Below are 72,089 nucleotides of genomic sequence, written 5' to 3' on the forward strand. Positions count from 1 at the left end.
CTGCAGATGCCTTTCAGCACCACTTTCTTGGCCTTCAAAGCCCTCATTTTGGCTTTGGCTTTGGGAGAGGCAGGGGCTTCCTTCATTGCCTTTGGCTTCATGTTTGTGAAAGGTATCCTGAAGTTTAAATGCAGTGACCACAAATTTATTTTTTAAATGCACTCTTAAGTAGCAATCTAGATCTTGTTTGTTTTGAAGAACAGAGGCTCTAATGATTAAGCAAAAGTACATATGCCAGATGCACTTCTGTTCCTAAGGAACCAGAAGAAATTTTCCAACCACTTTTCCTTAAATCTCCAAACAAGGGAATGAGTGCCTGACCTGATATCTTCATTTTCCATTTAAGAGTCTGATGATCCAAGTTTGCTCAGGCAGTTGAGTCAATTTCTGAAGCCACATCTATCCCATTATAAAACCTGGCTCTTAACCAAAACAGAGATGGCTCCACACACTGAGTTTGCGTACTTTACGCATTTGGGTAAGCTAACACCATGTACGTAGAATCTGACAGCAACATTTGTCTGGTGTATACTTAAAAACAAAAACAAGAACAGATAGCACATGACGAAGAAGAAATATGGAACTTTTTACTTTTTCATAACCGTTAGGAAGGATTCCAGGCTGAGGATCAAACTGTTATGAAGAGTTATTTGCTGAATTATCTGTGTGTTCAGCAATGTTTAACATGAGGAGTAGTTATTCAGCGGCAGAGCACAGATAATAAATACAGCACATCCTACATATTGTAATTCAGTAGCTCTCCACCTTACACCAAAGGCCTCCTTTACTGTTATGAAGTGAACCTGATAGAAAATAAAACCTACACACCTTTAAAAAAAAATTTAATGTAGAAATATTAAGAGAAGAAAAATTAAGAGAAGTTATACATAGAGTTTTGTTGTTATTACAACAGAGAGATTAGCTGTGCTGCAGGAGGGCCTTGATGACTTCCAGTTAAAGATGGTGAGCTGAGTGCAGGCTGTCATTTCCATGCTCTCCTAAAGTGCTGCCATTGTAACAGCAAAGAGTTTTTTAAAGGCATAAACCATAGAGATCCCCCCAAAAAGCGGGGGAAACTAGAAAGTATTATGGTAAAAGACTTTGCAGAACCAAGAAGCTGAACACTAACCTACCATTGGGGAAAAGTTAATTGCAGACTTCCGAAATGCTGAAAAAATGGCATCATCTGTTACTTCTTGAAAAACTAAGCACTAGAGATTTGGTTAAAAGCCTGTTTCAGTATAAGTTGTTATGCCCAGATTTTAATATCACCCCAAAAACCAGAAACTGCCAGGGAGACCGAGTCACGCATGCAAAAGCAAAGGGCGGTTTTATTACGGGCTTAGGCTGGCCGGGCCTAAGCTCGGGCTCACAGACTTTACCAACGCAGTGGATCCATTCTGAGAGCCCCAAACAAAGGCGGGGTAGGGCTTTTATGAGTTTGGGAAGGGGGAGTTACAGGAAATTGTGACATAGGTACAGTGATCCAATTATTATTTTGTATAATTGTATTATTGACAGCAGGTTTAACCATTCACATTGCCTAGAGTATTTGTTACTTTTGGCGGGACCCAATCACAACAGTTACAGTGTTAACCAATTACAGAGTGGGCCTAGGACCCTCACGTAGGGCGTGACTAGTCTTAGCCTCCATCTTTAGGCCTGCCCTTAGAAATGTTAAGGGTGTTAGCTGGCCTTTCCTGATTGGGCGTTACAAGGGTGGTCCTTCTTGCCTTGGGCAATGTGTGCCCTTCTATGGTCTCATGGAGTCAGTTTCAGATCTGCATCCTTACAAAGTAAAATCTCCATATCTACTCACTTACTCCTGAGACTGTCTCTCCCTTCCCTGGTGCAAGACTTGAGGTTTATTCTCTGGAAAGAGTAGAACAGAGGGTGGCTGGGTTGGGGGAGACCAAGCATAATTTAAGGTGATGCTTAGGTTTCAAGGAAAGAAGGATTGAGTGAAGACATACTAAATGTTGAGACCCTGACCATCTTCCACACTTGACTCCCAAAGGCTGGCAGCCAGACTTAAACCACCTGACCAGCAGACCATACAATCCAAAATCCACTTCAAAAGGAAAGATCTAGAGACACAAATACTGAAACCAATAGTAGTTTTCCCCAGGGCAACAGCATGTCCAGATCATGCTGAAGTGTACCCCAGAGGTAAAAACCAGGCCCATATGTCCAGCATCATCAATCAGCTCTGAGCTCTCGATGGTTAACTGTAAGTGGACAGTCAAGGAACAGCAAATATTTGAAGAAGGCTTTGCATAGGAAAAGCAGAAGTCAAAGAAAAATTAATCGACAATAAAAATGTTCTTATTTCTATGAAATAAGAACAATGTCTGTCAAAGAGGTCTTTCTGAGAACAACAACAACAATGTGCTTTAAAGTTAAAACATTGGGGTGCCTGTGTGGCTCAGCCAATTAAGTGTCCGACTCTTGATTTCAGCTCCGGTGATGATCTCACAGTTCATGAGATCAAGACCTGAATCAGGCTCTGTGCTGACAGCACGGAGCCTGCCAGGGATTCTCTCTCTCCCTCTGCCCCCCTCCCCAGCCCTGCTTGGGTGCTCTCTCTCTTTCTCTCTCTTAAAAAAAAAAAACAGATAAAAGTATTAGAATACCTAATATATTTGATTTCATGGAATAATATTAACACAAATGGAGGAGATCTGGGAATAATTAGTGATAAATAAATCAATGATTAGCCTCTTTCCCACCCCACAAAAAGCAGTAGTTTACTGAGTAAAAGCCTAGTTTACTGCATAGCATAGCTCAAAACAGAATAAGAATGCAAGCACTGCCCAGTATCTGACCTGACAACTTATGTTGGAAAAACAGAGAGACAGGAAATGTCCGAGAATGTGGTAGGGATTCATTGTGAAAGAGAACTAACTCTTCACTTTGAGTATTAAAACTCAATGGATAGTGCCTACAACAGGAAAATAAAGATGCAGCAAGTAGGTTACACAATGAAATGAGGTGAGTGTTACCAGAAGAATCAGAATTGTGGAAGATAGTTGTCCCTGGAGAGCAGATAATGAAAGAGGGCAGTTTGGGGAACTGGTTTGTTTGTTTGTTTGTTTGTTTGTTTGCATTAAAAACCATAAAGAACAGCTTAACTCTTAAATGATGCCCAACTATAGCTTTCATTAAAAAATACATTCCTGGGGCACCTGGGTGGCTCAGTCAGTTGAACATCTGGCTCTTGGTTTTGGCTGAGGTCATGATCTCACGGTTCATGAGATTGAGTCTTGTGTTAGCCCTGCTGACAGCTCAGAGCCTGGGATTCTTAGGATTTTCTCTCTCTCTCTCCAAAAAATAATAATAATAATAATAAACATTAAAGAAGCAATACATTGCAAAGCAAAAGAATGCACTGTAGGTAAGTTCAGTGTGAAGTAAGGGAGTAGACAAACATTCCCCCCCAGAATAAATGGCTGAAGGGGGCTACTGGGGGCTCAGTCGGTTAAGCGGCCAACTTCAGCTTAGGTCATGATCTCACAGTTCGAGGGTTCAAGCAGTGCTGACAGCTCAGAGCCTGGAGTCTGCTTTGGATTCTGTGTCTCCCTCTCTCTTTGACCATCCCCCGCTCACATTCTGGGTCTCTCTCTCTCTCTCAAAAATAAATAAAGGTTAAAAAAAATTTTTTTATGGCAGAAGGGCTGTTGGCAGAGCATCCAGAACCAGAAGAAAGAGGGCAGATTCCCCACCAGGAGTGTGTCCCCAAAGCGCGATGCGTGTCACAAAGCCTGGGGCACAAGAAGAAGGTTCAAATGATGCCAAAAAAAAAGATGTTATGAAAAACTAGAAATTAACTCAACTTCTGAGGTTTTCAACCCCCGACTTCATAGGTGAAAACCTGTTGTAGTCAACGGGTTTATAAGAAACCATTTGATGCATAAAAACTAAATTGTGTGATTTCTCCGGCCCCTTGTCATTCATTTGGTCAGAGTGATGCAGATTCTCACATTGCTTTACCCTCACCACTGACGTGTGTCATTTCTGAAGGGTTCCTCCCAACAGTGGGTAGCCTGGGGCAGGAATTGTCAGAGCCTCCGGTTCTGCCCCGCGTGCCTTATCTCACTCTGTGACTGAGGTCTTTCCAACTGCTGAAACCACTTCCTAAGTCAAAGAAATGAGACACTTTTCTACTCAGGTAAAAATATAAACACAAGCCCTCTTGAAAGGGTAACCGAATAATATTATGCCCAATTGGAATACCTACTTAAAAGTGTGCAAATAATAAGCTTTTTGTTGAAAAAGTCTTATCAACCTCTTTTTTTCCCTACACATTGTCTTCATAAAACAACATCAAAAAACCTGATTGGAAGGCGTGATAATATTTTCCTTTAGAAAAAAAATCAGCACAGCTCAGTGAGCATAAGTTGCTGGTCTCCAGAAGGCCTTATGGATAATGTCGCGTATTGTCTTAATTGCTGTGGATAGGAAATAAATAGTAAATGCCTCAGGGGGAGACTGCTTCATACTAATGAATTCCAACTCATAGAAGTAAAAATAGGGTATCAGAAAAATCAGAGAACAGTGGTTTTGACCACATAGGCCACAATTTCTATGGTTGTATGCTGCAACTCAAAGGAAATGCTTACTTCTTTTCTTTTTTCCTTCCCAAGACAATGCTTGTTAAAGAACAAATGGGGGGGGAAGGAATATGTATTTTTTTCTCTTTTCATCGATTTCTTTGCTTTTTCATTTGCATTTCATTATTTCCATGGCTTGAAAATGTAGGCTGAAGGAATGGGTGAATCACATCCAAAGTTCAGCTCCCTGGAAAGATCTGTGTGTTTTGATCACAGTTCTTGGTGGCAAATGATAAAAATTGACTCCAGTAAATTTATGCAAAACTTAGGAAATATAGCGAATGGCTCTTGGCATCAGAAAACAGCTGGCAGCCAAAAGAGGCCAGGCAGCTGAGCAGGCCACAAAGTCAGGCTGCTTAGAATTCTGCCATTGGCCTTTGCTACCAGACCTTGTCACTTTCCACCTTTGACTGGCCGTCCTCCCCCCCCCACGCAACCCTATTCTGCCAGTCTAGCCATCTCCAACTGCCCTGAGTCTCTGCTTCAACCCCTCAAGATCCAAAGTTTTGGGTAAGAACATCCACTTGTGCTGGCTTTGCTAATGAGATCTTCCTCTGGCTCCAGGAAGAGAGGCTACAGAATACTTTCTTCCATTTTGGATTCTGTTGTTTTGGATTCTAATTGTTCCTCAATATCAGAAAGGGTATTCCAATGTTGGGCAACCGAAAAATGACATGATCACCATAGCATGGTTCAAAGTTTTCTGACTATGATTCCTGAAAAGAAACACATTTACAGCCCACACCAACACTCACACTCACACACACACACACACACACACACACACACACACACACTCATACTCATGCATATAAATGAAAGTTTCATATGACACTATCATTATTTATCAGACCACCATCTTATGACCTTTGAGTGGTACACACAAAAAAACAGAGGGTGTCATCCATATAAACTAAAATGCAAATGACATTCTTTTTTTATAGTTTATTGTCAAGTCGGTTTCCATATAACACCCAGTGCTCTTCCCCACAAGTGCCCTCCTCCATGTCCACTGCAAATGACATTCTTAAAGTGTGCAGTGCACAACCTGCAAAACTGTACCTAGCTGCCTTGTATACAGTGTACCTTGTTGTCTTTTTTTTTATTTAAATGTTTGTAAATATGCATTGCAAACCACTAAATTGACTTCATAACTCATGCAGTGGACTGAATTGTGCCTTCCCCCCACCACCAAACTTCAGATGTCGAAGTCCTAATCCCCAATGTGACTGTATTCAGACATAGGGTACGTAAGTGGTAAGGTTAAATGAGGTCATCAAAGTGAGGCCCTAATTCAATAGGACTGGCCTTACAAGAAAAAGAAGAGATCTCTCCCCCATCTCTCACCCAGCAGACACACACATAGAAAAGGCCATGTGACCATACAGCCAGAAGATGAGAAGGCACCTTCTGCAAGTCAGGAAGGAAAAACTCTCACCAGTTACCAACCCCTGCCGGCACGCTGATCTCACCCCCAACCTCCAAAACAATGAGAAAATACATTTCTGCTGTTTAAACCGCCCCATCTGTGGTATTCTGCTATTGTTACCCTAGCAGACTAAGACAATCCCACAGTATGAAAAACACTGCATCACACCGTGCTTAGAGCAATGATCAGAAACACGCGGACCCCCTTAGCAGTCCGTTTCTAGCTACAAAGACTCCCTGATAACTCCAGGCTCAGTTATTCCAGAGGAAAACCTTCCTGTTCTGGACCTCCATCTCCCCTTTCTCTCCCTCAGTGTCTTTTCCCCATTTGGATCCCATTTGACAACTTCATTAACTCTCCCTCGGCAAACTGAACAGGTCTTCTTCCTTCTTGCCTTGTTTGTTTATTTTTCTTTCCTTCCTCCTTCTTTTCTATACTCCCTCTCCTTCTTTACGTCCTTTGATAGATTCTTTAAGATCTCAGCACTTCCTTAAGCTACAATACCTGTTGAAAGCACTTTTATGAACTTACACAATGGACTTCAAGTGCATAAGGATCAATAATGGATACCTGGCTTTGAAAAGTTTGTCAAGCTTCTCTTGTCATTAACATTCTCTTATCATTACAAGCAGGATTATAGCTTTTACTAATAAAGAAAAGAAAGGCCAACTTTTTTTTCATCTTGAAATGAAATGCAGTGGCTGCACTCACGGTATCAAATCAAATCTAATATGGTCTTGCTTAGAACATAGCCAAGACTGGTCTCTGTCAAAGGCAATCATAAATTAAGGGAAATTAGCTTAAAAATTGTGTTATCTCCTCTGTACTCTGTTCCTGCTTGTTTTATTTCATCTCCTTTCAGAACTCAGTATTGGCTTGCTTTCCAGAAAGAGAGTATTTTCAATTGCCTCTTTCATTCAGTTTCTCCCTTGATTTCTTCTACTCCTTAAGATGTTAAAAGGGTGGAGAATGATCTTACGTTGACATGTACTATATTTCAGTTACTGTGTATGCCTCATCTCTCCTGATCTTCACACTCATGGAGTAAATACTCTTAACACCACCTTTTTAGGTAAGGACCTGGAGAGCCAAACCATTCAGATTCACACTGGAGTAAGTTATGGATCTGTGTTTGTCCAATTCCAAATTTCACAATCCTTTGTTATACACAGCACTGTCTTCCGACTGCATCGTTATTCAGATTCAACCAGAGTACTATCTTTCAAAAAGTCTGTATTTGGGAATCAGAGCATCATAGATGGGGCTACCACAGCTTACTTGATCTTAGCCAAAAGGCTGAGAAGCAAGTGCCTATTTCTCTTCCAGAGCTCACAAGTCTAAGTTCTGATGGCGGGTACTGCTCACAGCATCCTTGGATGACAGTGTTTGTCCCATAAGAATCTTTCCAGCCAAATGGGCTTCCATTGAAGATTCTGTTGTTTTTGAAGAAAACTCACCACACTGAAAGCTATATGGTTTTCCTATCACTGACCCCCTTAAATTTCTTACATCTCACTTTCAAAAATATCTATAATTTGAATCCATCCAGCCCCATCCTCCCATTGTAAACTATGAAATAAGAGGCTTCTTTTCAGTGTCATTTGGACCACGCTGCTGTAGAAAAAGGACAGGACCAGCAGTCAGAAAACCCTAGGCCTGCACTCTGGTTTTGACTCCTGGCAGCTGATGGTCTTCTAGACCATCTTGGAAGATGGTCTCAGCAGCTCCGAATTAACAGAATTCCACTAAATCCTTCCTAAGGTCTCTTTTTTGCTTTGCAATTCAGTGATATTTTCCCCTTATTTACTTTTCAAGGGTTTTGTAGCTATAAGACTTTTTTAAAAAAATGGTGCTAAAGTGTTTTTAGTTCTGAGTACCAGTATTCATTCTGACTAGCTAATTCTAAATGCAACCGTTTAGAATCAACACTGTTTTTTAGATAATGAAAATTCGTTTCTCCAAAGACTCAGATGTTGGTGCTACAATGTGTCTAGATGGTCAGAGAAAGAAAGAAAAGGCGTGGGAAGGAAGTGGTGAGGGCAAGTTGACGGTAGTGTACTCAAGAAAGTAAACAGTGGTCAGTGAAGTCCGGGGAAATTTCTCTCTCTGGCCCTGCAGTCAGAACTGCACGCTAGAGTGATTCCCCGAGGCACCTCTTCCAGAAATGTCCTCGGTGCCTTCCACTGACACCTGGCTGTGTGCCTTCACTGCCCGCCTCGTTTCCATAAAGTGGCTGAAGGAGGGGCTCTTACTCTTTCTCCTTTTCTCTCCTTTTGAGATGGCATTTCAGCTTTGCAAGCAGTAAAGCTTTGAACAAAATTTGGTGCAAATCCAGGAGCTCATGTCCTTATAAACCTTCAACTTCATAAAAATGCAAACAGATCAGTCATCTGGAGCAACAGGGCATCAATGTGCTTGCAAGTCTTGGCACAGCAGAGCCACTCAGAGTTCAACTGCTTCAGGGACCTTTTTATGTACTTGGCTAATCAAACAAACTATTCCCACGGTACACCCAAGTTCAATACTTTAGGGAAACTTGAAGACATAAACCAGTAAGGAAAACAAAGACAGGGGAAATCCACAGAACTCTGGACAGTGGTACTGACCCAGCAGAGTACTGGACTTTAATGGAAGCCTCTACTCGTCTAGAAATCCTGTAGGTGCCTGGTGGAGACCTGCAGTCCACACAACACCTCCTTCACCGTAGATCAACCTTGCAGATGCGTGGAGATATGGTTGTCAACATAGTGTGCTTTGAAGGATAATCATTCCTCTGTTCTTCCTACAGAACAGTCTTCCCTACAAGGCCTGAAATTTTGCTACCTGTCATTTGTTCTCCTTAGTCAAGCATTGCCCTCTCTCCAGTTTTCATTTAAATTATAAATACTCTTGAAAAACAGATCACACTCACTCCCTGGCACCTGACTATGAATAAGTCTATGACATGGTACCAAAAACCAGGAAAGGCTGGCGGGGACAGAGATCAGATTGAAAGGGGAGGTGGTGTCTCACTAGCAGCAAGCCTTCTGCTCACATTACAGAGTAGCCCGGAACCAGCCCCATCTCTATGCCACACACTTTACTCCCACTGCAAAGGGAAGCCTGAGATCGTGGGTGTGTTTCCTTGAATCTTTAAAGCATCTTCCAAAGATGGCCTAGATTGGAAAACAATCTGGCAAAAGAAACGCCAAATGAGAAAAGCAGCAGAGCATCTCACACGGTACCTGTCGCTTCATGGATGTTCATGTATTTACAGCAAATACATGCTCCTTCCTTCTTAACATTGTGCTTCAGTGTCTCTGCTGTATTAATTCTTTCCCACAGAGTTAGATTTCTCCAAGTGTAGCTTTCATGTTGGAAATGACCAGAAATTTCAAATACAGTTCATAAGCAATCACCTTTGGGAAGGAACTGTTGCCATGGAAATCAGGAAATCGTACCTGTTCAACACAGGCTTGGCTGCCTCCAGTTTCCTAGTTTCACTGGAGGTGGGAGTGGAAGCCAGCAAAACAAGGAGGTCAAAACATTCTCAAATCATAGAGAAGGTCCTGGGATGGAGCTCTATATTATTTATTACTGCAAATACTTCGGTTGCCATTTCATTTAGAAGCGCTCTCACCATACAAGGCTGATTACATAACTCAGTGTGATCCTAGTTCCTTGGCTTACCATAGTAGTTTGTACATTTAAAAGAAACAGATCTTTCTTGTTTCCTTTTATGCATGTGGAATGAAGACGCTATCTTCACTAATCCTATGAAAGTCTTCTCCAACTGATTCATTCGGATTCCCGCTGGGTAAAAAAATGATAATGCTCAGTCTTTCTTGTGCTGTTTTCCACATCCCCATCCCTGAAGCCTGTGCCTCTCGCCTTCACAGTGCACTTACGGCCCACTTTCCAGCTCCCTTCCTCTCTCACCACTCCTTTGCAGTTACTGTCTTAGGTCCTTGCTTGGCTTTTCTGTCTTTTCTTCTTTTCACCATTTTCATGCCACTTCCTGTGTTTCTACTTCTTATTATTGCTTTTTTCCCTTAGTATGGGAATTCTTGATGAATTCACAGAACACCCATTACGTACTTAGCACAGTTCTGTTTCAAGAGAAACAGAAATGAAAGGTACAGCCTTCCTCTAAGAGCCTCACAGTTCAGGGTAACAGATGGGTGGACCAGCCTTTGTCACACAGCACAAAGGACAAAAGCCACAGAGGAGTGACAGAAGGTGGCAGGGACCCTTCCTAGAAAAGCTGACGCTTGAGAGAGGATTCCTAAGAACCCATATGCATGGTGGTTAACCAGGCAGAGGAGGGGCTGGGGCGGGAAGGACATTCCATGCACAGAAAACAGTCTTTGTCAAGGCAGGACGCAAGAGAAAGCACGGGCAGAGCTGGTTGCCATATTGCTGGATGGGAAGGGCAAGACGGGGAGGGCGTTAGGAAACGGTCCTGGAGAAGTGCCAAGGCAAGGTCACTGTGCATTATGTGCAGGATTAAGGAATTTTAATTTTATGTGGAAAGGATGGAGCACCACCATACTTAAGCATAGAGAGACTCGCTGAGAAGGACCATGCTGGGCAGGCCTGCCAGGAGTTCCCACGCTCGAGGAGGGAAGCAGGGGGGAGTCTGATACAGGTTACAAAGGTTGCAGTGCAGGGGTGGGGGACACATTTCAGACATAGAAGATACAGTATTTGTGGAAGGAGGATCAGGCCAAGGAGAAAAGAAAAAAAGTTTCCTTCTGATCCACCCCGACTCACACAAGATGATTCAGGCGGGGGTGAACGGAGCTTGGAAGGGAGTCTGGGCTGGAGGGACCCATTTAGGTCTCTGAGATGGGGGCCGGGGTGGCAGGTAGGTGCAGAGAAGGTAAACCAAAGGCTCTTCTCCCCAGAGCTGGTGACCCTCTGTGACCAGACCCCCACCCACCCTAACAGGAACACCACAGGAGCCACTGCCATTTCTTACTAGCCTGGGGCTGCCAGCAGTACTGGGTTTTGATGCACCCCAGCTCACCTAACACATGTTTGACACCAGAAGCATCATGGCTGCCCCCCACCCCCACCTGCCACCTAACCATGGCCTCTGTGTCAGGGGCCACAAGTGCATGAAAGTGGTGGATGAACAGATGCTTAACGTCCGAAACAAGAACAACAGCTATTTTGTTGAGTAAGTCCCCAGAAAAGTGAAAACAGCTGTCTGTGACTTCCTGCCCCTGGGGGCTAAAGATGTCCCCCACCTCCATGAGACTCCCACACATCTGAGGCACTGGCACATGGATAGGGGCATGGGTCACATGGAGTTCATGAGGCCAAGAGCAACATGGACCACCTGGTGGCCAAGTCCCAGCCATACTGGACACCCTGTGGAGGAGGGCGAGCATGCCAAGGAGGCAGAGGAGGCGGCCAGGAGCCATCTGGTACCTGGTAAAGCATGGAAGCCACATGAAGGCTCACAACCCATTTGCTGACAGCCAAGCCAAGGGTGGACATTTGCTCTCCTTCCCTCTGGACATCATGTACAGATGCCACCATTAAAGCATTCTCATAGTGAAAACAAAACAAAACAATATGCCAAGCACACCAAGTTCTGTCCCACCCGAGGACCTGGTGATTGTTATTTCATCTGCCTGGAAAATTCTCTTTTGGTTTCCCACCGCTTTATGCTTCTGGTCTCTTCAAAGAGGACTTCCCTGACCTTCCTGGCAAGATAGGTGTATCTCTTATTCTCAGTAGAAGCACCCTACCTGTTTCCTTCCTAGCACTCAGGGCAATATGTAGTTTAGTCACTGACTGCCTTCTCGGTTTTCTCTCCCTCACTAAGCTTCATGCTGGCATGATTTTGCTCTGCCCTGTTCACCAGTGTATCCCTGTGCCTAGCACAATGCCTGGCACACTGCAGGCCTCAACTGGTATTTGCCAAAGAAACAAGTGAATAATGAACCCAAAGTCTCCACGAAGAGGACTGCATCAGCAAGGCCCCCAGTGGAAACAATGACAAACTTAAATCAAGAAAATAAAGTCACTGCTTTTCAAGATGTGGGGAGAGGGTAGAGAAACCAGTGCAGTCTGTTGGGTGAGGAGAAGTGGGTGCTCCATTACTGTCTTAGGGCCCAAGGGACACAGAGGCCCAAGTGGTCACCAGAGCCTGGAGAGAGAGAAAGCTAAGAGAAATGGGAGGGGGGCAGAGAGAGGGAGACAGAGGATCCAAAATGGGCTCCTCACTGAGAGTGGAGAGGAGAGGCCAAGGGGGGCTTGAATCCACAAACTGTGAGATCACGACCTGAGCCAAAGTGAGACACCCAACCAACTGAGACACCCAGGTGCCCCTGGACCAATGTGTCCTTTAAAATACACCTGAGCACCACCTTGAGAATCAGGCTGCTGCAATTCTAGCTCTTGAACTCAACTCTGTTTGGACACTTCCAGCTGCTTAACTCCCTTGGGTCTCCTTCGCACTGCCTGCCCAAGATAAGGAGTTGCTCCTAGATGTTCATCTTTTTAGGATTCAATCAATGTCTATCCCAGAGCTGAGTGGCCCAGCACCCCTGAATTTTTAGGACTAAAAAACATGAATTTTTCAGAGAACCTCAGAACTACAGCCTTGTCACGAGTCTGTCTTCTCCCCTTGACCTTAGTTAGTCCTGAACTTGTTTGTCCTGAGCTCTGCACAGCATAGGTCCTTGACAGTGACACACGCGATCCAACTGTTTGCAGCAAATTACTCAGCCTCGGATTCTGCCTGGTCTGGTTCTACCTCCATGACTCATCCACCTCCATCTGTGACACTTCAGTGTTCTCCAGGGTCATCACCGCTGTGGCCAGGATCACACGTCCTTGTAGTTCTGAGCTCACCAGACCTCCTCAGCCTCTCCCCTCTCCTGTCCTCAACACTTTCCTTCTGGTTGCTGATTTTCTACCATATTGTTTTGCTTTTTATTTATATCTTCCTCTTTTTTTCCCTACCAACAGCAGGCAGCAGCTTCATTTTCTTCCCCTTTCTTCCCAAAGCTGCCACTTTCCTCTTTCCCCAACTCTCATGTTCCATTACCAATAACGGCGATGTTGGGACCTTCAACCCAACCCTCCCTTCAGCTGTGACACGGTGGTAAGTTAGCTGTTCACTAGGGCCACCACAGAAGCTACCATTCAAACCAGGATACTTTTGAGTGAGAAAGAGGGTGCTGTCAGTTATCATGCCAAAACACTAGGTGTAAACCAAGACTGTCCCAAATGGGGTTTTATGGTCACCCCATTGTTTGCAGACATATGACCTACCATGCTGATGAGATTTCATATCATTTTCTTTTATGAGATGCATTTGTGTCTTAATCCTACAGATTTGAATCGCGGTTTTTGACTGTATGGCCTTTTGAGTTCCGTGTATTGCATGTCCCAGACTGTCCACAACTAAATGACGAAGTCCTCATCTAAATGACAGCAGCATATGCATCCTTGCTTTCTCTCCCTTCCCCCTCCCCAGGTTTCCTTGCTACTTCCCTTACTACTTTCCATGTACCTGCAGCAACATCCACCAGGACACTCCCAAAGCCACAAGTAAGAGCTTGGGGGTCATGAATACCCAAACAGTAACCAGCTTGCTTCTGCTGTGAGGTTTGCACCCCTCTTCCTCAGCAGATAGATCCTTTCTGGCAAGTGCCACACACTTTCACCAGTCTTTGCATGCTGTTTCAGTGGTAGGGGATAGACTCCCAACTCAGGCTAGTTTATCCCCCAAGGGGAATTCATTGATTCAAGGACCTAAGTGAATTTTTGACAGTAGGAAGGTCAGAGATGCAGCGGGGCCTGAGGGGGACACCAGAGTCTCCCCTTGATGGCTAGCATTACCATACGGCAGGCAATGTGGCTTCTGAGCTTCCAGGTGTTGTTCCTTAGTAGGGATGAGTGTGTGGACGTGTGAGTGTGTGTGTGTGGATGTGCACACATGTGTGTACAACCACGGGTATATTTCCATCAATTCCATATGAACTTGGAGCATGACAGCTGGGAGCCCTTGAGGCCACACATGGCTGGGAGGACACAGCAGGTGCAGGCATATTCCCTCTTAAGGGTATTGATGAGATCTCTGCTTGGATGCAAGGGAGAGATCTCCTACTTGCTTGGTTATTTAAGGGCCCTGTGAGAAATAGGTTTATTGGTGGTGTATGTACACTGGTGATTTCAGCCACATTCTCAGATTCTTAGAACTTATTTTGTTTAGCTAATGGGCTTGGTGAGTGTCTGGCACACCTTGATGCTTTCGACCCAGAGGTAACTAACCTCACGGAGGTGGGTCTCCAGTCCAAAGATCCAGGCAGGACGCAGCTTGGCTCTGACTTTACATGACTAGGCACCACCAGCCAGAGCTGGGGTGAGAAGCACAGGGGCAGTTTCCAGGAGGTCGGATTTGCCAGGCTGAGAGGGCCCGAGGCGTCTAGACGCTGAGTGCTCTGGACACCCCCTGCCCAGGAACAAGCCACCTCAGCGGGGGACCCCTTCCAGCAGCCCCATTTCTCACCCCCCACGGCCTAGGGGGCGCTTTCTCCAGCCCAGCATGAAGTTCGCTGTCAGTAGAACTCATGCTAGCTTCCTTTGGTGGTGGTGCTTTTTTTTCTTTGTTATTGTCGGCTGCTGCGAGGTTGTTATTTTAGGAAGGTCCTTACAAGCTGTCATTACATGACTGCCCCAGCCTGGCATCAAACAAGCCAGAAGTTGTCCCTGACCATCACCTCCACCCAGATTCTTCCAGCACAACAAACAACTTCTCACTTCCACGCCCGCCCTCACTGGCTTCTCCAGTTTCTGCCTCCTTGGGCGTGACTGTGACCCTTGCCTGCTGGGTTAGTCAGCTGAGTGTCACCTCATAGGGATTTGTTCATCTTTGATGAAGTCCCAAGTTTTCTTCACCTTTGACACCTTTCCTTCTGGCACCTTGCTCTTTTTTTTTTTTTTTTTTTTTTTTTTTTTTTTTGGTAGGTAAAATTTGATGGTCCCTTTTTTCAACTTGCATGTACCTTTCTTTGAATTTCCCTTAGGGTCTTTTTTGAGGGTCTTGTGGCCTGTGTTGTGATACACACACATACCACACACACTCCCCATCACACATCACCACAACAACCACCACTACCTCTCCATTTCTTCAGATTTTTTTTCTGTCCTTCCTCCTTCTTTCTCTCTGTGGATCTATACCAAGCAAGGCTAGGGGTGCCTGGGTGACTCAGTCAGTTAAGCGTCTGACTTCGGCTCACGTCATGATCTCACAGTTTGTGGGTTCAAGCCCTGCATCGGGCTCTGTGCTGACAGGTAGCTCAGAGCCAGGAGCCTATCTTCAGATTCTGTGTCTCGGTCTTTCTCTGACCCTCCCCTTCTCACTCTGTCTCTCTCTCTCTCAAAAATAAATAAAAAGTATAAAAAAAAAAACCAAACAAGGCCATTCTTGTCCCGGTGAGGATGACACTGGCTGTCCTGTGACTTCTCCACATTATCCCTAGCAACCCTTCACATTTCTTCAGCATCCACTTGTATATCCCTGTTTCTGTTGGAAACCTCTCTTGCAGGCTTTGCCCTGTCACCAAGTGGTCTCTGCCTGCCCTGTGGGCAGGTGCTACCAGGCTCTGGGTTTCATTTCCCATCTCACTCTGGACCCACCTCTGCTGCGGCCTGCACACGGGTAGTTTATATAAATGTAACTTCCCTCCACCCAAAGATTACCCCAGCTTTTTTTTTTTTAATTCAGATCACGGTTATTGGCACTATGCTTGAGACACTATTCTCAACCGCATGGTTGAATTCAAAGAGTTTCCTCTTTTTTTGTTGCATTTTAAAAATATCAAAATGATTCTTTGTCATTGTAAAAATAATACATGGTTGTGAGAGAAATTTAGCAATTAAAATATTAGCTCTTTGTTGTATGGTATGTCCTTTCTTTTGTTTAAAAGGTACAGTTTTAAAAATATATACTTGTAATTATATCACACGTGCAGCGTGGATCCTTCTATATTCACTCAGTATGAAAACTGATTCATCAAATATTCATTAAGCATTTTTATGTGTGCGGGACTGTATCAAGCTCTAGGGATACAAGGCTCCCCACCCTCACCAGCCGACTGTCTTGTGTCAGAGGTAGTGGGACAGTTATGACATTGTGCGGAAAGCAAGTGCTATGGCCCCCAGACTGGTCTCGGAGAAGGTGGTCGGGGAAGCCTTTCTTAGTGAAGTGAGGCCAAGCCAGGATCTGAAGAATAAGTAGGAGTTGCCTGGGCAACAGGAAAGACCCTCCTAGATACAGAGAATAACATGCATGCAAGACAGAAGGGAAGCGGACAGAAGTTGTGAAAGTTGATTCTAGAGATAACAGACCATGTAAACTAGGTTATTGAGATTGAATTTTATCCTAAGATCAATGAAGACTTCCTTTCGAGAATAATCAGCTTTTCTGATCAGACATATCTAGCTATAGTAATGGAGCATAGATCAACTCCTTTGTATAATTACTGACTCTTGATAATACATATTTTCACTAATAATACAAGACATTTGCAAATGTCCCATAATTGACCTAATCATTTCCCTGCTGTTACTGATATTTTATAATTATGTTGCAGTAAACATATTTCTCGTTGGCTCTCCCCTACACAACCTAAAACTCGTTTCGGATCCCAACTGAATAACCTCTTCTATGTAATTAGCCCTGTCTTCTCTTCATTCTGATTTCAGTTCATATTTTATGCATCCAATTAAAGCCTTGCTCTGGTCTACAAATTTAGCAGGGCTTACTAGGAATAGCAGCTAGAGGGGCGCCTGGGTGCTATTAAGCGTTAAGTCGGTTAAGCATCAGTCGGTTAAGCATCCAACTTTGGCTCAGGTCATGATCTCATGGTCTGTGAGTTTGAGCCCTGCATTGGGCTCTGTGCTGACAGCTCAGAGCCTGGAGCCTGCTTCAGATTCTGTGTCTCCCTCTTTCTCTGCCCCTCCCCTGCTCATGCTCTGTCTCTCAAAAATAAACCTTTAAAATAAATTTTAAAATAATAAATAAATAAATAAATAAATAAAAGGAAGAGCAGCTAGATAGGCTGTCCTACCTGGGTCATGGACATCGATGGCTACCTACCCACGTCCATTACCAAACTTCCAATGGAGCCCTCGTATCGCAAGAGAGACAGTGCATTTCACATCATAAAGAAAGCCCCCTGGACCAGATTGTATGTGTTTCTGAAAGGAGTTGGGAGTCCTAGTGGGGAGAAAGCATAGTGATAAGTTGCCAGTGTACACTCTGACCAAAAATGCACTGAAAATGCACACCAACCATTTTCACACACTTCCTCTTTTTTTCTTGTTTGTTTTTTTGGACCTTTTTTTAGTTACCCCAGCTTCGTTCTTAATTACCATCAGTGAGTGTAGAAGGGGAAGGAAGTAAATGCCACCCTTCTTGAGCAGTTGGGCTATTGTAGGTCAGATGTGATGGATCCAGAAATGAAGCTTTGAACTAAAAGTTTTATGAAGCTTCACACCAGTATCATAAATTACTGAACCTCATTTCTCCGGTTTGGGTGTCAAAGAGCCAAAACATGCATTGGCTATAACTATTTAGGTAGGGTGGTATCCCTCTTTCCCATGTTATTTCCTACTCACTGCAAACTTGTTTTGCTATTTGGCTCTTTTTATTGGCCATTAGCTTCCTCTCAAATTAAATTTTATTCATTAAAGAAACAGTCTGTTTTTACAGTTCATAATTTTTTGCTAACTAGGCCATGTGCAACCAAGAAATTAAAAACCACACCAAAGTTTATAAGCCTTCTGAAAACCTTAAGCTAATAAACTGTCTCATCCTTGGTAGATTTTTTAGTGTATTTTTAAAATCTTTCTAAGGCTGGTCTGAGTGCAGTGGTGTTTAGAATCCTTCTAAGTCCTATTAAGATTCCACATGTTCCTTTGTGCAGATGGGGGTTGCCAGATAGAAGAGTCTTTCACTGACTTATTCATTCACTCATTTATTCAAGAAATGTTTATTAAAGCACCTACTATGAGTGAGCTTTGTGCTATACCCTCTTATCTACCACAATCTAGCTAAAGCAAAACAGGATTCAAGTCCCAGCCCTAGTCTCAAAATATGATCAAGAGATGGGGTGCCTGGGTGGCTCAGTCGGTTAAATGTCTGGCTTCAGCTCAGGTCATGGTCTTATGGTTCATGGGTTTGAGCCCTGCATTGGATTCTGTGCTGACAGCCAGAGCCTAGAGCCTGCTTCAGATTCTGTGTCTCCCCCTCTCTCTGCCTTCCCTCCCCACCAGCACTCTATCTCTCTTGCTCTCAAAAATAAATAAACATAAAAAACGTAAGAAAGAAAAATGTAAACCATTAATGATTTTAATTGCATAAATGTATCTTTGAAAGAGGAGAAAACTGTATTTTTTTCTGTTGCAGTAAAGAATAATAAATTACAGTTTCTGTTTTCCAGCTATAACTCATGCAAATCGCCCAATGACAGATTGATCTTTGACTGACCTTCTTTGCATATTTATGTGCAATATATTCTATGTTATGGTCAGTTTATACATCTTTCTTCACTCATGGTTCGTTGAAGAACAACATTTATTAATTTAACTATGAAAAGTTTCTTCCACATGAGATAACAGATATACACATAGTTACCTAAATATATAGTTTAACAGAGATTCATATAAATGGCATTTCAAAATAAATTTCAGAAATTAGAATATTGTCCATGGTTTTTTTTCCCTTGGGGATTGTTCTAGGTGGCTTTCAAAAGTCTTCATGTTAAAAAATTCCTTTGTCTTACAAATATCTTTTCCAGAATATTCACCATAGATCATTTTCTATATTTGCTAAAAATTTTCAAAGTTTTTCTTCTTCTGCAAAAATCAAAGCATGAGCATTGACATGATTTGATCTGTTCCTTTAGAACAAGTGTCTAGTTCTTCAGGGAAACAATGGGGTATTCAAATGTTGACCTTCGGGTCTCTTCTGGCAATGGAAGACCAGCATCTTTTGTCATTTCTCTACATTCTTCTTCAAAATTAAATTCCATTTTCTTTTTTTAAAGTTTATGTATTTATTTTTGAGAGAGAGAGGGAGAGTATGCGTGCATGTGAGCACAAGATGGGGAGGGACAGAGACAGAGAGGGAGAGAGACAGAATCCCAAGCAAGCTCTGCACTGTCAGCGCAGAGCCTGATGCAGGGCTCAGATTCGTGGAGCCATGAGATCATGACCTGAGCTGAAATCAAGAGTCTGACGCTTAACCAACTGAGCCACCCAGGCGCCCCTAATTCTATTTGCTATATGAACAAGACTTGTTCACATTTTGTTGCTGCAGAGTTAAAGGCCTTCTTCATGAAATCTAAACTAATCCTCCCAGCATCAAAGTTTGGATTAATTTTTCAAAACTAGTCTTTGGGGTATGCACAACTTCAAACCGAGCACTTCATTTAGCTGGGAAGGGCTTTGGGTTTGTTATCTACCGTCCGCAGCACTTTTTTAATTGATCGGGTGGGATTATTAAGAATGAATAAAATTTCCCATAATTCCAAAAAATATCACAGATGAACAAAACATGCCCAAGGTATAAACTGTAAAGGTGCAGAAAATGGTTTGCAGGAGACCCAAATAAGAACCCTGATCAATCTCTAATGTCTTTGCTGGACACCGGAGCCACATTGGATACGTGCACCCATATCCAATCGTTCCAAGGTTTCTTTGATGTGTTCAGTAGCAATCTTACCTGAAATACAAAATATGCTCAAAACTGATTACTTAAATTTAAAGCCATTGACAGGGGCGCGTGGGTGGCTCAGTCAGTTAAGCATCTGACTTCGGCTCACGTCATGATCTCACAGTCCGTGGGTTCCAGCCTCGTGTTGGGCTCTGTGCTGACAGCTCGGAGCCTGGAGCCTGCTTCAGATTCTGCGTCTCCCTCTCTCTCTGCCCCTCCCCTGCTCACTCTCTGTCTCTGTTTCTCAAAATAAAGACATAAAAAAATAAATACATAAAAAACATAAAGTCATTGACCATCTTCAATAAGGACACATTGGATCACTTCAGATATTACATAAGTGAGACCTATCAGAGTGCCAGTTTATTCTGCTTTTTTTAATATCTACCACTTTTTTCAATTTGATGTAATTTCCCAGAAGGTAAGTGAATTAATTTTGAATATTTCAAAAATGTGCATGAAATAAAACTCTCTTCTAAAAGAATAGTATGCTTATTTTTTTACAACATGTTCCTTCAAAACCAGATTGCAAGTTGAGTCTGGAAATACCCACCAGTGGCAACAAATTTCTTTTTGGTTCAGGATGACATATCTTCTTCTTAACCACAAGAAAAAAAGTTTGGTTGGGCTAAAAACACAATTTGGTCCAAATGATGATATAAAAAATTTCTCGCAAGTTTCTCTTTCTTGATCTATTGTCACTTGATAGATCTGATTAATAATTTTTAGGAGCTTGCATCCCATTGCCAGGGTTTTCTGTTTGGCAAGACAGAAACATGATTGAGCTATCTCACATTCAAGGGCTTCAAGATCAAGTTTTTTCAAGTTTTAAAGCCAACTATAAAGTCAAATGTTCCATTTTTCTAATCTCAGCTGCAAGCAGTCTTCGACAAAAACAAAACAAACACATTTTAAAAATTTAGTAAACCATTTATGTTCTCTGTACTTCAGGTACATGGAAGATACTTAAGAAACATGAAGCTGTCAAATGTCAACTGCCTGTTTGATACTTTTCTCCATTCTGTTGAACAGCAGCAAATGGGTCATTTTTATTGTAAAGAGGCTCATTTTTCCTCTTAACCAGGTTATTCTTTGACTGGTTTTCCCCTGCCAAAAAAAATTTTTTTTGTTCTGATTTTTTTAATTCTTTTTTAAGTTTATTTATTTAGAGAGAGAGAAAAAGAGAGAGAGCATGGGTGCACACGCACAAGTGCATGCACACACAGTGGGGGAGGGGCAGAGAGAGAAAGAAGAGAGAATCCCAAACACAGAGCCCAACTCAAGGCTCCATCTTGCCAACTGTGAGATCATGACTTGAGCAGAAACCAACTATTGAATGCTTAACCCACTGAACCACCCAGAAGCCCCAATCTATTTTTTAGTTTTAAAACCAACAATTACTAATGTAACACTATGTGTCCATTATGCCTCTAAAAGAAAAAATAATAAAACCAACAATTAGGAACTAAAAATGATTTTAATTTTAACGATGTTATTCAATTTTAAAATATTTCATGTAAGAGCCAAAGTTTACACTTACCAGACAAAGCTATTTCAGCTCACAGTGTGTACTTGACTTCATTGTTTAAAATTTTTTAAACACAAATGAGAATTCCAAATGGCCGTCGCTTCTCAGCCTTTTGGTTAAGATCAAGTGTAGTAAGAATTCCAAATGATCACATTGAATGACAGAATTGAAGTGTCTCATATTCTGTTTTTGGGGTTTTTTCCTCTAACACTGCTGAGCGATCAATCACCGTTCACTTTGAATCTCCTACTTAAACACAGAGCTCTGTGAGATCACAGGGCTAGAGAAGACCCCAGCCACATCTGGGTGAACTTCATTATGCGGTCTTCAAACCTTACCCTTGAAACAAATCCATGTGGCTGAGTTCTCTATGGGGATAACCTTATAACTAGTTCCCCAAATCAGCTACCACACAACGTTGAGTACAGGATAATGGTCCCACTCTTAGAAGATATGTAGAGTAGTAAAACTCATGAAAACAAAATAGAAGGGTGGGCACCCGCAGCCGGGGGCAGGGAATGGGAAGTTTGTTTAGTGTTCATGTTTAATGGGGACAGAGTTTCAGTTTCACAAGATGAAAAATATTCTGTGGATGGATGGTGGTAAGGGGTGCACAATGTCAATGTTTAATGCCCGTACCCTTGCAAGTGGTTAAAATGATAAATTTTGTACTTTATACAGTGTAGTTTAGCACATTTTAAGAAATAAGTGACTACTTATTTCTTAATGTTTGTTTACTTTGAGAAAGAGAGAGTGAGAGCATGAGCAGGGGAGGGGCAGAGAGAGGGAGACAGAATCTGAAGCAGGCTCCAGACTTTAAGCTGTCAGCACAGATCCCAAAGCAGGGCTTAAAATCACAAACTGCGAGATCATGACCTGAGCTGAAGTCGGACTCTGAAGGGACTGAGCCATCCAGGAGCCCCTAAAAATAACTAATTGTTTAAAAAAAAGAGTAGGTAATTAAAATGTGCTAACTTTAAGCTTGTATGTGTTGTTAAGAGTCCACAGCAGTTGTTTAGAATTTAAACCAAGGAATGAGTTCTTCAGGAAGGAGCATTTTATCACTGACCAGGGCATAATAATAACCGAAAGCACATAGACTTTTAGTTGATTTCATGATTGTGAGTTATCTATAGATGATGCACCCAATTGTCCTCTGTGCTCTGGAGAACCCCCGCCCCCCACACCCCCGACCTGTCCCAGCCTTGGTGCACCACTGCTCCATCCTTTCATGGATGATAACCTTGGTCACATAGTCGAGAAGAAGAGGTGATTAAGTATTGGGTTTTCCCAAAATCAGCATGTTCCGGCTGAAGCCGATCATCACCTCAGACCCCACACTTGCCCTAGAGGACCATCCATCTCACCTTCCTCTCTCGGTGAAGTGCAACGCCTTTCCAGTCACCCAGACTTAACCATTTATGTGTGCCTGCTCATTCCTCCAGCAATCTGCAACTCCTGCCAATGTTCCCTTTGAAGTATGTCTTATGATTATATCCTCCATCATTTTGGAATCCAGCCTCACATCACTCCATTCTGTATTTATTTAACAGCTTCCCAGCTAGACACCCTGGATCCAATTCCTCTTTCTTGTAAAATGGATTTATTGTTCTGCCTCGGCTGATCTTACTGACTGCTGCTTTTATCTCAAAAGTTTCAATAGCAACTTCTTTCCTGCCACACCAAGGGGAAATGGCCCTGCCTGCCTTCGGTGCCCTTCAAAGGACCACCTCACCCATTTACCAGTATTTCTCACAATCCTTCGACTTCTGTTGGGTCCGGATGACCCCCTTGGTGCTCCACAAACTTGCCTTGCTCATTCCTGCCTCAGGGCATTTGTTTACTCTGCTTGCCTTGCCTGTGGCTAGCTTCCCTGTCCCCAGCCACATCCTACTCACCTTGCAAAGGTCTCTCCCACTGCTAGAACCTCAAGCAAGCATCATCTCTCATCTAAAAAAAAAAAAAAAAAAAGGTGACCTGCATGGCCTACCTCCATAGACTCTCACACTCTCTGGCTTCCGACTGGAGTTGACGCCTTCTAACTCCTTTGCGATGTCGCCCTGAGGTTACCATGCCTTTGGACCGAAGGTCACTGTTCTTTTCAACTTTATATTTGTCATGTACTCATGCAATGCTCTGTGCCACACAATTATGTTCTCAGACACACAGAGGAAATTTTTTTTATGAGCTAAGACCACAGTCTCTACGTTCTACTTGTACTGGAGAAGGGAATGTACCCCAGTAACAAATATTATAATAATTCAAGTGATTTTATTTCTAGAGGTAGGCATACTGTAGGAGTCACAGAATCCGGATTATCACTGTAATAAGGTATCATAGGCGATTTCTTTCTTCTTTTTCCTCCAGTGACTTGGGGAAGCTAAGTTGAGGTTAATGACAAAGGCATGAACTTTGATGGACTGGGGTTCGGATCTCAGGTCTGCTACGTTCCAGCAGTGTGTCCTTACATTAGTCACTCAACCTCTCAGAGCCTCAATTCCCTAATTTACTAACATATATAGACATGATTGCCCGAATGTCATTCACAATACCAGTAGTCAGTAAACGTCAGCCTACATTTCTTCTGAGGCTATTCCCTTACTTGACAATATGAAACCTCACACAACAATGGTTCAGTAACTTTTGGGCCACTTTGGTATAAACAGACTTTGTAAATCCTGAGCACAGCCTTCCCCTGCCCAGGGCCTAGGCTCTGGTTTACAGGAAACAAATATGATCCACTCTGGCCTCTGCTTTCTGAGTCTCACCCACCCAAGTACATGACAAAAAACAAAAACAAAAAAAACCTAGCACTCCCCAACATACCTGCCAACCCGAAGGTTAAAGTGAACTTGGAAGAGCTTTGCTTATCAGACATTTGGCATGACATTGCTGAATTCACAATTGATTCTGTAATTCCACTGATTCTAAACAAATAATAATGCTGCGATATTGGGACTTATAACAAGAAATATATATATATTTGGTCTTTGTCCTCATTTCTCATCCTAAAACCCTTGGAATTTATAAAAGTGATAAAGGTGTCTTGATATTCATAACAAACCCTCTTCAAGCACACCTGAGTTTATGTTAATGAGGTCACTTTTGGAAAGCACCTAGGGATGGAGACCAGATTCCCGGAGGATCTACCAAGTGATTAGAGGGTTGTAAGTTTCAGTCCCACTTCTCTAACCTCCAAGAGGGGAGAGGGGCTGAAGGCTGAATCAGTCTCCAAAGGCCAAAGATTTCATCAACTGAACTTATGTAATAAAACCTCTATAAAAACCTAAATGGCTAGGGTACGGGGCGCTTCCAGCTTGGTGTACCAGAATCACTTTTAAAGTTTTATTTTATTTTATTTTATTTATTTTGTTGAGGAGGAAGTGCAGAGAGTGAGAATCCCAAGCAGACTTCGTGCGATCAGTGCAGAGCCCGACCTAGGGCCCCAACTCATGAACCATGAGATCATGACCTGAGTCAGATGCTTAACAGACTGAGCCATCCAGACACCAGTTGTACCAGAACACGTTTAGGAGGATAAAAAAATTTTTTGTTCAGACCTTCACCCTATGTATCTCTTCCTCTGGCTGTTGATTCATATCCTTTAATATCCTTTATAGTACACTGGTAATCCAATAAATCAAATATTTCTGTGAGTTTTTTGAGCCATTCTATTAATCAAACTCAAGGAGAGGGTCATGGGGATCTCTGATTTATAGCCAGTAAGTCAGCAGACTGCATGACAACTTGGATTTATAACTGGCATCTGAAGTGTGTCTGTATGTGGGGGATGGGCAGTTTTATGGGACTGAACCCTTACCCTGGGGGGTCTAGCGCTGTCTCCAGGAAGGATGTGTCAGAACTGAGTTGACTTATAGGGCACCTAGAGGGTATCTGAGAATTGTTGGTGTTGTGGGGAAACCACCCTCTACATCGGAATTGGTGACTAATTTGGTTAAATGCCAAAATTATGGTATGGTTTACATGGAAGGAGTTGGATTCCCACAGAGTTAGATCATTGGAATATGACTATACCCAAAACTACATCCCCAGATCCTGAGTGCACAGCTGGCACTTGGCAACTTTCTTCGTTATCGACATTCGTGAACGAGCAGCTCATGGCTTTAATTCCTATACCAAACACCCTCAATTCTTCTCTTTACCATCACCCTGAATCTGTCTCCGTGTGTAGAATCTTTTCTCCTCTGCCTCCTGTACCCCAGAACCTATTCTCCTCCACATAGATCACATCTCATGACATCAACTGGGGACAGGATTCATCCTCTTGGTTTCAGGAGAAAGGAAACTTGATCGTTCTAGACAGATAGTTCCTATCTATTCCCCACACCCCAAAGCTAACAGGAGTGTACACTGCTGTCTTGTTCCTGCTCTAGAATTCCCCAGGCCCTTGATGGCCAGAAGTACGTGGCAGACAGCAGTCTTGATGGGGAAGTTAAGGGCTTTGGTTCCCATCTCTGCTCTGTGAACAATTAACTTCAGACCTTAGATCCATTAGTTTTTTGCCATTCCATTTCCTTTCGTATAAACTAAATTCTAAAGATTTCAATGGCTAGAGACAACATTGACAGGTAGTTCCACCCCTCGTTCCCAGAGGAGGAAAGAAAAGTAGGAGACTCAGATTCGTGGCAGAAGTGGTCGGGAAAGGCTTTGTCTAAGACAGATGCAAGACTTACGTGAAGTATGATTGTTCTTAATAAAGCACTTCCTTCCATAATCTCTGGGAAATATTCTGTCAAAAACACACAAGATATAAACTATGTATAAACCATGCTACCAGGTACAGATTTTATTGTTGTTGTTTTACAAAGAGGGGTGTTATATAATCACACGTTTGTATCTGCATAGACTATCTTTGCTCGTAGCAATTGCTTCTGGAGTGCAGAACCTGGGAACTGGGAGGGGCGGCGGTGTCAGGGGCGAGAGGCAAGGCTGAAATGGTGAATGAAGAAGGCACCTGCCAAATCTTTCTGTTTGCTCTTGCCTGCTGGCCAGATGTAAAAAAAAAAAAAAAAAAAGGAACTCTGGGTTTCAGTGAGAAAATCTGAATTAATTACCACGTTCATTCTCTTTCCTTCCTATGTAACTTAATTAAAATAGAAACAATTGGGCCTTTTTGGCTCCCTGGCCTTGGCACCAACTCACGTGTAAGTCCACACAGGGAAGCTGTAAGAGGTACAGAGAGTCCTCTAGGTCCTGAGTCCCCACCCAGCCTTCTGTCTTATTGGGACCCAAACTTGGGCAAGATCTGAATTTCCCATCAGAAGAAAGACCTGGGCAAAAAGGGGGCAGTTGTACCTGTGGGGATAATGCCAATGTGTTTTCACACAAGCCCAGAAGCTGGCAGACCCTGTTGGCCCATCTGTTATCCAGTAACATGTCCATCACCCCCACTGCCTGGGGGCTCACAGCCACCCAGTCCGCACAGGCGCTTTTGGGAAAAGCGATACTGAACAGGAAGTCAATTTCACTCCTAGCTCCAAGCAGGCTGTTGAAATTTACAAATGAGCCTCTACTTGTTTCAAGTACCAACGAAATAAGCAAGTCCTTTGAAGTCCTACCTGCTAGCATGTGTAGCAAATGTAGGCCTGAAGTGTATTAAGCTTCATCGAGAGAAAATTCATCATGAGTTATAGCCAATGTTCGTACGGGAATTCTGTAACTCCTCTGATCCTTAGTGTTACTTGTGCCATGACACAATTACCAGGCAGACTCAGGGCACCTTCCTGTAGACACAGAACTGTAATAAGAGGATGTTGTGCTCTCTGACTGATGCCTCACAGATTTGTACTTCCAGTCGGCTTCCTCTGTCCACTCACCAGATGAGCAGGACTTCATGAAATCAACTACTGCACTTGGGGAAGCTAGATAGGCAGGTCTTAACTCTCTGTCATTTTGATGCAAAAGGTATCTCTGAATTGGTTAAATACCCAGAACTTAAACCAGCCCTGAAAATAGATGAAGCGCGTGCTGAGTTCTCACTTGTGATTGCTCTGAGCAGTCCTGTCCAGCTCTGATTTGAAGGGAGACAGGACAAATTACCCACATCTAGGTTAAACGTGGGTCACGTGGGAGGACATTGTAGTCTGTGGGGAGGGATGAGCCAAGCTCCAGCTGCCTGCTCCCAGGCTGAGGGCTCTTGAGCAGTGGAGTCCGGAGCATTGATTGCCAACCACACTGAGCTCTCTTCTCTCCCTCTGCTCCACCCTGCACACCCATTCGAGGGAGCCCAGCACAAATCTTGGGGAGGGCACATGCAGATGAGTACAAAAGTGCATTGTGCACAGCTACTTTGCATCTCTCCTCTCCCTGGCCCAAAGTGGGCTTTTAAACCATGTTACTGTAATTACCCACTTTCTCGTGTGTTTATTACATGGACACTTAAAAACCTGGCTCACAGGCAGAAGGTAAAACTGCAAGCAAATGCTTGGCCAAAAAAGTCTTTGTTGACACAGCAGGGCCTGTGTCAAAACAAAGAATCTTCTAACAGTTGCAGCATGGAACGTGCTTCCTTTCAGCAGGGACTGGATTCGTGAGGGGCTGAGCCCTCCCTTACTTACGCTCTCTGCAGGGACAGCACAGATCTTTGCCCAGTGTAGGTCCCCAATAAGCCTGCAGCTCTCCACTAGAGTTGGCCTGTCCTCCTCTAGATAGGTCTGCTCTGCCCCTGGTGCATCCCTCTTGGATGCCCCGAAGGGCTTGGCCTGGGCCTGTAGCATCAGGCAATCTTTACTCCCAATCAAACTGCAGACATACACAAAAAATTCCCCCAGGCCCTCTAGAAAACACTGAAGTTTTGTTCAGGACAAATTAAGCTCAGAAACTGAGATTCTTTGCCAATAGTTTATTCGAGACAGGCTCATTACGGGAATTAAAATACTATTTCACAAGCCAATAACATACAAGATAATGCCTCTTAATAAGCCAATAAAGAACATACTCCACGCCAATGATAGATTAATTACACTATTGTTCCAGGCAAAGGGGAGGTGAAAGAAATAAAGTCCAAGTTTCATTGAGGTGTACGTTTCTATGAGCTGGTTCTCCATGGACTCAGTCCTTCCAGTTAAAAGCTGGGTATCAGATGCCAGCTTAGGTCCCACACTCTTGGGGCATGTAGCTGGCAGGTGATGGCACCATCGCTGGAAGGCAAGGGGGGTGCTGTCCCAATGGCTATTACTCCAGCGATTGTTACACAGCTCATACTACTGTCTACAAGGAACAGACTCGCCAAGGCGGGAACAGATGTCCCGTCTCTTCCTGAGACTGTTGGGTGGTTCAACAGCACTACTGACCAGGAATACTCTGCCATGCCAGGACCGTCTCAAGATCTTTGGAGAGCTAATTAAATCAGCAAAAAAGTATTCTCATCAAGACCAAATGCTCTCAAATAGCTGGTCAAAGGGGCGCTTAGGTGGCTCAGTCGGTTAAGCATCCAGCTTCGGCTCAGATCATGATCTTACTGTTCGTGGGTTTAAGCCCCACGTTGGGCTCTGTGCTGACAGCTCAGAGCCTAGAGCCTGTTTCAGATTCTGTGTCTCCCTCTCTCTCAGACCCTCCCCTGCTTGTGCTGTCTCTGTCTGTCTCTCAAAAAAAACAAAACAAAAAAAATTTTTAAAAAACGGCTGGCCAAACCTCTTGGCTTTTGCAGTTAAAACAATTTTTTTAAATATTTACTTATTTATTTCTGAGGGATAGAGCCTTAGCAGAGGAGGGGCAGAGAGAGAGGGAGATAGAGAATCTGAGGCAGGCCCCAGGCTCTGAGCTGTTTGTCAGTGCAGAGGCCGACGTGGGGCTCGAGCTTATAAACCATGAGATCGTGGCCTGAGCTGAAGCTGGATGCTCAACCAACTGGCCACCCAGGCGCCCCAGCTTTTGTAGTTTCAAAGTCCTTCAAGTGATGGGCGCCACAGCTGTGACTCTGGTGTCAATAACCTAACGGTCCCTCCCACTCCAGACTTTGAGTGGGAGTTTGAGTGAGAGTTTGAGAACAAAGTCCTAATATCCAATCTCAAATAATTTCATCCAAACACGTGATTCAAGACAAGTTCAAACCACAAACAACTTCGTCCATAACAAGCGTTTAAAACATGGAGTGGAAATCATAACATGCCTGTACACAACAAATCACTTTCATATTGAGTTACACCACAGAGATTAGCTATCAATAAAAGATGGATAGACTACTATCAGATAGTGGGCATGCGCTAGGGAGGAACACAGGAGCTGATAGAAATCAGTGTCGCTGATGTCAAGTCCTACCATGGGGCTTAGTGCCATGGTGGACATTTAGTGACAACTTGGTTCCAGAGGCATAGATGTGGTCACTGGCTGACCCCAGATGGGAACCATCTGTCCAAGGCTAGGCAAATCCACATTAGGTCCAGCAAATTCCTGGTAGGCAGACATCATCATCTGTTTCAGGTTATTTTATAGACCTCAAGGCAAGCACAAGGTAGGGGGTGATAATCAGAAGACATGGTTCTAGCATTTGCCATGTCAAGACAAGCAAGTGTATCTATTTTCCAACCTATCCAATAGGGAGCTGAGGCAAGGTGATCTCCAGCACCCAAGCTGGAGAGGCCCCATCCGTCTTCCATGAAGCATTGCAATGACCCCACATAGTCAGAAAGCTTTGCTGCCTGAAACAGGAATTATCAAGGGGGATGGGGGCAGAGGTTTCAGGATGTGATTATTCTGTCCCCGCTACAGTCAAGCCCGATGGCCCCACTGCGTGCCTTCTCAGGAAGCAAATGATGGATTCCCTCAGAACCTACTCGGGGCCTCCTTCTTTCGTAAGTGGACCCCCGTGGCCCATCCCAGGCTGCCACTCTTCCCTTCCCAACAGCACAGGTCTCAGCCCTGAACTCGCTGGGCTAGCCCTGGTGACCACTCTCTCGGCCACCGCTGCCTATGGCCATTTTTTCACAAACATCCCCAGATCTTTCCAAGAGAACTCCAATTTCTTTCAAAAGCATGTTTTTTTTTTTCTAAGTGGAATTTGTTAACTGGAACTCCATTCATCTCGACTGTTTTAGTTTTTCATGAAAATCATCCAAAATTACACACCTTGCCCCAGGGATGGGTCCAGGTTTTGTTAGACATGGTCTAGGTAATATAAAAGCAGGCACAGGGCCATGGGGTGGCATGTGAGTGAGGGGCCCTGAGGCTGAAGCTTCATTAGCTTGGTGGTGAATCCACCTTTGTCTTTACTTGGAGAACTGAATCCCAGCAGGAGCACTGCGCTTTCTCTACAGCCAGATAATCTATGCCCTACGATGGCCTATCACTTGTGAGCACCACAACATGACGAAGAAAGGAAGCACTGGGGACAGAAAGGCCTGGGTCCTAAAGACCATCTCTGTCTCTTGCTCGGGGATCTTAAGCATAAAGTTGTCTAACTTCACTGTGCTTCGGGTCAGTGTTTCGTCTTCAGGTGTGCATCTTTCAAACGTGCTTGTGAGGGTTACAGAGGTGGCCTTAATAAATTCCTAACACACGTAACACACATAAAAGTATGTCATACTGGTCACTCAGCGACTGACAAATCAAACACATATCCAACACTTTTCGTTAGAATTTGTGTACTTGATTGAAATCTACCTCATACCAGGCAAGTTAGTTATTAACCTGCCGAACAGACACAGGTGTGCAAGCATGCATTCAAAGGTAGTATAAATGTATAAAAACAAGATGCAAAGTAGAACCACACTTGGCCTGCCCCAGCGGCGAACCACTATTTTTCCGCACCACTGAGCCGAAGGGATGCCGTGTAATCCACACTGCAACAATGGCTTGATGCAGCAGCAAGAGACAAGGAGCATATGAGCAATTTGCAAAGTTCTCAGGTATTTCTTGCTTCTTTGTGACACAGGTTCTCCAACCTATATCCTAACCCCCACAGCCCACCCCCAGTGCCGGCTGAGAATCATACTCTTTACAAGAATTTAGGCAAAATACTGAGTTTATTCCGTTGATTTGGCCAACCACACTGGATAAAAGTGCTAGTTTCATTTGCATGATGTAAAAACATACTTTAGGTAGGAATACTCCCATAATTACAATGTTAAAAATATGTGTATATTTAAGAAAGATTCATGAAAGCATTTGATATAAAACATACACAGTATGCTATTTTAATATACAAATGCTTACAAGAAAGTGGTCAGAAGAGTTACAAAAGTAGCATCATTAAGAAGAATTTAGAAAAGTTTCCATTTTCCTTAAAGGTCACGTTCTCATCCTTTGGGATGTACAGAAATTATGTGGTTTAACACAGTTTTATCCACATTTAAAACCTTACGTTTTAAATGTTTTAAGCATAGCATATACAGTACAAAATGTTTCCATAGGAACATAACAGAACCTGTCACTAGTGGCTGCTGTCAGATGGCTCCTAAATAATGAGCCATTTTTAAGACACTAGTTCAGCTTATTGCTAGAATATTCAAGTTGTTCTATTCACCCAAAATATAATGACTTTAATTTATACTAGAATCTACCTACAAAGGCTTGAGGAATTATAATATACGCCCATATATACAAAACAACTATTCGGAGTTAAATGAAGTTCCCAAACTTAATCAGATCCAAGATTAGTAATTTCAGGCTAACACACTATCCTTGTGGTCGGTATTTTGTAAATTGTGAGCAAAGTGCACAGTGAAATGTGATCAGTCACTAGAAACGATCCTTCCATGAACCCTCAGTTCCCCCTGAGTCACACCACCTGAGAAACGAGAACCTTTAGACCCGGCGGCCAGCAGGGCAGCTTCACGCATCAAACCGAAGGGCGCCCTGCGGAGTCCCATTCACGAGTCCCGGGAGCTCCCACCACCAGCTAACAAATGGCACAGGTGACTATCCAGAGCCCCGGTGTAGACGCAGCAGAGCCAGCTTTCCAGGAGACCAATGCTGAGTCTTAACTGTTTAGAGCAAAGATGGCATCAATCAGCCATATTCTAGTGTAGGCGGTCCCCGAACAAGGTTGAAGTAGCCAGCCAGGGCCCCAAGGTCTATGTAGAGGGAACGCTGTCTCTTCAGCATCTCCGATTCCTCGGTGCTTCCTGTGCATGAAGAATCTGAAAAGAAAAACATTGAAAAAAAAGTAATGATCAGGTGACATGTTCAATAATAAATACCTGTTCCTTTGGCGGGGGGTGGAGGGGTGGGGTGGAGTTTTGGCCTTAATGGAATAAATATTCAAGCTACGGTTTTATTAAAAAGCTACAGGGACGCCTGGGTGGCTCAGCTGGTTGAGCGTCTGACTTTGGCTCGGGTCACGATCTCATAGTTCGTGGGTTTGAGCCTCATGTCGGGCTCTGTGCCGACAGCTCAGAGCCTGGAGCCTGCTTCAGACTCTGTCTCCCTCTCTCTCTGCCTTTCCCCAGCATGTACTTTGTCTCTCTCTCTCTCTCTCTCTCTCTCTCTCTCTCAAAAATAAACATTAAAAAAATTTTTTTAAGTAAAATAAATAAAATAAAAAGCTAAAGATGTAGAGTTGAACATTATGGGCTAATTTCTATAATATGACATAGACAAAAGGTTAGAAAATGAGTCACTGGTGACAAAAATTAACTAGAAATTCTGGCATATTTTCCAATGCCCTACATGGTTCTCTTTAAATAGAGTAAAGTCAGACAAGAAGACAATAAAATGCAAATTAACATTCCAGGCTTGACATCTGGGTTTGGATCTAAATGGATTAAGAATGCCACAGATTTTAATAATAAAAATAGAAACGCTCTCCGTGCATATTCAATGTTCCTGGAATGTGTGCTGACTTTCCTAAGTGGGAAAGATTCAGAGCTGGCAAGGAGATTTTAAGCGGAGGAAGACAAACATGCAAGTTGACTTCAAACTCAGTAGTTTATCTTGATGTTTCCAACCAAGGACTAGTGTGGCTTTACTATAACTGAAATAAACAGAACCCTGTTCAGAACCGACAGCAAAACTGCCATGCTTGATTTGCTTTTAAAGGCAAATGATACTCCCTGTTGCAAGAAAGCAAGTCAGGGGCAATTCTCAAGACCTGATGCTCCCTACACTTGCACTGAAACAAGCCATGATTTGCTGGTCAATTAGTCAATGTTTTTTTTAATGCTTTTGCTAAATTTCTTGCTTAAATTTCTCAAACAACTTACGGCACTTGAGAAGTCACTCCAGTTTTTTTTTAAGTGCTTTCGTGAATTACATCAGAAGTCTGAGGCAGACAGAAAAAGAAGGGAAGAGGAGGAAGAGGGCGGGGGAGGAGGGGAAGGGGGCAGGATCACGCACAGGACGGTGTCCATACCAGCAATGTTCTCCGGAAGTTCCAACTCTTTCCTACTCAGCAGCCTCTTCCGCTCAAAGAGGGCAGAGTCCAGACTCTGACAGCGCGGCTGATCCTCTCTGGGGGGGTTCAGGGCATCATGTTTTAATAGGTCTGCCGCCCGCGGGCGGTGATTGGGGTTCCTCTCCAAGGCGGCCTCTATCAGCCCCCTCATGCCGGGACTGCAGTCATCGGCGATATCTTCCAGCGGGGGCGCCTGCTTGTGGATCTAGCAACAAACCAGCTCTCTTAGCACCAGCGGTACGAAAATACACCGTTTTGCAACGGGAAAAGCATTCTAGTTAACAAGACCTGGAAAGTCATTTTGCCTCCCACCACAGACCCCGTAACAAGTACAGTCCTATCCTTAACCAAGTTTGCCTTTAATTTCTTAAGAACCCCGAATTAAACCCATCCTGTGGGTTAATGGTGTTCAAGGGTCACCGTGCCCTAACAGGGAAGGATCTGCTCTCTCTCGATGGTAAATGGCAGCTGCCTAGTTCACAATGTGCCAGGCTGGCTTGGTGCTCAATGAGTGTTCAAAGAACATACACAGCTTCTTTGGCTCAGAGATTTATGCAACTCGGATGCTACTAAGTGGCACTGTAGGGTGACACAGCAGAATAGCATATAATTGATGCCCAGTGCAGATTTTAGTAAATTCCCACTACAACAGCAATGCCTTCTTTGCAGGAATGAGACTTCCCTCCACGTGGGAAGAGCTTTCAACTCCATCTCATGGGTCACCGGGTCACATCTGCCCCCTCGGGTGTGTTTCTACCTCCCCCGAGCAGGCAGAACTCCCTGCAGCTCAGCGCTGGCTCACCCCTACTTACTATGTACAGGTAGGAGGGGTAGGCGGAGCGGGGATAGCGCTTCACCCAGGGCGGGGTGCCCGTCTGCATGTGGATGAGCGTGGCCCCCAGGCTGTAGATGTCTGCTTTGGTTGAATGACCTCTGCACAGGATCACTTCTGGGCTCATATAAATCTAAAAAAGCAGCAGAAAACATCAATCTGACTCCCCCCACTGATCTGGGTGTCCATTTCCCTAAGTCAGTTCCAGAAGCTGGTTCTCCAGCTTTATCGTATTTATTGAACGCTTCAGCCCTTCAGAAGAGCATGTCACTGCTGTGTTCCCTGCAGCTATGGAGAATGACACAGACACCTTCAGGGAGCCAGCAGTTTGTCCCGAGGTGTCCCTGCAGCCTACTGAAGAGCACGGTTTTTCCACAAACTGAACACGCGGCAGCCAAGGACCCACCTGGGACACCCACTCACCAAGGTTCTGGAAGGCACCAACCAAGGTTTAATTTTTCTATTAAAACACCAATTCCTTGCATATCTAAATGGACACTACAAATCCATTTCTTCACTCCATGTTTGTCATTAAACTGCCAAACCCCTAATGATCTGCAGGCGGCAGAAGTCTCTAGGGTATTAACACCAATCACATGGGAGAGAACTTAAAACAACAGGTAATGTTGTAAAAGTGGTCCTATCGTTGATATGAACTACTTCTGTTTTTAATGTTTATTTATTTTTGAGAGAAAGAGAAAGCGAGCAAGTGAGGGAGGGCAGAGAGTGAGAGAGAGAGAGATTGACACACAGAATCTGAAACAGGCTCTGAGCCTGACATGGGGCTCAAACCCACAAACGGTGAGATCATGATCCAAGCCAAAGTCAGACATTTAAACGATTGAGCCACCCAGGTGCCCCTACATGAACTACTTCTTATTTCTACCTACCATGTAGCTGGTGACTAAATATTAAAGTCATGGCATTTTATCATTGTATAAGTTCTATTTGGTTTCATTCTGGAAAAGTAAGGCTGGTTTCAGAAATAGTTTTTCCAAGAACTGTTTACTTCTAACCTTAAAAAAGAAAGAGCAAACACTGGTAGCCAATAATCCCTATTTATGGCTGGTACAGACATAGAGTAGTTAATATCCAAACTGTCCGTATTTAACATTAAGAAATTTTTATGCAGGGACTACTGGGTGGCTCAGTCAGTTAAGCATCTTACTTCAGCTCAGGTCGTGATCTCATGGTTCCTGAGTTCGAGCCCCACATCAGGCTCTGTGCTGACAGTCAAAGCCTAGAGCCTGCTTCCGATCCTGTGTCTCCCTCTCCTTCTGCCCTTTCCCTGCTCATGCTTGCTCTCTCTTTCTCTCAAAAATAAACATTAAAGAAAAAAGAAATTTTTATGCTGTCCATCATTTGAATATGGAGAAAGGGTTAAGTGTTCCTGGAATATATTTCAGAGTCAAAAAGTAAAACATGCAGCTTACAAAAACTGGGGAAATTTCCCAGTTTCCTCATCCTAACCATACTGAACAGTATCCCTCAACACACTTCCTGGCAGGTTTTCCTTCCCTTGCTCATTCTGTCTGTCCCACCAAACAGGCTGCACTGAGCTCCCTGTTCTCAAACATTTCCTAAAGTGAAGGCAGATCCTTTGCATGGCAACAGACTTTCCCACTAAATATCACAAAGTGAAAGGAAAGATGCAGCAGGAAGGATCAGCTATCGATAGAGGACGCTCGTCTCCTGCCTGCTGGCTTGCTCTCCTAGGCAGAGATCAAGCCAGGTATGTTCTGTCAGCGTGGGCGACGTCAGCTCTGGAGGCTGCCGGTGGCGACTGCACATTTAGGGATGCAGCATCCTGTCCGCCTGGTGACCCGGCTGCTGCCCGCTCTGGCAGGTCCTCCAGAGTTCTGAGCTCAGAGCTCCTGCTTCTTCAAGATCAACAAGAGCTGGAGCGCCCGGGCATGGTGTTCGAGAACTCTTCAGACTGGCTGACTGCAGGTGTGAAACAGGCCTACAGGCCTAGAGGGAACCACAGAAGGCTCTCGGAGACCTGCACCCCCCCAGGCCTGGGCAAGACAGCAACGGAACCTGTAGGCTGGGGGTCAACGCTTCACCTCTCAATATGTGTATTAGAAAGAGACTTGCGTGCGTGTATGTGTTGTGTGCGTGTGTGTGTGTGTGTGTGATGATTAACATGTTAATTTCTATCAAGTAAGACCAAACACAGACTCAGAAAGAAGAACTTTTAAAAAAGAACCTCAACTATAAAAGCAGTTCCAGTCAGCTATTTACATTCATCTACCATGTAATTACAAAACAATAGATTGACTACATGCCAGATCAGCCCTGTTCTGAATCTGAATGCTGGGAGAGGGATCAGACACAGGCAACCAGTGTTTGCCCTCCTGAGTAACACAGCAGGGATCAGAAATCATCTCTGGCTGTGCCATAGCCAAGTGATCAAGTTCCTTTTTTTTTTTTTTCATGTTTATTTTTGAGAGAGACAGACAGACAGAGCATGAGTGGGGGAGGGACAGAGAGAGGGAGACACAGAATCCAAAGCACAGGCCCCAGGCTCTGAGCTGTCAGCATAGAGCCCAACGTGGGGCTCAAACCCACGAACTGTGAGATCATGACCTGAGCTGAAGTCAGGATGTTTAATCAACTGAGGCCCCCAGGTAACCCCCAAGTAAGTGACCAAGTTCTAATGGAAAGTATCTCTGCTCAGTTGACTTTGATGAACGACATCTTATTGGCTCTTTAAAGATGAAGAGTCTTGCTAAAAGCTTTTAATGGTGACTTTACCACCTTGCTCATGATCAAAATTTGATTTGTGAATACCATGCAGAGTGATTTGAAGATAACTCTCGACATCAAAGTCATTTAAGCACTTTGTAAAAAGCAATTTACATTTGCTGAAAATAACTCAATCCAAATACTATTTAGGAGGAAACACTATTCCATTATCTCATATCCAAGCACACACTCTCTGTCTGCCGGAGAATCCCAGAGAAGACATATCTCTCTCCAGCCATTGCAAAATGTTCAATTTGATCACACTGCTGGGAAGAGAAAGGTATTTTCTATCTATAATACCATAAATAGTTTGTTTCTCAAACCGGCTCCAGGAAAAAGGGTAGAATGTCACGTATCTGAACTTCTGACTAATGCCAAAATATGCTGAAACATTTCCCAAAAAAAACATGTCGTAAGCATGAAGTCTTAATTAGATTTTGTGCTCTGGAGAAGTGTTCTTAAGATATGAGGACTAAAACATTCTTTTAAAGAAGTTTACAGTTTTCTCTTCTAAATATAACTCTGATCAAAGACAACTTATCTAGAATCCTTTCTCAAGTATTTTCCAGGATAACTTCAGTAATATCAGCAGTTTCTTCTGCTGCCCAGGACAGTCTTTGCTTTGAGAGAGTCAAGGAAAAGGTCACGCAATGTTGGTGTAAGATGAAGACTGTGCTTGTTTTTACACTGCAGTTGGGTTTGGTGCACTGCATCTATTAGCCAGACTAACGGCGGTCATTTGATTGAACACCAAGACTGACCTGGTAATCTTAAGGTAAAGGTGCATCCCAGTGCCCTCTCTCCATTTGCTGGGGACATTTTCAGCAGGGAGAGGGCCTGGGGCTGGGAGGCTCTGACAGTTAAGCACCCTACAGCGGTGGACATGAACCAGGAAGGCGGCTTCCATACCCAGTTACCTTCCCATTTGCATCCAACCCCATGCCCGTCATAACCTACTATGAACTAAACTGTTGCTTTTTGAAGAATTCGGGTAAATTTAAAATAGGTCCTTTCACCAAAGAGTGGGGGCTGCTGAAATGCCACCAAAGGCACGGTCCCTGTTGGCCTTGTCCAGTGCTCCATCCCTGATACCCACAACAGCCTGACACATAGCCATGCTTAATAGATGCTTGTTATATGAATCAATACTCAGCCTAATCATGCGCATGATAAATTAAATATATTATCTGAAAGGGCATGCATGCATCTCATTTACATTCAGAAAAGGTTTTGCTTTGGTTTTGGTTTTGCTTCACCAATGGCTTAAATATTATTGCTAGTTTATATCTTCAGCTACAATTTATTTGTGCTATAATAAATTTGAGATTTATTACAGGTTCTCTAGAATTAAAGGTAAGCCTAAGATGTGGTTGGTCCTCAATATATATTTTTAACAACCATGACAATTATGGCTATACTTGAACCAAAACAGTCATACCACTTATACTAAGAATATATATATTAGTTATAGTAAAAAGTGTCTATATTTAGGCTTCAAAAAAAGACTGGTTTAAGTACCAAACCTGTCTCTCGCTGAGTAAGTTTGGGCACTTACTTTTAACCCCTTCAAGCATAGTCCCTATTGTAAAATGGGAATCCTAATAGTGTTTGCCTACGAGAACAGTATTTACCAATAATAGGTTTGTTACGAGGATTAAAGAATATAATTCATTTAAAATGCTAAAATTAGTACTTGGCACAGAGCAAGTGCTCACTAAATATGCTCCGATGATAATCCCATTTGATCCCCTTTTCAGTCCTTTCTGTAAGAACAGTCTAGAATATTTTTTATTTTTGCTCTTAAAAAGACATCGACAATTCGGGGGGGAAAAGAATTACCTCTGTTCCACGGAGGTCCTTAGGAAAATAGATATCTTCAGTCATTTGAACACTTAGGCCAAAATCCACCAAAACGGCTTTTGTGGACATGAAAACAATGTTGCTGGCTATAAAAAAAAAAAAAGACATTTTTTTTTTTAGTATCAAATAGTCTATATACCCAAAAAACACAATAAAAACATCATCCAAAACGATGAGTCCCAAATCAGAATAGACTGAAATGTGCTCCCTACCAAGATGGTCATATTATATTCAAGAGGAGGCTAAATCTGGGTGAAAATTTAAGTGAACATCACTTTAGAGACAGCAAAAACATAGTCAGTGTGGGTATAAGTGGCTGCACACACCAGTAATGCTCGAGATATGATGGCCAAGTCATGGACACAATTTAAGGGTACCTGACAGATGAATGGATAAAGAAAATATGAGACGTGTATATGCATATGTAATAGAATGCTACTCGGCATTCTAAAACAACAAAATCCTGCCTTTTACAACATGGATGCACCTTGAAGATCCAAGTGAAGTAAATGAAATAAGTCAGACAGAGAAAGATGAAAACTGTATGAATCTCAAGAGTATGTGCAACCTAAACCAACTAAACTCATAGAAACAGAGAACAGATCATGATGGCCAGGGGCTGGGAGTTTGGGGGAATAGGTGAGGGTGGTCGAAGAGCACACACTTGCAGTGATCAGATGAACAAGTTTTGGGGGGTTATAATATACACCGTGGGGACTACAGTTAATAATACTGTATTATATATTTAAAAGTTGCTGAGAGAGTCCATTAAAAAATTATTTTATTTTATTTTTTGAGAGAGAGAGAGCAAGTGGGGGAGGGGAAGAGAGCGAGAGAGAAAGAGACACAAATTTGAAACAGGCTCCAGGCTCTGAGCTGTAAGCACAGCTTACAAACTGTGAGATCATGATTTGAGAGCCAAAGTCGGATGCTTAACTGACTGGACCACCCAGGCGCCCCAAGAGAGTCAATTTTAAAAGTTCTCACCACATGCACACAAAATTATAATTCTATGAGATGCGGGATGTGTTAACTAACCTCAGTGTTTTAATCATTTTGCAATATGTACATACCTCAAATCATTACATCACATACCTCTAACTTACACAATGTTATATGTCAATTAGATCTCAATAAAGCTGGAAAAATATAACAGTGTTTACAAGCTTGGCTTTCAAATTCTAAGATACAAGCATATTATTATCATGCCACTTTCCTAAAGACAAAAGTAAAATACCCAGTTTTTTTTAAAGTAAAAGTTTCATTTGTGCAATTTAGCATTGAATACTAAGGGTTTATAGTGGGTCTTTGTGATATTTCCCACCACCTCTTACCCCTAGGAAGCAGTCAGTCAAGGCCTGTTTAAAGAACCGTTAGCAAAATGGTGTTTAAAATTAAAAGGCGATTTGTTTCCCAAAAACGGTTTGACTCTGTATGTGTTTTAAAGTAAATTACTGTTTTGAAAGCCTTATTAACAAGGGTATAGCCCGCACTCAACAGATGTGTGACTATAATCCTCCACAATAGGATAATCCTCCTTCCCTATGACCTTGAAAGCTTTAGTGACCCCATTTGATTCTAAACCATGTTTGAGAAAGGGAGGGAGGTGAAGAGTGTGCCAGGGCGGAGGCCCTCCCTCCACCGAGGATCTTCAGATGAAACATAAGAGGGGCACATTTGCCTCCTATCTAACCCAACTCCCTGAGCCAAAAAGGTCCAATCCAAAGGTAACTCACGTTTAATATCATGATGAATCACTTTCTTTGAGTGAAGAAAATCAAGTCCTTTGAGAACATGCTTTGTCACCCAAATAATTTCAAATTCTCTCATTGGTCCACAGCTCTCCAGTTTCTCTAGGACAGACCCTCCCTCGCCTGCCTCCATGAAGAGGTGCACGGTTTCACCCCATAGGACTGCACCATATAACTCAGCGATGTTCTCGTGCCGGAAGCAAGCCTGGATTTCCACATCGGATGGCTTAAATTGATCTACAGGGATCTAGAACAGAGAATACCAGGAAGATACTAAACAACCCAGGATAGCGAAAAAATGGAAATAATAGAAGTCAACACACAAACCAGAAGGCAAACAAATGCCCCCAAGGCTACCTCAAGGATCTGTATGAAATCATACTGCCAAGTTAAATAATGCTGATTTCAAACCTGCTTTTACATTATGTCAGCTCTAGATACGCAATTCACAATAAGAAAATAACAAAATAGAAAATACTATTTTCATTTAAAAGGTAACAAACCAAAGAATTATTTATGATGGAATCAAAAGTGAGATAATTTCCCATCTATTTTACATATACTTTCTATAGCACCTAGATCAATATTTCCACTTGTCATGAAATAATATAATGTCTTTGGATCCACAGCTCAGGCTCTAAAAATGCCTTTAAAATAAGCACTGGCCAGCTATTCTATGGAAAATCAAAAGTCACTAATAAAAAAAGAGATAGATCTTTGAGTGCAGATAGATACGGAATGTCTCCAAAATACAGTGTTAGATGAAGAAAGCAAGGTGCAAACATACATATTATGCTCCTACTTGTAAAAAACTTCTAAGCTTCACATACACACGTCCATAGACATTTTCTAGAAAGACGTAGAAGAACTCATTAACAGCAGTTGCCTCAAGGAAAGGGATCTCATTCTTCAATCTACATTCTTTTGAATCTGCTAGGGGTTGTTAATCATTCTATGTTTTAAGGGGAAAAAATACAGCTTAAAAATTAAATGTAAGTACTCTGAGGAAAACAAAGATTTTTTGCATGCCTTTTCTGATGAAACCGTAGAACAGGACACTTTGGTTCTAAGCTCTTTCTAAAACATCCCCAGATGCTTTTAAGGGAACTGAGACACGTCTCCTCTAAATGCAAGCTTCATATGGCTTGTGATAATACTTCCCTTTTTCCCTTCGATAACAAGATTCTCTAGCAAAATCTCTATGAAGGAATAAATGAGGCCAATATATTGGTGGTCTTTTAATTACAATAAGACAGACTAAGGCCATATTCAGCAAATCAAAAGTAAGTTCAATTTATTGCGCTTCTAAAGAAACCTTTTAAAGTAAGACAGACATACGAAAAAGTGTAAAACTGGTTAAGTGTAAAAATTCAAATTCAGTGAATCTTCAACTGAACACGCCCATGTAACCACCACCTAGACCAAGAAACAAAACTCTACCGGCACCTCAAGAACCCCTTCCTGACCTCCGCCAGTCACTGCCTCCCAAGGGCACCCACTATCCTGACTTCCAACAGCATGGATCTATTTAGCCTATTCTGGGCCTTTACAGAAGTGGAATCTCATAGAGCAGGTCTTCCTTGTCTGGCTATTTTGGCTTAACATGTGTTTGCGAGACTCATCAACATTATTACAGTTGTAAATCATGTGTTCCCTTCACTGTACAGCATCCCATTGTATAAACAGGCCACACAGCAACATCTAGAAACTTTCCAGTTTGGGACTGTAGCAAATAGTGCTCTGATGAACATTCTAGTACACAGCTTTTGGTGACCACGTGTACATGCCTATGGGTGTGTACCTGTAGGAGCAGAATTGCCGGGTCATGGGGCGTGTACATGCCCAGCTTAGGCAGATACATGTCCAAAGCAGGGGTACCTCAGCAAGGGCTGTTTAATAAGAAGAGACGGGGTCTTTACAATCATTGGCCTAATTCAGCCCTTTATTATTCTTTATTTTCTTTTAACGTTTTTAATATTTATTTTTGAGAGAGAGAGCATGCATTAGTGGTAGGGGCAGAATGAGAGGGAGACACAGAATCTGAAGCAGGCTCCAGGCTCTGAGCTGTCAGCACAGAACCCAAAGCAGGGCTTGAACTGATGAACTATGAGGTCATGACCTGAGCCTAAGTAAGACGCTTAAGAGACTGAGCCACCCAGGTGCCCCTAAATTCAGCCCTTTAATCTAGGGTCTTGAGAAGCCTCTCAGTTTGCCCAACCTCTGCTTCCCTTCCTGGCCCCTTCCCCAGTGGGCAGGATTAAAGGAGCAGCACACAGATTTGCTCCCGTAGGACAGCTCCCCTCAACTCCATCCTACCACAAGAGGGATGATGATATCCAAGCCAGGTACACAAGCCAGCAGCATTTTCTTTTTTATCAAGGCTAACTAGGTTAAAACCAACTATGCACACTTTACCAGATTCGGGGGCTATAGAGTCACAGGTTGCAAGCAAATCCAAAAAAAAAAAAAAGAAAAAGAAAAGAAAAGAGGGTGGGGGGAGAAAAAGAAACAGGAAAAGAGGAAGAGAAAGAAAAAAGAAAAAGAGAAGGAAAAAGAAAAAGAAGAAGGAAAAGAAGGAGAAAAAGAAAAAAGGTGCTTTTGAACAGGGCACCCTTACATGAGATCCAGTCAAATGGTAACAACTTTTGACTAATGCAAACAAGAGCCATAATGCCAAACATATGGTGCAGGATGTCTGGTTATAAAGTACATACCAATTTACATGCCATTCTTTTCTTAGTCTTTATATCCTGTGCTAAGTATACTTTTCCAAACGCCCCCCGAGGTATGAAATCAGAGCCAATATTCCTATAAGTCAGCTTCCAAGGGATGAGGAGAACATCAGAGTCTATTTGATAGCGTCCATTTTGGGGAGTGATTACCTACAACAACAAGAAAAAGGTGGGAGGGTGAGAATTTCAGCAAACTCCTTTTCTGAGACACACCCTTTAGAAACTGGTTACTGTAGATGGCAATCCTACCGGCAGTGTTCGATATTAATGTCACTGTTGTGTAATCCTAACAGTGTACACAGCTATATTTAGATCTTCAGCGTAGACAGAGAAAGCATGTATCAAGAAACACGCCCCTGGTCAGACCTGATCGTATTTCCACCTACTGATGAGTAATTAACTGTCAAACAAAACTTTAAAAATCATTTATCGAAGGGAGCATGACTACAGTGACCAGCATGACTACAGTGACCAAAAGGCTGAAAATAGAGATTGCATAAATATAAGCTGTGCCTGCAAGCTGACTTGTCTCCAAGTAACATGTGCTAACCTGTTAGCCCGCATAGCTATTACTCACACATGATGCATACAGAGAGCGTGGAAATAAACTGGTGATTGTGGAGGATTCTGGAAGATAATGTGATATGCCAGAGCTAGGAGTTGACAGTGCTGCATAAAGTAAGGGCAGAACTATCCCTCATCTGCCTGCCCACTGGATATTTACTGAGTGTATAGTACGTGCCAGGCACCACACACTACCAAGGGCATGTGTGGTGTCAAAACCCAACAAACTGGATGGTTGAGGTCTCTGTATTTGACTGCATATCAAAAATATCTCAACTGTAAAAGAGCAGCAAATGAAAAGAAGGAATAACTATAACGAAAACAAATTAATAAGACATACCATGGGACTTATGACCTGGAGCACATGCCTAAAGTAGGTTTAAAATATTCTTTCTTTCTTTTTTTTTTTTTAATATAACACAATTTATTTTTTTAACATATGCAATTATTTTCCATCCTTTACAATACAGTAGTTGCAATGACACTCCAAACAGAAAAGCAAAGTAAAAAATCAAAACACCAACTTCTGTTTCATGTAATTAGACTTATACAGAAATTAGAAGGTTAAGTAACAACTAGTTAATCACCTAATTTCACAGCTCTCTGAAGTGGCAATCGTTATATAGCAGCTTATCTATGATACATTCAAGATAAATAAAATATTCTTTCAAGGGATAAATGGTCTCAAAAATACAAATTTTGCCTCAATGCAATTAGCAATATTATGACTTCAGTTTACGAAGTCAAGAACTATGAAACTGTCAAAGTGACATTAAGTTATTACAAGTGCAGAAGAGGCCAAGGGGGACCGTGGGCCACATGGGAAAAGAATGAACACCTGGTTCATCTGCAGATGCGTGGTGCCATCTCAAGGCCACTGCTGCGGGAATAGTTCTAATAATCCCAGGGTTATTCATTCCGTCTCCATTACCGTCTATCTTAGCTGTACCCGCCTCCCCCCCCAACAGATGCGTGTGCTATTAGTCAGGGAGCGAAGCAGAGGACAGCTCCAATACTAAGAAATGTGAAGTCACTAAATTTAAAGTGAAATATTTCCTGAGCACTCCCCTGAGCCAGCTCCTGCACGAAGCCCCAGCAGGAAATCGAATACGTAGTACTACAGCCCACGGTCTCGACTCGTTTGAAATACGACCTCCATTCAAGAAGTATCTCACCTCAAATTACTGGAGGCCTCTTTTTACAGCACGCGATAAATCTAGTCCCTCTCCGCATTCAGAGAGAACCATGCCCACGGCACTCAACTGTACATGCTTACTGCCTCTTTCTTGTTATTAAATATTTACGTATCCCGTTTCACCTAGACTCCATTTATCCACTTCAAGGTTTAATTCGCCTTCATATTAAGTTTCACTTTTGTCCAACTAACTTTTTTATAACCCAATCTGATCCAAGGGATGAAGAATAAAAGCAGCTATATGTTGGGTGCTAATTAAAAAAATTGTTTTTAATGTTTATTTATTTTTGAGAGAGAGAGACAGAGACAGAGCTCGAGCAGGAAAGGGGCAGAGACAGAGGGAGACACAGAATCTGAAACAGGCTCCAGGCTACGGGCTGTCAGCACAGAGCCTGATGAGGGGCTTGAGCTCATGGACCAGGAGATCATGACCTGAGCTGAAGTTGGATTCTTAACGACTCAGCCACCCAGGTGCTCCTGCTGGGTGCTAATTATAAGCCAGACATTGTGCTCGGGCCTCATCAAAGGCTCACAAGGATCCTGTGAGGTAAGTACTATTTTTATCTCCATTTAACAGATGAGGAAACCGATTTCAAGAGGTCAAGTAACTAACTAGGCAATGACAGAGTCAGGATTCGAACTCAGGTCTCTCTGACCCCAAAGCCTCATCTCTTGTGTGCCTTTTATCTTCCAGAAGACTGGAATTAAAGCTAAGCCATGCTCAAAAGCCAGTTAATAAGTCTGTGCTCACAAGTCACTGAGCACCTTAGCCTTCCTCCGCTTCAGATGGAATACCATGAATTCCTCCTGCCCTATTTTACAATCTCCCATGTTCTGAGGACCCTCCTCCAAGGGCTAGTTCTCCTTTGATGATAAACCCTGAAATATACAGTGTGATATGCAAGCACCAAACGGTCTGTAGTTCTGCAAAGTCCCTGGTTCTTCCCCTGGCCCTAGACCTTCCCTATTTGGGTTTGCAATGGTTTTTTTTTTTCCTTCTTCTTCTTCTTTTAGGGTCCCTACCAGATAATCTTATGGAACTCCATGCTGTTCACGCTTGCCAGGTCTTCAGCTTACCAAAACCACCATTAAGTGCAAAGCATGCTTTGGATTTGCTTCTCCAGATTAGTGACGCTCAACAAAACTGCGCCCAGCAGCAGGACTTGAGAAAAATTCTTAGGTGTTTTAAGAAGAACAAACTCCATAAGGAGCCTGTATTTATGGCTGCTACAAAGTACAACCAGGGGCGCCTGGGTGGCTCAGGCGGTTAAGCCTCCGACTTCAGCTCAGGTCAGATCTCACCGTTCGTGGGTTCAAGCCCCGTGTCACGCTCTGGGCTGACAGCTAGCTCAGAGCCTGGAGCCTGCTTCGGATTCTGTGTCTCCGTCTCTCTCTGCCCCTCCCCCACTCGCAGTCTCTCTCCCTCTCTCTCTCAGTCTCTCCCCCTCAAAACTGAATAAATGTTAAAAAAAAAAAAGTTAAAAACAAAATAACGTTAGAAGAGCCATATTATCTAGAACACAGGCAAAGCTCTTTTCTACTCTGTTGGTCACACAACAAATGGACTGCCACATTCAAGTTCAGGGCTATAAAACAGTCACTGACCCAGGTTTGAGTTCAGTAGGTGCTGCCCAGGTGACAGCGACAGTTAATGATCCAATAAGTGACAAGTGGCAGATACAAGAAGTGTTTGGGATGGAGGAGAGAAGATGTGGGGAGCACGAAAGTTTTAAAATACTAGGAAGACTGTCGTAAGGAAGGAGAGTCACAGTTGTGGACAACATCTACCACAATGGCTGGCATCCTTTCAACACTCACAATACGTAAACAGCTCAAGTGCCTTTGTGATTTGTCTACACAACACCCCCACAGAGTAAGTGCTATCATGCTGCCCATTTTACAGATGAGTAAACTGAGCCACAGAGGGGTGTAGTGACTAGCCCAAAATCACACAACTAAATCCATCTCAGACCTGAAATACATACCCAGGCACTTTCATTCATGGATCTGTATCCTCACACAACTCAACATATATACATTTTTTCCGACAGAAAGTAGGGCTGGGGTAAGGGGACTCAGAGACAGATTGTAGTTCTACGGAAGGAAGGACTTTCCTACAAGCAGAAATGGCTAAATATGAAATGTAATGTCCCAGTATATGATCAACGCTTCATCACAGGAGATTTTCAGGCATAGACCAAAATGTTCCAACAATTATTGGATATGATCATCAGAGTGATTCAAGCATCAGATAAAGGGCTTGACTCAAGTATCTTTAAGGTTTTTTTCAGGCCTGAGAAGCCAGGACTCCATGACTAACCCCTGAGGGACAGCATTCCCACATCACATGCCCACATCTAGGAGTGAGCCCGTTGGGGCCCTTCAGCGCCCCTATAATCACCAATGAGTTCAGCGTTTGCAACCCATGTTCGGTTATTCACCTCCCACGCAGGTTATGATTGGTTAGAGCATAAAGAAGTCACAGCACTGTCATACAAAGCAGTGCCCACGTTAGTCTGCTAAAGTTTCTTCCGCAGGTCCTGCTGGATGTTGGTGGAATCTTTACTAAACACTAGTTTTAAAAAATAGCACACACTTGCATATGCGTGCAGACCAACATTTTATATGCCTGTGCTCTGCGGTATTTTTGCAATTCCTGATCCTCCGCCCCCTCTAATTAACTCCACTGGCTTTCTGGTTGTTGGCTGCTAGAAACACACCATGTCTCTATGCCTCTGGGCTTCTGTATAGGCTATTTTCTTCATCTGGAACACTCTGCCCTCTCCAACCCCTTTATCCGGCCGACTCCAACTCAGGAGCTTAGGCACCAATTCCTTTCAGAAGCCTGTCTGACATGGTTTCTCCCCCTTCCCCACCCTCATGGCTGTGTGCGGTGTCCTGTCTGAGCAGCCCCAGAGCAGTCAAGCTGTAGTTGTGCTGGGAAGTAGCACACTGCGTTGTAATTGCCTGTTTACTGGTCTCCCGCATTCACCAGGCAGCAAGCTACCTTCCATACTGGATCTTCCATACTGGATCTACAGCACTTGGAAAAGTGCCTGATACACTGTATATATTCAATCTATGTCTAGCGAATGAATGGATGAATACTTGAAAGAATTGGGTCCCTATGAAAATGCACTTTATAGATCAATGTTACTTTGGAACCTATCTGTCTGTTAGATAATCATTTTTTAAAGCAGAAAGACAGATACCAGCCAATGACGCCCAGAATGGAAAAGTCCTGACAGGGTATTAGAAGGAGGGTCATCAGAAGACAAAGGTCTCGAACACGGGATGGCTCCAAGGAGAGCACCATCTGAGGATGAATGGGAGTCAAAAGCCAACTGTGCCTCCTTCCTCATCCTGTCTCCCACTGCCGAAGACCAAGTCATGATTCCTATGCCATTATTTATAAAGCACAGACCTGGCATAGCTTACTAGCAGTCGCGGGATGTATCCGATTCTGAAGCTTGGTGACAGAAGTCAACCACAGCCCCGAGAGCCATCGACCACACGGCTGACTTGCCGTGTGAGGCATGGTCTACATTTCTGTGATTTAAAGGTTCTTCTGTTATTCTACCCCAGTTTTAAATCTGCTTGCTTTATATTCTTAATCATTTTTAAATTTAAACGGCTTTTTAAAGTTTTAAAGATCCCTGTTTTTATCATATGTCCTATTCTTAAATTTTTCTCCTGAATAAGTATTTGTTCATTTATGGAGCACAGTCTCCACAGCAAGAATGACAACATATTCCTCTTAGCCGCTGCTGATAAAATTGCCATTTCCCTTTAATGTCTTTGTTTCTTTCCTTTTCTGCATTGGCTTTTTTTCCCCCCCACTCCAAAAGCTTCCAGAGACTATTTCTTTGTATTCTTTATAACTTTCCTGAATTCCTTTCTGTTCACTCCCAATAAAGTTCTAAGGCCCATCTTTCATCAATCTGATGGACACGGGGAATGTACCTAAGTCTCTACATATTTATAAGCGAAACTATTTTGTTTATTCTGCACGTGTTCTTTTAAAATACTCATTTTAACATATACATAGATTAGAAAATATACATAAACAATTATTTCTCATTATAGATAGATATTTTTTAACCAGAGTTCTCCAGCTATATTTTAGTTAAGAAAACAGGTAGTGCTGTTAGTTCAATATTACTTCCACGTATAAGAAAAAATAATAGGGGCGCCTGGGTGGCTCAGTTGGTTGAGCCTCTGACTTCGGCCCATGTCATGATCTCACAGATCGTGAGTTCGAGCCCCACATCAGGCTCTGTGCTAACAGCTTGGGAGTCTGGAGCCTCGTTCAGATTCTGTGTCTCCCTCTCTCTCTGTCCCTCCCCAGCTCACACAGCGTGCGTGCGTGCTCTTTCTCTCTCTTTGTCAAAAACAAAGAACGTGTTTGGTTCATGTATGGTACATCCAGACGAAAGCAAGTCACACAAGGATGCAAAATGTAATCTTGCTCCAAACTGAGCGACAGCTGAACACAACTGGTTTCTAACAAAACAGTTTACTATATAGCTGACCTTACTGTGCTGTTTTTTTCAATTGAATTGTTTTCAAAACAAACAAACAAACCCCCCCTAAAAAAAACCAAAACAACAAAAAAAGAAAGAAAAACCCAACAACAAAATAATCAAGTACTTTGTCCAGACTCTAATCATTCAACATTGACCTTCTCCCTACATTAGCCATTTTGCCACACAGATACACCAAAGGAAAAGGAGACACTTTCATCAATATATACATTTTGCAAGTTATTACCTACTCCTCTGCAAATTGTTCTTTTAAAAAAAGTCAGTGGCTTTTACCAGCACCTACATTCACCTCTGACCCACTGAGACGGCCAGAATCCCAAACACACCCAAACACATCATCTGATCAACTACTATGACAACGTACTGTCACAATATTTTGGATTATTTGCATACCTGCTATGACTAAGGAGGTATTTCATTTGTCACTCATACTTTGCTAATTGAAGAGAGTGAATCTGTGGATAGCTATTTACTGCCTGCAAACGACATTTCTACAAGAACTGAAGCTAACCAGTATTAATATTGGGACATTCCAAGATGTGACGAGAGGAACAAAAAATTCAGCTTTCAAGAATATTAATTTAAGTATTCATTCCCCTCTCAGATGAAGGATTCTCATGAAGTGTCTTTCTTCTGCCTAACTGATGAATGAGCTTGCTAATGAACTGTGAAGTTCAAATACATTCTTCTTAATTACCTATTTGTACAACTGACTATGGAAAAGGTTCTTTAAATGGAACTTATAATGAAGACCTGTTTTGCATCTTTAACATGGAGGTGATTCTTGCAGATACCACATTTTTATAAGTCACACCAGGCAGTCAGTCTAAACAAAGTTTAAATGTCCCCCTGCATCAAGTGAAGCTGCAGTAGTAAAGCTGAACACACGGCACTCAACCGATCAGGAGGAAAACGTACCATATTTAATAAAATTCCAGATTCCTGTGGTCGGTGTCCATAAAAACGCTTTGCCGTGTTGGATATGTGGTTTGCGAAGGCCAGCAAATCCTCCACGGTCCCGTATCTGACTGAGGACAACCAAGGCCCCTCCGGGTCACTGAGTAGCAAGGAATCTGAGCGCTCCTCATTTTGATTACTGTCTTGACACATGGTCATTAGACTGGGCTCATAAACCGCTGGCTCTTCACTCGTGTAAAGATTTTCCATAATGTCTATGACATCGGACATGTTCAAGTGTTTAATTAATAAATCGATCTCTTCTTTATTGTCACTCCCAGTGCTCATGTACTCCATCACTGTTAAGCTTTTTAGAGAGTCTGCAAAAGAAAACACAAATGCTCAGCGACCGTATTTGTATTTGCGTTGAAGATCAAGGGGAAACTGACATAAAAGGACCGGGAAGAGGCTTCCATATGCCTGTTTATGAAACGAGGGCTCTGTGTCAACAGGGTAAATTCAAGTGGACAGTGAAGGAAGGGACCTTAGATAACCTTTAGTCCCGCTGCTCATTTTCCAGACGGGAAACCTGAGATCCAGAGAGCGTACTCCTTACTCACTCCCTCCCTGGACAGCTGGCATCAGCTATGGCCACTCACTGAAAACAAACTTTCACCGAACACAAAAGGCTCCTGGCCCTTGACAAGAGACCAACCCTCCCCACACAGATCTCTGTGGCTTCCCAGCCTTGGGTGACTTTAAAACCATAGAGACCCTTAAATTCTGAGAATCAACTGAGGGGTGATGAGCATCAGGGAGAGAGGAAAATGGGTGATGGGCATGGAGGAGGGCACTTATTGGGACAGGCACTGGGTGTTATACGGAAACCAACTTGACAATAAACTGCAAAAAAAAACAAAACAGTTTTATCAAATTCGGGAGCTAACATGGCAAATAAAATTCAGGCCCTGGAGCCAAAAACATGTAAAATGGATTCTAATATAAGCAAACTGATGAAGGTAGGTTAAGTTTCAGGAATAATTCTGATGCAAATGAGTTAAACAGCTCTGTTAGACTGGGGACCACAAAGCCTCAAATCCTCCTACCAGCCAGCGTGAGAAAGATTTCTTTTAGAGTGTGAATTAGTTGTCTCCTCTTGAGATCAGAATTCCTTAAGAGCACAAAGCAGGTATCTCAGTGGCCCACGAAAGTTAATCTAATAATCTAATCTAATCTAGAGATCACCCTCTAGAAATTGTTAGTGTTACAAAGAGACTCGGAAAGCTGAGCAAGACACAGACCGATTAACTATGCTAGCCAATATTGTATTTCAGTTCTTATTTGCAGATCAGGCGCTACATCTTGCGATCTGTAAATGAGAAAAGGGTAAACCAAGGGTAAAAAATCCTGTTCCTCAGGATTTTAGAACAACTCCATGCCAGAGGATTAAAGATAAAAGGATTTATTTGAGACATCTAAGAGAATTCAGAGGCAAGAATATCTACCTGACCTATTGTGCTCCTGAAAGTACAGCCTCTCTGAATGATGGTTTTTTGTTTGTTTGTTTGTTTATTTATTTTGAGACAGAGAGAAGAGAGCACAAGTGGGGAGGAGCAGAAAAAGAAGGAGTAAGAGAGAATCCTAAGAAGGCTCCTCACTGTCAGCTCAGAGCCAGATGTGGGGCTTGAACCCATGAACTTGGAGATCAAGACACAACAGACTGAGCCACCCAGGCACCCCCATGTTTCTGGTTCTTAAAAGCACAAATCTTTAACACACTCAACACTCCATGCTAAAAGTCACAGGCCTCCATCTAACTGGAGCTCCAGGAAATGTTTTATCTCGGGGCCCACAAGCAACGCAGGAACCCACCACTGGCCTCTGAGTGAATTTCATCTGAGAAAAGAACCAGGCAATCTAGTGTCGCTATTCACTTACTCGACCATTTTGTGATGCACAAGATGTGTCAGCAGAAAGCAATCGCCCACCCTGCAGTCTGATACTCCATGCAGACTCAGACTGCTTGGGAGGGACTCCCAGCACCTCCTTCTCTGCCTCACGACCTTGGGCAAGCACCTCTACTTCCCCTATCTGCAAAACCGAAGTGTAACAGCACCTACCTCATAGAGCAGTTGTGAGGTTTAAAGAAGTTCAGGTGTGTAAGGTGTCTGGTGCATTTTAATACGTCCTGTCATCCGTAGTTGCTGGTCCGTGCATACAAGAGAGAAGTACTGAGTCAGACTCCAGGCTTTGCAGATACTGCCCAGGCCTTTCTTATCTGCAAATGGGATGTGGCTACCTATCCCCCGGGCTTCTTCACAGTCAGGTTTTAAAGGCTGTATCTAGAACAAGAGACAAAGAAAAAAAGGCAGAGACCTCTGAAATGCTTTGATCGCTGTTATCACCACCGTCACATCAAGAGAGCTCCTCTCAGAGATCTCCCTGTGTCTTTGAGGGAGACTTGATTCAGGCTCTTAGAGTCTTGAGTTACAAAAGGAATTTCTTAGGTTAATGGAGGAACATTCGACTTTAATTTTGTTGACCCATTCAGTTGCAGTTTCTGCCTGTAGAATTTACTGAGAAAAGGAAGTTAAAGCAAAACCAGTCTGACTGAGGACCGCCCCCCCTCCCCCCTCCCCCCTCCCCGGGGCTTGAAAAGTTCCAAGGCTCCTGGACTTAGCAAATGGCTGACTGGAAAGAAAATAAAGTTCCCAGTAGCAACGTGACTCAGGACAGAAAGAAAAAAAGAAGTCCACACGGTTTACAAGTCAGTCAGCTGATCCAGAGAGGAAAGACAGGTTTTGATTTTTAAACTGTGCAGAAAGTCTCCAGAATTTATATACGAAGCCTAAGAGGTTGGAGCACACACAGAGGGCAGGAAGCAAGGAGGAGCAGAGGAGAGAGGGAAGGAGGGGGAAGGGCAGGGGAGGTGGAGGAGTACCGACACTGAGGCCAGGCATAATTCCTTAGCAACACAGCCTCCCCTCAAGCAAATCAGTGCGTCCCAGCAACCCTGAGGACCAAGCAGCCTGCTAAAGTCTCAGCACTTAATTAAGCAGACAATATGCTAATGATTTCTGAGTTCTACATATCAATACCCATCTAGCAAAACAGTCGCTTGTGAAGGTATTCTATTTTACCATTAAAGACTGTTCGCCAACCAGGTTACAATAAAAATCCTCATGACACCCCCACTTGTCAACAAAGCAGATAAATACAACAATCTCAGATATGAAGAAATGAGCAGATGCAGCCAAAATTATTTGCTTTGAATTATTTCAGAAATCAGCAATAAAACCAAGAGGAAATCCTATCCTAGGCATTAATGTTACCCTTTTGGCTGCTTCTATTTATTAACATAAACAAATGTTGAGACATCCCTAGCAAGTGTGAATGAAAAATGGCCAAGATTATAGGCATATGCCTCTGCCTCAGTAAAATTATACCTTGTGTTACTTCCCATTTAAAAGATCGTTCTGCCATTTTTCTGTACATTGCCACCTCTTACTGTATCTTCTTCTCCCAAAGCCCCAGAATTCTACATTCTAGCTGTACAGGAGGAAAGCTACTCTGCTTCAAAACCTCTAGATACTTCAACTATCCAATTTGCCTTATAAGAAAAAGTCCTCAAGTGCCATCTGCCCGAAGTAAGGCATACAAACCCCAATCGTCAGAGTCGGGGTAGTCTGCGGGGTTCAGATTATATTCCACTTGGCAAAAACGTGAGACTCAGGCTACAGATGCCTAACGCCACCGTAGTAGTGTTCCTTTCCCTGTTTTTATTAGGAGCACTTCTTTATTCTGTGCCAAAATGTCATCCAAAAATTAAACAGACGTTCCTCTTACAGACACCTCCTGGCCTTCCTTGTCAACTTTTGGGACAATCCCTTTGCACGCCGTTCTTCTTTCTAAGCGTCATTCTCCGCCCAGACACAGGAGAATTTCGGAGCCCTTACATCGCCTTACCAGCGGGAAACATCCGTGATGTAACCTTTTCCCCCCCAACACGCTCTTAGACCAAAAGCCCAGCATTCAGGTTCTGCTGTAACGACCCTTTCGTCGCAGAATAGCGTCCGGGTTACATAAGCATGAAATTAAGTTTCAGCTATTCAAAAAGTTCTCCGCTCCGCCAACCGCCACCCCGTCTCCCCTCCTCCTATTCTTCAAAGCCCGGGAAGCCTACCAGGACTTGGAAATGATAAAAGCCCCCACGATTTGGGCGGACGGCTGCCGGGTCTCCAGCCTCCGGGGCTCACTCGCCGGGGTGGGCGAGGAGAGTGCAGCAGGCCGGGGCGCCGAACGCGGCGGGAGGCGCGGCGACAGCGGGTGTCTGCGTCCCCGCGCACTGCCCGAACCAACCGCGCCCGCGCGCCAGGGATCCGGGAAGGAGGAAGGGGGAGGAGTCGGAGCCTGCACCCCGTGAGACCCTTGCGCAAGGTGCTTTCCAGCTGAGCCGGCTGCAGCCACGACGCGCGCGAATCGCGGAAGCGCAGCAGCGCGGGCGGCGGGCACGCCCCCACCGCCCAGAGCCCCGCAGTTCGCCCCTGCAGTCGGGGCACCCAGGAGGGCCGCGCTCACAAAGACCCCCAGGAAGCCCCCGAACGCAGGGTTACCTGGCGGGCAGAGCGCTGCAGCCGCGGCCTCCCGACGGCTCCGTGCGCCGCTTGGTGGCCGGCCCTCCGGAGTCTGGCGCGCTGGGACAGCGAGGTCCGGCGGCAGCAGTGCCGGAGCCAGGACGACCGGCCCCGGAGCGTGGCGCGTCGTCAGTGTCCGAGCGCACCAGTGAGCGCGAGGCCGCCAGCGCAGGCCGCCCTCGTCGTCCCCTGACTCACGGCGTCTGAGCCGGCCGAGGGGCGGCGCAGCGGACGCCAGCCGCCGCCTCCCCGCCTTTTCCATTTCCCCTTTCACTCCGTAAACAGAAAGAGACTGCCGCGTTGCGGGGAAGCCGGAGCCCCCGCTCTGGGAAATTCCGTCCCTCCCCCTCCCCCACGCCCGTCTGTCCTCGGGGCGCCCAGGCGGAGCGAAAGGCGGGACTAGGGAGGAGCGGAACGCCGCGCGGGGAGGGGCGCTGGCGGCGCGCGGGAGTCGGGACGCGCCACGCCACCGGGGGAGCTCCCGCCCCGCGGACCGTCGCCGCGGCTCCTGACGGTGGCCTGGGACACCTGGGGATTTTCCCTGGGACCCGACCACCTGGTGGCGACCGTGTCACTGCACCCCTTCTTAGTCCCGGAAAGAAGATCAGATTTCCTAGCGTGCTCGCCCCGTCCGCCTACTCCGGAGTCTCAGGCCGGGGCTGGGAGGGCGAGCGGCCCGGACCCTTCCCTACGCCCACTCCCACGTAACGGGAGAAAGAGGCGAGGTGGGCTCTGGGCTTTTTTTCTCTTCGGACTGGGCCCGCGCACCTGCTTGCGGGTAGCGCGGCATGACCGGCCGGGTTTCGGTTCACGTCCACATACACTGAGTGCTAAGATCAGTAGTCGCACGCAAGGCCTCCGGTTGAAAGGTTTGGGAGAGGTTGCCGCGAGCTGGGTGAGAACCTGGCGGTGGAGCACCTGGAGAGCGGCCAGTGTACTCCGCCGGAAAACCTGGTCTTGCTCTCTGCACTCTTGGAACTGGTTATTTGGTGGCACTGTCCCATTAGGAAATGTACCTTGTACTGATCTCACCTTCCTAACCCCGGCTGCAAGTCTGGGGTTTTCTGTACAGCCTGGAAGGATCAAAATTTGTTTATAGTATTCTTCCTTCTTCAGTGGAAAGCTTGTCCTCCAGGTGAAACAGGAAGCGAGTTTTAGGGAAAATAGCGCCTCTGTCCGTGAATCCACTCTGCCGGACTTTCCCAATACCTGAGTTGCAACTCACTACCCCCTCGCCCTTCCATCCCTAGTATCAAGCCCCTACTATGAGCCAGATATTTTGCAAGACAGCCCAGAGAAAGAGAATGTAAGGTACATATTCTCTCGGTCTTACCGACCTAGACATTGTGGGTCCCGGGCAAAGCGCAGATTCAAACGCCCCTCGTCTCAGAGTCCACGCCCTGTCCTCTCCAGTACCTAATACCCATTCTACCCCCGCGGTTTCAAAACTGCATCGGACCTGCTCTAGAGCTTTAAGTGTTTCTTCTATGGAAAGTGAGTTGCTGTTCCGGTCCAAAGAAGTCGTGTGAAAATTGCGGATGGACCTAGGCCAGCTTAGGTAGGAAGCACGCCCCTCACTGTAGGGCTTTAACTCCTAACCCTCTCTTTGTGCTTCCGGTCAGGCAGGGATGAGGCTGACAAAGTGATTGACAAGTAGCTGAGCCCATCAGTAAAAATGAGCCCAGCTAGCAAACAGAACGGGCCGGCCAGATTGACTGACTTGTCACTACCCCCCCCCCCCCCCGCGCCGCCTGCGCCCCCTGCGCCCCCATTATTTTAGCTACTGCAGGTCTGTGACATGAATGGTGCAGGATGTGTGCGAACTTCTGGAACTGTCCAGGTGGTCCCGGTTACTGAAGGGGGTCCCCAGCGCCGGGAGGAGCCCGGCGAACGGGCTTTTCTGCTCTTGGAGGGAGGGACCAGCTTTGCTGCCCTGACTCGGGAGAGACAACGTGTACAGAAACCGGAGTATAAACTGCTCTAGCTTTTTCTCTGGGAACGGTTCGCGCGATTGTTATCTCCAACAGTACCGTGAGAGATGTCTCTCCCTCCTCTGTTGTCTTTGAGCAACACGGGATGATCCTTATAAGCATTTTAAAAATAGAAACATGGAACCACTCCCTCCTCCACCCCCCCCCCCTTGAATGAGCTCATTAAAACCACACCTCATCTTCTGGGAACTAAGTATTAGCCTTACTTCCTACAAAGAGATCTCCCAAATACAGCTGCATTTCAGGGAGTCCTGAAATGGCTGCTCCAGCCATTAACAGTCTAATGACTTCGTCTGGTGGGGTGAATTGAGAGGAAGTTTTCCATAAAAATAAATAAATAAATAAATAAATTTTAAGTCTAACAAAGATTGGATCTGGTGTCCTGGAAGAGACTGAAAAAAGAGAACAAGAAAGAAAAAGTTTGCTGACTCCTTGCATTTTACTTGGTCAAGACTTTGTTAAAAGGCTTGAAAAAGCAATCTACTTTTTCTTTTTTTAGGAGCTTGCTGGCCAAGGGAAGTTTAAACTTGGCAAGGAGAAACCACCTGAACCAGTGTGTGCACAACGCTGCAGAGTTCCCCAAGAAGCCATCATGAAGTTCATTACAAAACAGGTCTTTTGAAGCTGTTTGGCAGCCAACAAAATGCACTTTAAAATTGGGTTGCAACCTGTTACAGTTTACTTGAGGCTTTCTCCACTTACAGGTCTGGACAATAATGGGTTTGTAGTCTGTAGTTTGCAAATCAGAACTCATTTATTCATGGAAACAAAATGATTAACTATGGGTAGATTGACTTTATGTAACTCCAATGGGGCTCTATACTAATAAACAGAATATAGGACACTGCTTTCCAGTGTTTTTCTTATTCATAAAGTCTAATAATTAGAGAATACTGAAATAAACTGGAATAAGTTGAGGGACACCTAAAGATCGCTTGGTGAAAAATGTGTTTCATTTTCTTATAATAACAGTAAAATAAAAATAGTTGAAGATGATAATTCATCTTCAAATTTGAATAAAGCTTTAAGTAAGATATTTTCTACAGTTTTTAAATGTTGATTTATTTTTGAGAGAGAGTGGGGGGGGCAGAGAGAGAGGGAGACACAGAATTTGAAGCAAGCTCCAGCTCTGAGCTGTCAGCACAGAGCCCAATGTGGGGTTCAAACTCACGAACCTCAAGATCACGACCTGAACCGAAGTGTGACACTTAACTGACTGAGCCACCCAGGCTACCCTAAAAAGATATTTTTTAAGTTAAGAGGAACTTGAGGCTGATTTCATGAGCATAACTTTTTTCTATACTTATTGTAACAACTATACATATTTACCATTTAAGATGTTTGAATAATGTTCTGTCCAAACTTCTGATACTAAACTTCAGATGAGAAGCTATGCAGGCAGACACGTGGGTAACAAATTTAGAATCATTATAATCTTTAATAATTTATTTATTTATTTTGAGAGAGAGAGAGAAAAAGAGTGTGAGTAGGGGAGGGGCAGAGAAAGGAGGAGCGAGAGAGAATCCCAAGTAGGCTCGCTGTCAATGTGCAGCCTGATGTGGGGCTCAAACCCACAAACTGTGAGATCATGACCTGAGCTGAAATCAAGAGTTGGACGCTTAACTGCTTAACTGACTGAGCCACCCAGGAGCCCTGACGTTTAAATTTTTCTTAAAAATTGAAATGGTGTTTTAAAAATCCAGTAGCTCTTTTTCTTTCATGGGCATATGTAAGTTTCTTATGATAAGTGCATGGGTTTCAATTATAATTGGGTTTTTTTCACATTAAGTCCTTAAAAATGACAACGGTTTAATTTGCAGAACACACATGCCCTGTGGAAGCAGTCAGCTTGGACAACTCTCAAAAGACACATGAGCCTAAAGTATCCGCTAGAGGGAATTCAGGGCTGACTCCCCCTTCTCAGGGACCACCCGGCCTCCCTCATGCCCTACCCCTGATGCCAACTGCTCCGTGGATGGCCCTTGGCCATGCTCCTCGGGCACCTGAAACAAGCTCTTTCCTCCATCACAGCCTGGGTCGCTGGGGCTGCCACTCGGTGGACCTGTTTGGCCTCACTCACCCTCTGGAGGTGTATTAGGAGTGTCCCTTAGACCTGTAGAGACTGCATGGTGATTAAATTCTGCTTTCCCCAGCAGCACCCATCCCAGATGAGATTGCATAGACAACAGGCCCTGGAGCTCCCAGCCCCACGTGCCTGCCTTAAGAAATAAGGGGTGAGCATCTATAATGCATTCACTGCACACCCGTGTGCAGGCTCCGCCCTCAGCCCCTGAAGCCCTTCCCCCTCCTCCCTAGGACTCCCGGCAGGGGAGTCCTGCAAAGGATGAAAGGGCTAGTTTCTCTGCCCTTGTTTTTGCCTTCTACTCACCTTTTGGAATACTCATCAATTTTGTCAGCACTGTGCTAAGTGGGAACAGCAACTGAACGAGGGAAATGGGGCCTGAAGCAGAGACAGAGTCCTCACGTGGGGGAAAGAGGGAAAATTCCCCCAGGAAGCCATGGGGAAGGAAGGGAAGTTCCGGAATACTCTCATCTGTGGCCGCTGTTCATCGATAAGGGTTGTGTGTAAAACTGGGCCTGTGTGTGAATCAGAGATCTGTTCTCCTGTGCAGAAAGCTAAAACGTAGGTCTTTCAACGTGCGTGCATTGTGTAATTCTGTGTGATATGTATTATGTTTTTATTAATTGCTTTGTGCTATAACTTCCTCAAATTTGAGGTCCTGAACCATACTCTGAAAACAGAAACTACTCTATGTTTCTTTCTTCCACCTCCCAAATAGAAAGTCCTGGTACAGCATTTCTTAATCTTGGGCTTCCGAAATTGCCACATGACTCACGATGCCCCCCAGGAACTGTGCAAAGCTCTGTTCTCAGGCTGGTGCAAGTGCTTTCATTTTTCACATTAAAAAAATGTTTATTTATTTTTGGGGGGAGAGAGAGAGAGAGAGAGAGAGAGAGAGCAAGCAGGGGAGGGGCCCAGAGAGAGGGACACAGAGAATACCCAGCATGATGCTGGCCTCGAAACCCCGCACCTGAGATCATGACCTGAGTGGAAGTCGAATGCTAAACCGACTAGCCATCCAGGCACCCCTAGTTTTTCAATTTTTTAAGAGTAGAAGAAAGGCTCAGCCGTGTAGCTCCCCCAAATTGCCTGGAGCAATTTGTGGAGATTACCCAAGGGTGCCTCTTGTTGCTCCTTATTAACCTTAGCCCCCCATCCCTCCCCAGGACTGTGTAATCACCTGCAAATGTGCAGAGAAAAGACAGTCCCAGTGATGTGAGGGAAGTGTTGGCAATGTATTGTTTGCTGAGGGAAGGCATTGTTTCAAAAACGTTAAGTATGGTGATGAGCACTGAGTAATGGACAGAATTGTCGAATCACTATATTGCACATCTGATGCTAATGTAACATGTACGTTAACCATACTGGAATTTAAAAATTTTAAATATACTTGGATTAAAAAATAAGTAATAATCGCAAATGGAAATGCATAGTAGGAAACAATGCATGCTAGAATAGCATACTCCCCCTGCCCCCAAACAATTTAACACTCTTCCTTTGAGGTAGTATTTTTCACACACAACATGTTAGGAAACAGGTCACGTTATTTCAACAGCCTGTAAGAGTTGTGGCATGCTTATCTTCATGTGATTTTTTTAAGTTTATTTTTGAGAGAGAGAGAGAGAGAGAGAGAGAGAGAATCCCAAGCAGGCTCCGCATTGAGGGGCTTGAACTCATGAACTGTGAGATCATGATCTGAGCCAAACTCAGGAGTCTCTGATGCTTAACTGACTGAGCCACCCAGGTGCCTCCATGTTATTTTTTTTTAATTTATTCTTGAGAGAGAGAGAGAGAGAGAGAGAGAGAGAGAGAGAGAGAGAAAATATGAAGCAGGCTCCAGGGTCTGAACTGTCAGCCCAAAGCCCGACATGGGGCTCAAACCCATGAACCACAAGATCATGACCTGAGATGAAGTTGGACACTCAACTGACTGAGCCACCCAGGCACCCCACCATGTGATTTTAAAAATCACTTGAGTTAAATGCATTATGTGTTTTGCCCTTGTTACACTACTGTGCTAGAAACAATTGCCAACAGATTCCATTGTTATATCGTGTCGGGGGTAAGGGTATACTTCTCTCTCGTTTTCAGTTTTTTAATCCTTATTTTAAGTAGGCTCCATGTGGGGCTTGAACTCAGGACCATGAGATTAAGACCTGAGCTGAGATCCAGAGTCAAATGCTCCACTGACTGAGCCACCTTTTATTCCTTAATTAAAGCCATAGATCACTGTTTATCACAACTTTTTCTCTTAGTATCAAGATGCTTTGATGGATGGATTTCATAATCCTGAAGCATCACTAGACCCTTAGACCATATTACAATAACAATAATGGCTATAGTGTCTCCAGCATTTACCACAACCCAGCCCCTCCTGTTAGCTACATTAAGTCACAGCAGTCCTGATGTGGGCACTACTGTCTCCTGTGGCATGGGAGGGGGATTTATATGCATTTAAAGAGGTTTAGTATTGTGTCCAAAAACACTGGATTCTGATCCATGCCTGTCTGACCCTAAACCTAAATAATAACTTCCTGCATTAAGCAGCACGTGGTTGCCTCCCACAGCAGAAGTACCGAGGCACCAGCTGGAGGAAAACAGGGCTGACCATAGGCCGATTGTGCAGTGGCCCAGATAGCTCTCCCATCCCGGCCACTCCTCTCCTCTCCTCCAGCCTCTGGCCTCCCCTTCCTCAGACGTGAATGGATTTCAAGCAGACCTCAACCAGCTGTGTGATTGTGTGTGTGTGTGTGTGTGTGTGTGTGTGTGTGTGTGTATGTTTTAAAATTTTTGTTTATGTTATTTTTTAGCGGGGGCAGGGGCAGAGAGAGGGAGACACAGAATCCGAAGCAGGCTCCAGGCTCTGAGCTGTCAGCACAGAGCCCGATGTGGGGCTCAAACCCACCAACCATGAGATCGTGACCTGAGTCAAAGTCGGACATGTAACTGACTGAGCCACCCAGGTGCCCCTAGGCATTTATATTTTTAATCTTTTATCTCTAATTGTGAGAGGAGAGGTTCTAAGGGAATGTTAGCTCTCTCCCAGGGGTAGAGATGTGGGGGTTGCTGAGCTCAGGAAGCCTCAGAGACAGGACACCAGTTCTGCTTCTACCCAAGGTATACTGGCTTTAATTCCTCTCCCGGTCTGCAGGAACCCAGAGAGACTTCCTGCCCCTCTCACCCTAGTTCTGGGCTTGTTGGTCGGCTTGTGGAGCCCATGATGTTTGTAAGGCAGGCAAGCAGCTGTTTCCACTCACCCACCTCTCTTGAGCATAGATGCATAGTCCCTGGGCCAGCACTGTCCCCACCATGCTGAGGAGAGCCCGTTTGTACCAGCTCACAGTGCCGATACTGAACTTTCCAGGATCTGTGAGAGCTGGTTTCTGGCCAATCCTTATTGAAAATAAAATTACATGAAATCACAAGTGAGTAAGATAGAGAGTAAAGACAAAGATAAGAGATACTCAACTACTGAAAACTTACCCCTGACTATTTTGTTGCACTTTATTATTTTTCGGGCTCCTTGAGGTTACTGGCGTCTATTCCATGCGTGTGGTGGAAATAGTCCCCTACGATGGGCTGGAGCACAGGTCTTCGCGACTCTGCATTCGGTGGCCTCACACTGGTGACTTAAAATAGGCCGCGGTGGGAGTGCTCACACCACAGAAACCAGCAAATGCTACGAACCAGAGCAGGCTTTTGAGAAGGCTGGTTGTTACATCTTTAGCAGCACACCATTGCCTCTAGATAAATTTTATGTTTTCAGGCCTTTTGGGCACATTTCAGGTAATTCATTGTGTTTTTGTGCTCTACTTTTGCTTTTTGAATACTCAATGATACGTCAGAATATCTCATTTCTACCCAAGTAGCAAAATCTCCAATGATGAAGACTGGCAGAGGGCCTCCACCTTCTGCTGGTAGAGAGAGGGCTTGCTGTTTAGCTCTATGCCATTCTAGCAGCAGAGCTGGGAAGGAAGGGGAGGAGACCACCAGCGGCCACCAGGCCCTCAGGGCACAATAAGCCTGGTCACCGGGCAGTGGGAGAAGGCACTTTCATTCATAATCTCTACGCTTATGCTGTCCCTGGCCGGGTTTGGGGTCAGCAAGCTGAGTTCCCCTGTAGGAATCACCTGGGGAATTGGCATGGTGTAGTAGATGAAGGTTCAGAGACCTCAGTTTTGAAAAACTCCAGGAGAATTTACTGGTGAATACTGGGCAAGTAGAAAGAGCGATTTTGGGGATTCAGACCTCTGCTTTGTCACTTTCTGTCCATGTGACCCTGGGCTAAACACTTAAAGTCATGGAGCCCTAGGTTTTTTTTGTGTGTGTGTGGAAAGGAAAACAAAAGCGACTTACTCTGTTTTCATTTTACTTTTTTACAATTTCAAAAACCGATAACAACCCACAGCTCTGACATTGGGAGAAAATTTAAAGCAATTGTTATTGTGAACTTATACCATTTTACAAGACTTTAGAAAAACATAATGATAAGTTCATCTACTTATTAGTTTTCAATCACTAATACAATAACCATGAACTCTGCTGTAATTAGCTCTCTTTTATATGTAAGGATCTAAAACCTAGAGATTAGTGACCTAAATTACTCAGAAAATATACAGAACCCCAAATCTTTTTCTTTCTTAATTTTTTAATGCTTATTTATTTTTGAGAAAGAGAGGCAGAGTTTGAGCAGGGGAGGGGCAGAGAGAGAGGGAGAAGGAGAAAGAGAGGATCCCAAGTAGGCTCAGAGCTGTTAGCGCAGAGTCTGATGTGGGGCTCGAACTCACACACAAACTGTGAGATCACGACATCAGCTGAAACCAAAAGTCAGATGCTTAGCTCACTGAGCCACCCTGGCACACCAGGGTCCAAATTCTGACCCAGATGTGTTGCTTTCGGAATTATGTAGGCATTAGATTATGATATTCTTGGAGTTAGCAGGTGCTAAGTCACTGATTCAGGAGATACTTATAGGGATCGATAGACTCCAGGGACACAAATCACACTGTCCAGCTGCTGCTATGTGTCATCCATGGAGCCCCTGGCCAGTCCCACCCTGCTTTTACTACAGCCCTGCTCTGAGTCCACACCAGCTTGCCACCACCCCTTACTTGCTCAAAACCTCCCACCACAAGGGTTCCTAGCCAAGTGAATTGCTGTCAATCAGCTCCCCTACTTCACCCAGCAGATCCAGGATTCATGGCCTAGTCTGTGGGCACAGACCTCCAAGGGGGGGCTGGAATAATGAGATGCATCTTCCTACCCCCAGTGAATCAAAGATGAAGAAGCTCCAGGTGTCCCACACGGTGCCCAAGAAGACCCCGTCCCAATGCGCAGCTTACAGCTTTAACTGCTCCCAGAAGAACACCAAATTACAGAGCACATCAAAAGTTTGTCCTTTTTAAAAACTTAAATCTGAACACAAAACAATTATGTTTGGTAAAGACATTTTAGAAAACAGAGATAGTGAAATTTACACTGACCCCTACACACTCCCCGCCCTGTCTCTGATCAGAGATAATGACCGTCAACATTTGATTTTCTAATTTTCTATGTCACTCACAGAAATTAAGCTTTTGTTGCCTTTATCTCTGATAACTGCTCCTAATGTTAACTTTATAAGTGAGAAACAAAGAATCACCACCACACTATTTCAAAGGCAATCTGCTTATTCAGTTGTTCATTCAACACATCCTTGAGTGTGTGTTAAATTCATTTCCAACTTCTGGGAAATAGCAGTAGATAAACTCAGTGGCATTCAGGGACTGTATAGCTCTAGGAGCAAGAGACACATACAAGGGTACAGTTTGTGACAAGCATTTCCTGGAGGAAATGAACAAGGTGGAGGAAGTTAGGGGGTGGAAAGATGCTTATGGACGGGGCTTTGCTTACATCAGAAAGGACTTTTCTGAGAATGTGCCCCTTACATAAAGATAGTGATGTAGATTAAAACAAACTGGTACAGCTCAAAAGTTGCCGTGTAGGAATAACTGTTTGTCACTTAAACCTGTGCTTTGACTATGTTATTAGTTGATGTGGCTAGACTCTCAAAATAAGCAAAGATGTTAGAGGTGACTTTATCCAACACCTTCAATTTAAAACTGATGAAAATGGGGTCAAGGGAGTGACCTAGCCAGAGTCACATTACTGGCAAATAACAACTATGTTCAGAGGCCAGCTTTTCAGACCCACAAATCCTGTCTGTTATTATTGTAACATGTAGCTTCTTTTATTTATTTATAATTATTTTTCATGTTTATTTATTTTTGAGAGACAGAGCACGAGTGGGGGAGGGGCAGAGAGAGAGGGAGACACAGAATCTGAAGCAGGTTCAAGGCTCTGAGCCCGACGTGGGGCTTGAATCCAGATCATGACCTGAGTCGAAGTCAGATGCTCAACTGACTGAGCTACCCAGGCGCCCCTGTAGCTCCTTTTAGAAAAGAGTAATATAAAGAAATGTTGCTTTATATAGTTCCCGTAAATATACTGTAATCAAATATAATCAACTGCCTAATCTTTTTTTCTTGAGGCTAGTCTGGGGTGAAAGAGCAAGTTTTAGTGTTATGTAATGTCCAGATGTTTTTTTTTTCCTTTTACTTGCTGTGTAATTTGGAAAAGCTACTTCATCTTTATGAGCTGTAGTTTTCTTATTTAGGAAACCAGGATGCTTAGTAAATACGGTTATTATTCCAATGTTTAAATGGAGAAAATAGTAAGTGAGGGAAAATGGCATATAGGGTGGAAAAATTTGATATCTTCCATGGGGGGGAGGATAAGAAATAGGATAGAACTTGGTGGTGGTTGGGATTTTCTTTCACCTGAATTGGGCTCTGGTTAGGAACAGAAACCCCGGGTCAGTGCGTGGAGAAACGCGGGGAACCGATTCAGAGGGTCAAAGTGATCTTGCTGTGGTTTTTCTTTTTAAGATACCAAACCTTCGGTTTTCTTCAGTGCTGCTCTTATTATACTTAATTTATTGCATCACTGGCTGTGTGGTAGGGGTTTCATTTTTACCATGTAAGCTGGATTATCCCGCTGCAAATCTCCCGAGGGTTCTTAGGAAAATATCTAACATTGATAAGAAATAGGACATTTTTAAGGAAAAACCCAAGAAATTATTGAATGTTTTACATAGTTTGCAGCGGCTTAGGAAGGTCTTACCAGCCTCTTTAGAAAGGTCCATAGACAGGCCTATTTTATGTCTCAGGGAACTGCATGGAGGGCTTACTTTTTAGAATACCGGGACAGATTGAAATAAGCCTAATTTTTAATGTCGTGGAGTCTTTTGCTACGAGACTTAACAGGCAGGCTTCTCTTTTTCTAGCCCGGCTGGGTTGCCACAGACGAGGCAGAAGTGGAGGGGAGGAGATGCACGTTCTATTCCCAGGATCAGGTATTCTGTTCCCAGATACCGGTGCTCATCCAGCTGGAGGCTGGTTCCTCTGCCTGGCAGCCCTGGGCAGGCACCTCTGCCCAGAGGAAGACAGTCTCCCTGTAGGTTGGTGGCAGCAACATTTCTTCAGGGACAGGCAAAGGAGCAGTGACAGATGGCTCTAAGAGTGAGCAAACCACAGAAGAAAGAATGTGGCAAAGCAAACTCCCTTACCTCTCGCCTCTTCATAGGATCTTTCTTTTCTTCTTTCTTCCTTTCTTTTTTCAAAGAAAAAATAGTATCACATGTGGGAAGAAGAGGAGCGAGCGCCTGAGTGGCTCAGTTGGCTAAACGTCCCACTTCAGCTCAGTTCCTGATCTTGCGGTTCACAAGTTGGAGCCCCGTGTCAGGGTCTTTGCTGACAGCTCAGAGCCTGGAGCCTGCTTTGGATTCTGTGTCTCCCTCTCCCTCTCTCTACCCCTCCCCTGTTCATCTCTCTCTCTCTCTCTCAAAAATAAATAAGCATTAAAATTTTTTAAAAATGTGGCAAGAAGAGGGGCGCCTGGGCAACTCAGTTGGTTAAGCATCAGACTCCTCAGTTCAGGTCGTGATCTCACGGTTTGTGAGTTTGAGCCCCACATGGGGCTCTGTGCTGGCAGCACAGAGTCTGCTTGAGATTCTGTCTCCTCTTTGCCCCCCCTTCACACTCTCTCTTTCTCTCTCAAATATAAATATAAACTTTAAAAAATGTGGCAAGAAGAGAAATGCATATTTCTGCCCTAATGACTGTGTCTGAGTGTGTGGGCTTGTTAGAGTCTAAGTTCAGAGAACTCAGTATTAAAGTTGGCTTCACTATCAAAAGTGACATACAGTATCTGTGAGTCCATAGAACTCTTTGTGATCCAAGCAAAAAATTAGTATAAGTGATTCAGCAGTTATAGCAACTATTATTGTTATTATTATTCTGAATATGGCCAGAATGCATTAACCTGTTCTCCAGGGAGAAAAGTAGCAATAATCTAGCAATCACTAGATTATGTGAGGTGTTTTTCATGTGGGAAAACAACCTCTTCAGAAAAGCTAGATTCCCTTGGGATCACACACACATACAGTGATGGTCTTCAGCGGTAGCTCTCAAGTTTTAGCACACCTAACAGCTTGTAAAAAATGCTGATTCCTGAATCTCAGCCCCTAGATAGTCAGACTAATAAGCCTGCAGGTAAAGCCCATAACTCTTGTATTTTAATAAGCTCACTAGACGCTTCCAAAGCAAGAATCAGGTCCCTGGACCAACTTTAGAAAGCCTAGCCTCCCAAAAAGTAAAATAAATAAATAAATAAATAAATAAATAAATAAATAAAACAAAAAAACTTAGTCCAGAATATACAAATTCAAACTGCAGCCCCATTGGTGTGACATTCCAAAAGCTGATGTTCACATTTTCAAAACATTTATTTATAAGCACTTGTACATGAGGTTAAATCTAATTGACCACTCCTGGTCTCCAAATACCAGCAACTGCTTAGAAAAAAAAAAAATCATACAGAGGGGCAGCTGGGTGGCTCAGTCAGTTGAGCATCTGACTCTTGGTTTTGGTTCAGGTCATGTTCTCATGGCTCATGAGTTCGAGCCCTGTGTCAGGCAGCAAAGAGGCTGCTTAGGATTCTCTGCGTCCCTTTCTCTCTGCCCCTCCCCTACTCATGCTTGCTCGTCTCTCTCTCTCAACATAAATAAATAAATATTTAATAAATATAAATAAATAAATAAACATTTTTAAAAGAAAAAATCAAACAGGAAAGAGAAAAGTTGTCAATGCTACTTATTTGCATAAATCATTTCAGAGGGTAGTGAAGAAGATACAGAACTCTAACCTGGGTCAGAGTTACTACTATTTAAAGACCTTTTAATGTTTATTTAGTTTTGAGAGAGAGAGAGACAGAGAGCGCGAGTGAGCATGAGTGGGAGAAGGGCAGAGAGAGAGAGAGGGACAAAGAAAACCCCAAGTAGACTCCAAGCTCTCAGCCCAGGGCTCAAACCCAGGAGCCACGATATCATGACCTGAGCTGAAGTCGGTTGCTTAAGGGACTGAGCCACTCAGGCACCCCAGACCTCTTTAATTAAGATTAATTTAATTAACTTTTTAGGTCAGAGTTTTATGCAATTCACTCAATCAAAGACATCCTTATAGTCCCGATGGAAATGTTTCCTGTGATTTCAGGCAGGTCCAAAAGTCCTCCATGTACTCTGAGGTGCCAGAATCACTTTCCTTGAGGATCTTTGGTAGTTTTTTTTTTAAATGTTGTTAAAATATTATATATTTCCTTCAGAAAGAGGAGGAGAGAGACATACAGAGATCTATCAAGTTGGGACTGTTGGTCACACTGATCACTATTCTACCTTTGCTTATGGCTTTTTTTTTTTAACATGAAGCAAATTATTTAATTTCACTGTGCCCCAATTTCCTTACCCATAAAAGAAGAGGTAGAAGCTTATTTTATTAATTCTAAGATCAAGATTTTCCCCATATTTTAAAATCTCTAAACTAAAGTGTGTTTCACCATTGGCAATGAAAGAGCATAGTGTCCTAGGTTAATTGCAGTATTTTTCTCAGGGGGGTATGAAATAACAGAGTGTTTTATAATGATGGCATCCCTATCTCCCAGAGTCTTGTGGGGATTACCAAAGTCAAGAAACAAAATACTTAGAGCTGTGACTGGCTGGTATTATCCACTCAATAAATTAATGTAGTTGATTCTAAATGAACTAGTCACTCCTTGTTGAACATCTAGATTGTCTCCAATATCTCTACATCATACACTTTATATTTATAGGATATTTACATTGAATGTCCTTTATGTAAACCTTTATGTGTAGCTCTAATCCAGAAGTGGAATTACAAGGTCAAAAGCACGAACATATTGAAGGGCGGACTTATAATCATAGTGACTAGAAAGGCAGTCAAATCTGGGTTAGAGTTACTACTTTGTGCTCTTGGTCATTTTACTTCATCTTTCTACATGTGTTTTTGCATCTATAAAGTAGGAATAATAACATTCACAGGCATATTGTGAAGTTCAAATAAGATGCAGTTAGACACAATATAGCATAGTCCCATAGTGAGTTCCAAATCAGTGTAAGCTATTTTTAAAAATATTTTTAAATGCGTATTTACTTTTGAGAGAGAGAGAGAGAGAGAGAGAGAGAGAGAGAGAGAAAGCGTGAGCGAGGGACGAGCAGAGAGAGAGGGAGACACGGAATCTAAAACAGGCTCCAAGCTGTGTGCTGATAGAGGTCATGACCTGGGCCGAAGTTGGACACTCAACTGACTGAGCCATCCAGGTGCCCCAGAATAAGCTATTTTTATTAGGACATTGGGACACAGGTAGTACTGCATGGCCTCATGCTTGCTTTGGAGGATTATGATTTCTAGTTTTCAACAGTGTCCCCATGTGGCCATAATTGGAACAACAGCAGCAGCAGCAGCAGCAGCAGCAGCAGCAGCAGCAGCAGCAGCAGAGAACTGGTTAGATTCATCTGTTCTGGTGGTGCTGACAGAATATTTGGAAGGCAGAAGCCTATACCGAGGAGTCGTACGTGATCTGACAGAGACAGGCTCAGGAAATAATTAATGTTATCAATATGAATATGAGGGCCTCAGCGATTGCTTTAAATACTGAAGATGATCTCATTTAGACCTCATAGATATGTATGAACTGGTGAAAGATTTCAACATCCTTCCTATGGATACACCATAGAAAATATTTTTCTGCATAGAAGACCCATGAGAAGTCACTTAGACAATTTTATTTGGACGCTATAAATCCTGGAAAATTTTAATAAGACTAAATTTTAGTGAGTGGTTGGGGTGGGCAAGCTGATATCCAAGCTATAATTCACGATAGGCCTCCTGGCTTGAACTTCTGGAAAAAATGGGGTGCCTAGAGCCCAGAAAGATCACCAAAGTGATCATATAATAAGCATATTTAGTATATTCAAAGTTGATGCTTAACTGACTGAGCCACCCAGGAGCACCTACAATCAGTAATTTTTTATCAGCAAAACCATAAAAATGCAAAGATATGGATGTGGATGATCAGTTTGAATTATAATAAATTTAGAATATATAATTATGTTTAGATGATTTTTAGGTGTAGTCTGACTGTAATTAGGAATTTATATAATCATTTCACTAACAAAGTTATATGAAGGATCTAGAGTGTTTAAAAATACATCTTTTTCCTTCCCTAAATATGCATAGTAGAAAATTTAAAAAGTGCAAAATGTAGACAAGGAAAAGTAAGTCTACTTGGCTCCCCTGATAATTAGATACTCAATTTGTCACCTCTGAAGCAAGTGGTGGATCTGAAGGCATTTTACATTTTTAATTAAGAAGTATTTTGAATCTTTACAATAAAATTTAGAGTTACAGCATGTTTTTAAATATTTAAACATTTAAAGGTACAGTAAGTACTCCCTTCTCCCACTTGTTTCAAGCCGTTCAGCTCCGTCTCCAAAGTCAGCCAAAGCTACCAGTTTTTGGTGTATCCTTCCAGAAATAGTTTGTATACATACAAGCAAGTGTGTGTGTGTGTGTGTGTGTGTGTGTGTGTGTACAGTGTCCTACCTCTAATTTGTTTTACTTAGCAATTTTCACAACGTATCTTGATGATAGTTTCAGATCAGTAAATAAAGATCCTCCTCACTCACGTAGGTTATTTCTTTTTCTTTTTTAATGTTTTATTTACTTTTGAGACAGAGGCAGAGCATGAGATAGGGAGGAGCAGAGAGAGAGGGAGACACAGAATCCAAAGCAGGCTCCAGGCTCTGAGCTGTCAGCACAGAGTCCGACGCAGGGCTCAAACCCACAAACATGAGATCAAGACCTGAACTGAAGTTGGAGGGTTAACCAACTGAGCCACCAGGGGGCCCCTCACGTAGGTTATTTCTTATCTCTTGCTCTAGGAAATCAGTTGCAAGAGCCAGTAAATATGTACAATAAATTTCTACAAGGACAACTGCTGAATCAAAAGTTGCATACATTTGCAATTCTGATAATTATTGCCAAACTTACGGAAGGACACTTTTATTTATTTATTTTTAATTATTTTATTTATTTTTGAGAGAGGGAGAGAGAGAGAGAGAGAGAGAGAGAGAGAGAGAGGGAGAGAGAGAATACAGGCCGGGGAAGGGAAGGGGAGAGAAAGAATTCCAAGCAGGCTCCATGCCATCAGTATGCCCTACGAACCC

General features: G+C 43.6%; 1 protein-coding gene and 1 pseudogene across 2 annotated transcripts; both read right to left on the minus strand.

The window, feature by feature from the left end:
* Positions 1 to 101, minus strand: part of LOC115305345 — a 488-nt pseudogene extending 387 nt beyond the window's left edge.
* Positions 102 to 31,251: 31,150 nt separating this feature from the next.
* MAP3K8 (mitogen-activated protein kinase kinase kinase 8) lies at positions 31,252 to 55,667 on the minus strand. Of its 2 annotated transcripts, none has more exons than XM_029953689.1 (9): positions 55,376 to 55,667; positions 52,883 to 53,104; positions 50,784 to 51,142; positions 43,545 to 43,712; positions 40,816 to 41,077; positions 39,059 to 39,165; positions 34,452 to 34,604; positions 33,598 to 33,844; positions 31,252 to 32,386 (listed from the first exon to the last, which is right to left on the minus strand). In XM_029953689.1, exons 3-9 carry the CDS (start codon positions 51,117 to 51,119, stop codon positions 32,256 to 32,258), a joined length of 1,404 nt encoding a protein of 467 aa, XP_029809549.1. In that variant the 5' UTR covers positions 51,120 to 51,142; positions 52,883 to 53,104; positions 55,376 to 55,667; the 3' UTR covers positions 31,252 to 32,255. The 2 variants fall into 2 exon arrangements, with proteins under 2 accessions (XP_029809549.1, XP_029809548.1); XM_029953688.1 differs by lacking the exon at positions 55,376 to 55,667 and adding an exon at positions 54,946 to 55,332.
* Positions 55,668 to 72,089: the final 16,422 nt, after the last annotated feature.

Source organism: Suricata suricatta, chromosome 10 (assembly GCF_006229205.1).
Source record: "Suricata suricatta isolate VVHF042 chromosome 10, meerkat_22Aug2017_6uvM2_HiC, whole genome shotgun sequence".
Classification (NCBI taxonomy): domain Eukaryota; kingdom Metazoa; phylum Chordata; class Mammalia; order Carnivora; family Herpestidae; genus Suricata; species Suricata suricatta.

Bases quoted from the DNA above. Each gene is read 5' to 3' on its own strand.
- MAP3K8 (XM_029953689.1), bottom strand. From the start codon at position 51,119: ATGGAGTACATGAGCACTGGGAGTGACAATAAAGAAGAGATCGATTTA. The intron at 34,605-39,058 runs GTAATTCTTTTC...CTGCTTTTTTAG, and splicing joins AGGACCTCCGTGGAACAGAG to ATTTATATGAGCCCAGAAGT. The intron at 32,387-33,597 runs GTATGGACACCG...TTTTCTTTTCAG, and splicing joins ACTTCCGGAGAACATTGCTG to ATTCTTCATGCACAGGAAGC.